The sequence below is a fragment of the Cervus elaphus genome, chromosome 21 (assembly GCF_910594005.1).
Source record: "Cervus elaphus chromosome 21, mCerEla1.1, whole genome shotgun sequence".
Taxonomy (NCBI): Eukaryota; Metazoa; Chordata; class Mammalia; order Artiodactyla; family Cervidae; genus Cervus; species Cervus elaphus.
Genome location: NC_057835.1, coordinates 77,908,824 through 77,980,912, shown reverse-complemented (window position 1 = coordinate 77,980,912; position 72,089 = coordinate 77,908,824). Strand labels below are relative to the sequence as shown.

Here is a 72,089-nt window from a genome sequence, read left to right as displayed (position 1 = left end):
TCCCGACTCAAGGATCAAACCCACATCTCCTGCCTTGGCAGGCATTGGCAGGCAGACTCTTTACCTCTGAGCCGCCAGGGACTCAGTCTAGGTATCATTACCATCCCCCTTTAAATACCAGAACACCAGGTCTCAGATAAAGCAACTTTCTCAAGGACGTACATCCAGTGGGGGGAGGAGGGCAGGGCAGAGGCAGGGTTTGAACTCAGGCTGCAGAGTCCAGAGTCTTCATGCCATGCCTGGATACTTCCATTTCACATGTCACACATCCATCATCATGCTTTAACTCACACACATGCCATCAACTCAAAACATGGAAGAACCGAATCTATTTGAAAAGAAATCTGTAACAGATACTAACATGTTCTACTGGAGGATATTCAAATCCTGTGGGGAAATTAGCAAGTGTTTATATTAGAGGAAATCTAAATATTGTACAGCAAAGGAGAAATGGACAAAGAGATCTATTCCATGGGAAAGAAAAAAAGAGACAAGAAAAGGGGAAAAAAAGCACGTGAAGTCATTACAGCTTTGAAAATATACATTTTCTAAACATTTTTTTGGAGTTCCATGCTTTTAATATAATTGTTCTACCTGTTCTGATCCAGGCACTGATGCTGTGGTTATGGTAGTCTGGAGACAAGGGGACTGGAGATTGTACAGTCCATGATATAAGGAAGAGAAATTTTAACCAACGATTGTTGGCCAAGGTTTTTATTTCTTCTTGTAGCTGCTTCCAAGATAAATTCAAAATGATGACTCAGCCATCCTGGTCTGGTGGAAAGCTCAGAATCACAGAGTAACACGATTAGATAATAAGGGAAAGGACAAACTGTCAGGAAGAGATTAAGGAAGGACAGCCCTGAGATGCTGATAAGACTTAAACCTATATTGGCTTTTTTTTTTTTTTTTTTTTGTAACTGAAAAATGTCACGGCTTACAAAGTAAGTGTGAAGAAGTAATGAGTTTTTTGCCCTTGAAATACTTTTTTCTTGAAAAAAATAAAATGTATGTAGTTCAAGTTTTATGATATAATTGACTCTATAAGGAAGAAATAAAATCTCATTGGAAATTAATGAATGCCCAGTATATTGAGTATTTCTGTGACTCTTGCCCCCTGGGTTGGCAGCTGTCTTCTGAAAACAGGACTTTGGGGGGCATCCTTCTCTTTCATTACAAGCTCATGAGATATGACTATATTCACTGAGCACATGAACCTGTGAATCACTAAGGAGACACTGAAAATTATTTGTTCACCTAACAAATACAGGTTGAGCACCTACTCTGAGGTGAGCATTAGAACTTGGGATCCAAAGTTAGAGAGACACAGTTCCTAACCTTGACTCCCCATCTAAAGGAGAGTTAAACATGCAAGCAATCAGAACTGACACTTGGCTAGCGTGCACAAGATGACCTTTCTCCCTGTTCACACTTCTGGTGCTTGTATGATGTTAGTGCCTATGCCAAAGTGGTTATTAAACTTTTTTAATATCACCCCTGTAAGCAACTACAGTTCTGGTTATGTCCTATATTAAAATCACATATTTGATGCCAAAGAAACAGAGAAAAGACATTCATCACATCTTAAACTGACATGGAAATAATGAATAGCTTCACATGCTCTGTGACACTCTCCAAACATACCTTCCCACAGCAGAATGGATGACGACTTTTAAGGTTGGGAGGGACCTTGGAAACTAGCTAGACCAACCTCTCCACTCAACTGGGAAAGAGATGGAATGACAGAACGCTCCAGCGACTTCCCACAGTCCCGCACCCAGTTAAGATCAGAGATGGAAAGAGAAGCAAGTCTTCTCGTTTCTGGTCCCCAAACTCTCTGCACTGCTATCCATGGTAGTCAGTAACTGGTTGGTTATGCTCGCTGCCCTGCCTTCAGGGCCTTCCACGTTTCTTCCCTAATGGCTAACCCTTCCCCACTGGGAAGCCAGATAGGCTGGAGCAGAGCCCTGGGCTCACGGTATGGGGTCCAGCCCCGGCTCTGCCCCAGCCGGGGAGGCCGTGCGCGCGGCTCTGGTCTCCAGCCACAGCAGGTCCCACGGTCACGGGGAGCCGGGCAGCAGCAGGAGGAGAACATGACCCTTCCCTCCAGCCGCAGAGACAGTCACGGGCCCGGCCCCCGCGGCTGCAGCGGACACACCTGCACACCACGGCCCCACACGCCGCCGAGGCACCTTCAGCCTCCGTCTCACTGTCTCCCTCCCCCGTCACGGCAGTGGAGGGCGGGACCCAGGCAGCCTTAAATGCAACCAAAACACCCGCCCTCGCAGTATCCCGGGGGTGACATCCGGCACAGCAAAGCATCAGAGCACCCGTGAGCCCGGAGGCAGAGCAGGAACAAGCTGGCGAGGCAGCGCCTCTGCAAGAGGCGGCGGGAAGGTCAAAGTGTTAACCCCCAGTGTGGCCGGAAGCGGCTCGGGTAAGAGGAAACTGTGACGCCATCTCCTGAAAAACAAAACGAAGACTTCTAATTACTAACCTGTAAAATTGTTAGAGTCAGTTTTTTTTTTTTTTAATTTACCTAAAGAAGAAAGGTATCTGCTATTAATACTTCAAATGCATTGGCATTGGAAGAACTCATCAAGCACCATAAAAAAAAAAAAACATATTTTTCTAGAAACCAAGCTTAAAGTCATGGAATATTGTGATATAACTGATAAAGAATACAAAACACTATCATGAAGAAACTCAGGAGCAATAAGAACACTGAGAAAGGCAGGTCAATGAGCTCAGAAATAAAATTAACGAATTAAATAAATATTTTACCAGAGAGATTAGAATGCAAAAAAGGAACCAAACAGAAATTCTGGAGCTGAATAACTTGATAATCAAGATATAGAATGCATTAGAAAGCACTGGAAATAGAGCATAATATATGAAAGAGAGAATTAGAAAGTTGTAAGATAGAAATCTAGAAATAATACAGGTAGAAAAGGTGAGACAGTTGAGAGCTTTAAAAAGTAAAGAAATTCTACTAGAAATATTTGACTTAATTAGGAAGAGCAGCATAAGGCAATGGGTATCCCAGAAAGAGAGGAGAAAGAAGGGAGCAGGGAGTTTCTTTAAAGAAATAATAGCTGAGACCTTCCCAAGCCGGGGGAAGGAACTGGATACACAACTCCATGAAGCTAAGAAAACACAATTATCTCAACACAAAAAGATCTTCTCCAAGACATGCTATATTAAAACTCTCTAAAGAGTCAATGGAAAAAAAAAGAACAATAATCTACAAAAGAACCTCCATTAGGCTAAAAGCAGAATTCTCAGAAGAGACTCTACAGGCCAGGAAAGAGTGGAATGACACTCTCAAAATATTGACAGATTAAAAACTCTCAGCCAAGAATGTTGTACTCAGCAGAGTTGTTCAGGTATGCAGGAGAAAGAAAGGCTTTCCCAGACAAAAGCTGAGGGAGTTTATCACCACCAGATCTGCCTTACAAGAAGTGTTAAAAGGAACTTTTCTACCTGAAACAAAAAGAGAGCAGTACACAGAATTTTGAGTAGGATAACAAACAGGCAAAAATCGTAAAGTTACAGCTCTGCATCAGAATAGGTTGGTAAACAATCACAGCATGAAGGTTGAAGGAAAAATTAGCGATATAGAAAAGGGTCATTTGAGTCAACAAAATCATAAAAGAGGAAGAGAGAGGCAAGTGAGGGTAAGATGCTTTCAGCAGAAAAACTACTATCTTATCTATGAGATGTTTGATACAAACTTCATGAAAACAACAAAATATAAAAATAGATCAGACACAAAAATCTTTTAAAGGAAACAGAAAGCTTCATAGAAAACTATCAAACTAAAGTAACAGAAACACAGGAGAAAAGAAACAACTGAGATACAGAGCAACCAGAAAATAAAACGGCAGCACTGAGTTCTCATTTGTCAATAATCACCTTAAGTGTAAGGGCTCCCTGATGGTTCAGTGGGTAAAGAGGCCATCTGCAGGGGAGGAAATGCAGGTGACGCGGGTTTGATCCCTCGGTCGGGAAGACCCCCTGGAGGAGAGCATTGGCAACCCACTCCAGTATTCCTGCCTGGAGAATCCCATGGACAGAGGAGCCTGGTGGGCTACAGTCCATGGGGTCCCACAGAGTCAGACAGGACTGAAGCAACAGAGAACACACACAGGCACCATAAGGGTAAATGGATTGAATTTACCAATCAAAAGACTCAGAGTCTCCAGATGGATTTAAAAACAAGACCCAACCACATGCTGCCTACAGGAGATTCATCTCAGCCCTAAAGGTAAACGTGAGCTTAAAAGCAAAGAGATGCAAGATAATACTCCAAACAAATGGCACTCAAAGAAAGCTAGAATAGCCATACTTATTTCAGACAAAATAGACAAGCCAAAAAGTAACAAGAGACAAATATGAACAGTATTAATGATAAAGGGACAATTCATCAACTATTAATATAAATGAACCTAATATAGGAGAATCAAAATATACTAAGAAATAATTAGCAAACCTAAAGGGAGAAATTGACAGCAACATAATAATAGTCGAAGTCTTTAACAACCTGACTTCCGTCAGTGAATAGATCATCCAGACAGAATGACAGCATAATAACCTCAGCCTTAAAGGAAACACTATACGAGATGCACTTAATAAATTTATACAGGACAACTAATCAACATGCAGCAGAATACACATTCTTTTCAAGTGCATGTGAAATATTCTCAAGAACACACTATGTGTTGGGACACCAAAAAAAAGTCTCAATAAGCTTAAGAAGACTGAAATCATATCAAGCATCTTTTCTGACCATGAGGGTATTAAATTAGAAATCAATTACCAAAAAAACAGCTGGAAATATCACAGACATCTAAAACTAAACAGCATGGTACTGAACAGTTGTTGGTTCAAAGAAGAAAGCAAAGAAGAACACAAACAAAAAAAAAATCTGAAAACATATAAATGAAAATATTAAATACCAAAACCTATGACATGCAGCAACAGTAGTACTAAAAGGGAAGCAGACAGGAAATACAAGGAAAATCCCAGATAAACAATTGAAACTTATACCTGTGCTGTGCTTAGGCATGCCCATGGACCATAGCCCGCCAGGCTCCTCTGTCCATGGATTCTCCAGGCAAGAATACTGGAATGGGTTGCCATCCCTTCCTCCAGGGATCTCCCCAACTCAGGAATCGAAACCAGGTCTCCCACATTGCAGGCAGATTCTTTACCAGTTGAGCTACTAAGATAACTAGAAAAAGATGAATAAAGGAAGCTCAAAGGTAGTAGGAAAAAGGAAATAATAAAGATCAGAGCAGAAATCCATGAAATAGAGACTAGAACAGCAATACAAAAGATCAATGAAACTAACAGCTGATTCTTTGAATAGGTATGCAGAATTGCAAACCTTTAGCTAGACTCCCTAAGAATAAGAGATAAGACTCAGATAAATAAAACCTAAAGAAAGAGAAGAAATTACTACCAATACCACAGAAACACAAAGGGTTAAAAGAAATTACTTTGAATAGCTACGTGTCAACAAATTGGCAACCTAGGAGGAAATGGATAAATTCTTAGAATCATGCAAACTTCCAAGACTAAGTCTTGAAGAAATAGAAAATCTAAATAGAACAATGGCAAAGGCTATCAAAAACCCAGAAGTCCACTACCAGATGGCTTCACACGTGAATTCTAACAAACATTCAAAGATTTAATACCCATCCTTCCCAAATTTTCCCAAAACAATGGACAAGGTGTGAACACTTCCTAACTCATTTCATGAGACCAATAGTACTAAAATGCAATAACATAACCAAAGACAACACAAAAAATAAAAATTACATGACAACATATCTGATGAACATAAATGCAAAAATCTTCAACAAAATATTAGCAAAGCAAATACAACACTACATTAAAGGGATCATACACCATGATCAAGTGGAATTTATTCCAGGGATACAAGGATGGGTCAATATCCATAAATCAATTAATGTGATACACCACATTAACAAAATAAAGAATACAAATCATCTAATCATCTCAATAGATGCAGAAATAGCATTTGACACAAGAAAATGATAAACAAATTTTTGATAAAAACTCTCAATAAAATGGTAGAGATGGAACTTACATTATCATAATAAATGACATACAAAACAAACCCACAGCTAACAGCACACTCAATGGTGAAATACTGAAAGCTATCCCTCTAAGAGCAAGAAAAGACAAGAGTACTCAATTTTATCACTCTTAGTCAATGCAATATTGGAAATCCTAGCCAGAGCAATTAGGCAATAGAGAGAAATAAAAAGCATTCATACTGGAAACAGAGTAAATATCGTTCACAGATGACATTATTTTGTATCTATACCTATATATGTATGCATGTATATAACCCTAAAGACTCCACAAAAAGCATTAGAGATAATAAATGAATACAGTAAAGTTTCAGGGTACAAAATCAGTATACAAAATCTGCTCCCTTCCTACGTGCTAATAAGGAACTAACTGCAAGAGAAATTAAGAAAAATAATCTCATTTACAATTGCAACAAGAAAAAAATATCTAGGAACAAATTTAACCAAGGAGATAAAAGATCTGTACACTGAAAACTATAAGACATTGTTGTGAGAAACTGAAGATGATGCAAGCAAATGGAGAAATATCCTGAGTTCATGTATTGGAAGACCTAGTATTGTTAAAATGTCCTTATTACCTAAAGAAACCTACAGATTCAGTGCAACTTTATCAAAATCCCAAGGACAGTGTTCACAGAGACAGAAAAAAGGTTTTTTCTAAAATTTATATGGAACCAGAAAAGATCCCAAATAGCCAAGGTAATTCTGAGGAAAAAGAGCAAAGCAGAAATATCATAGTCCCTGATTTCAAACTATACTGCAAAGCTAGGGTATTCAAGACAGCATTGTACGGACAGATAAACAGACATACAGATCAATGGAACAAGACTGAAACAAATCCACACATACATGCACAAGTAATTTATCACAAAGTAGTAAAGAACATAGAATGGAGAAAGGATAGTGTCTTCAGTAAATGATGCTGGGAAACCTTGATAACCACGTGCCAAGAAGAAGGAAGAAAGAAAGGAGGAAACTATACCCCTAATTACACCATAAACAAAAATCAACTGAAAATGACTTGAAGGCTTGACTGTAAGGCCTGAAACCGTAAAACCTCTAGAAGGAAACTCAGGAAATAGGCTTTGACATCAGTCTTAGTAATACCTTTCTGGATCTGTCTCCTTAGGTAAGGGAGACAAAGGCAAAAATAAATATATGGCACTTCAACTAACTAAAAAGTTCTGGCAGAGCAAAGGAAACCATGAACAAAATAAAAAGACAACCTACCAAATGGTAGAAAATATTTGCAAGTCATATGTAATAAGGGGTTAATATCCAAAATATATAAAGAACTCATACAACTCAACAACAACAACAAGAAACCCCAAACAATTTGATTTTAAAAATGGGCAGACATTCTGAATAGACGTTTTCCCAAAGACATACAGATGGACAATCAGTTCAATTCAGGTCAGTTCAGTCGCTCAGTCGTGCCCGACTCTTTGTGACCCCATGAATCACAGCATGCCAGGCCTCCCTGTCCATCACCAACTCCTAGAGTTTACTCAAACTCATGTCCATCAAGTCGGTGATGCCATCCAATGGTCTCATCCTCTGTTATCCCCTTCTCCTCCTGCCTTCAATCTTTCTCAGCATTAGGGTCTTTTCCAATGAGTCAACTCTTTGCATGAGGTGGCCAAAGTACTGCAGTTTCAGCTTCAGCATCAGTCCTTCCAATGAACACCCAGGACTAATCTTTAGGATGGGCTGGTTGGATCTCCTTGCAGGCCAAGGGACTCTCAAGAGTCTTCTCCAACACCACAGTTCAAAAGCATCAATTTTTTGGCACTCAGCTTTCTTCACAGTCCAACTCCCACATCCACACATGACCCCTGGAAAAACCATAGACTTGACTAGATGGACCTTTGTTGGCAAAGTAATGTCTCTGCTTTTTAATATGCTATCTAGGTTGGTCATAACTTTCCTTCCAAGGAGTAAGTGTCTTTTAATTTCATGGCTGCAATCACCATCTGCAGTGATTTTGGAGCCCAGAAAAATAAAGTCTGACACTGTTTCCACTGTTTCCCCATGTATTTGTTATGAAGTGATGGGATCAGATATTATGATCTTAGTTTTCTGAAATTTGAGCTTTAAGCCAACTTTTTCACTCTCCTCTTTCACTTTCATCAAGAGGCTCTTTACTTCCTCTTCACTTTCTGCCATAAGGGTGGTGTCATCTGCATATCTGAGGTTACTGATATTTCTCCCAGCAATCTTGATTCCAGCTTGTGCTTCTTCCAGCCCAGCATTTCTCATGATGTACTCTGCATATAAGTTAAATAAGCAGGGTGACAATATACAGCCTTGACGTACTCCTTTTCCTATTTGGAACCAGTCTGTTGTTCCATGTCCAGTTCTAACTGTTAAGCACATGAAAATAAAAGTTCAACATCACTAATTATTAGGGAAAGGAAAAACAAAACCACAATGAGAGATCACCTCACAACTTTTAGAATGACTATTATCTAAAAGGCAAGAAATAGTAAGTGTTAAAGAAGATGAGATTAAAAAAAAGAGAGAGATGAAAGGGAATACTTGTGCACTGTTGGTGGGAAGGCAAATTGATATAACTACTACAGAAAGCAGTATGAAGATTCTTCAAAAAATTAAGACTAGAATTACCATATGATCCAGCTAGTCCACTTTTGAGTATTTATCCGAAGAATACTAAAACACTAATTCAGATATATATATGCACCTGATGTTCACTGAAGCATTAGTTACAATAGCCAAATATGGAAACAACCTAAGTGCCCATCTATATATCTATAGATAGATAGATGTATATATAGATAGAAATCTATATATAGATACATACACACACATATATATAAAAAACATACACTACTCAGTTATAAAAAATGATGAAGACTTGTCCTTTGCAATAACATGGATGAAGCTTGACGGTATCATGCTAAGTGAATTAAGTCAGATATGCCATATGACTTTGCTCAGATGTGGAATATAAAAACAAACAAGAAGCCAAAGAAAAAGGAACACACAGACACAGAGAACAGAAAAGCAGTTACCAGAGGAGAAACATAAAGGGGGTAATTCCATGTTGACAGACAGAAATTAAACATGTGATGGAGAGCCCAGCAGAGTATGGACAGAAAGTACAATGTTGTGCATATGGAACTTATCTAAATGCTATAAGCCAATTTTACCTCAAAAAATGTTTTTAAGAAAATGGAAATAACAGACGTCACATTTGTGAGACTTAAACTATGCAGATAAAATCCCTTGAGACCCCTGGCCTTCAGTCCCTCTGACTTAAGACCATTCCCAAAATGATCTTTCTAGTACAAATCCAATCAAGTTAATACTCTGCCTAAGAGAGAGAAAGCTAAGCTTCTAAACACAGCATATGTCAATGTATGACAAAAAAAAATTAAAAAAAATAAAATAAAATAAAAAAATAAAAAAAATAAACACAGCATGCAAACCTTGACTCAACTTTCTTTGCATTCTCATCCCCAGTCACTTCCCATAATATCCTGTGTACCATGGGCATTGAATTACTAACTTGCATTTCCCAAATACCCCTTGCTGGCTGCGTCTCTGTTTTACATGTGTATTTCCACTCCCTGGGATGTCCTCCCACCTCTAGACCTACCTCCTATTCATGGATTTGTCTTCAGCCACCCTTCCAATTAATTATTAAAGACCTTGCTTCCATGTTTGACGTTTTTACAACTAGAAGGTGTTTATGTACTACTTTTATAACGAAAGATTAAACATTCTACACCAAAGGAAAATTATGGCCCTATTTAAATATCAAATTTTCTGCTATAATTAACGTAACTAATTATTTTGCCAAGTCTTAACCAAAAAATATTTTGCTAGGCCTTTTCTACCACTTTCTGTGTAGTGTCTTTCCAAATTCTTCTTTAAAAGTGTCAGAAAAAAAAATTAGATATTTATTTACTTGCAATGGACCATGGTGGCCATTATTATATTTAAACACAGACCTAAGCAAAGCAGTACAATTTAAGAAAACTATTTTATCACATGCTAGTACAATATTTTCTTTTTCTCTCATGGACCCATTGTGTAACTCTTAATTCCAATTTTCTCTGGGAATTCTGTTTCTTATTGAAATGGTTGTGCTTTCTCATTAAAACAATTCATACAAATTCATTTAGAAACCAGCATAGCCGTGTAGTGGATGGAATTAGTGAGTGGCTTAGACTAGATGTCTAGGGGCAAGGCATCTATTTATTTCACTAGGACCCGGAAAAAGCCTTTAACAACCATTGATCTCAATGTCCTCCCGTGAAAATGCATATATGGACAAAATCAGAGTTTTTCCATCTTTGCAACAGAGTAAAACTCTCTTCACAGACAATATTTCACAAAAGCTCACCAGATAAGTGGTGTTTCTCCGGGTAAAGGGAAGCAAGGGAGACAGAGAATTGCCAGCTTGAACCGTCATCTGCTTCCCAGGGAACTCTGAGATATCCGAAAGGAAGTATCCAAGATTCCACAAAGCAGTGTGAAATCCACAAAAGAAAATATGATCACTAAGATCATTTCTAACTCTAAAACTTCTATAAAAATTCTATAATGTGTTCCTACTGGTTGGATTGTTCACTTAGACCAAATGAAGGCTCGAAAGGTAATGGCTAAACTAGTACAAACACAGCAGAGAATACTATTCTGTTTCCATAATATAAGGGAAGTGACAAAAAGGGAGACAAAGTTATGCCATTTTACCTCCTTCTCAATCCCTTCACACTTCATGATGCAATCAAAACCAAATGTCAATTTAAGATAAAGCACTAACAGAAAAAATAAAATAATCATAATATAGGTCACATTGACTATGAGCATTTAGCTGTGGTGATATATGTATATATACACACACACACACACACATATATATCATAATATCCACACATTATGTATTTATACATTCATAGTTATTCATACCTACTATATATATTCATACATTTATACATATTCCTCTTCCAAAGTTTCCTTTGATTATTTCATTTTGGGAACTTCTATGTCTCTAGCCAGATTCTAAGTTAGACCCTCAAAGCCATTGCTCCTATACCCTGATTGCAAGTATCCTTTGGTGATAATTATTAAATGGTTTGAAAAAACTAAGGAAAGCTGGAAACTACAAAATCTAATCAAGACAGCCAGGAGAAAAATATCAATAACCTCAGACATGCAGATGACACCATGCTATGGCAGAAAGCAGAAGAACTACAGAGCCTCTTGACAAAAGTGAAAGAGGAGAGTGAAAAAGTTGACTTAAAGCTCAGCATTCAGAAAACTAAGATCATGGCATCCGGTCCCATCACTTCATGGCAGATAGATGGGGAAACAGTGGCAGACTTTATTTTGGGGGCTCCAAATCACTGCAGATGGTGACTGCAGCTATGAAATTAAAAGACACTTACTCCTTGGAAGAAAAGTTATGACCAACCTAGCATATTAAAAAGCAGAGACATTACTTTACCAACAAAGGTCCGTCTAGTCAAGGCTATGTTTTTTCCAGTGGTCATGTATGGGTGTGAGAGTTGGACTAAAAAGAAAGCTGAGCACCGAAGAATTGATGCTTTTGAACTGTGGTGTTGGAGAAGACTCTTGAGAGTCCCTTGGACTGCAAGGAGATCCAACCAGTCCATCCTAAAGGAGATCAGTCCTGGGTGTTCATTGGAAGGACTGATGCTGAGGCTGAAACTCCAATACTTTGGCCACCTGATGTGAAGAGCTGACTCATTGGAAAAGACCCTGATTCTGGGAAAGATTGAAGGCGGGAGGAGAAGGGGACGGCAGAGAATGAGATGGTTGGATGGCATCACCAACTCAGTGGACATGAGTTTGAGTAAACTCCAGGAGTTGGTGATGGACAGGGAGGCCTGGCGTGCTGCAGTCCATGGGGTCGCAGAGTCGGACACGACTGAGTGACTGAACTGAACTGACTGAGCAGAACTGAAGCGCTGTGCTGCAAACACTCCCTAGCTTCCTGCCTCAGGATGAAAACCAAAGGCTTCCCCTGACGTGACCCCTGTGGAGCTCACCAGCCTCGCCTCGTCCCACTACCCTGCCCCCCACTTCTGTTCCTGAGGTGGCAGCTTGGCCCTCTCTCCGTTCCACGTTCCCTCCCGTCACTGAGGCCTTGGTTGCGCCCTTCCTCAGCCTGGAGCCCGAGTCTTCCCAGCCAGCTGCTACAGCGGTCTGCTCATCCTGCAGACTCCAGCGTGGGCCTCTCTTCCTCAGAGAAGACTTCCCTGGCCCAGTCCACACTAGGTATCCCCCTGTGTATTCCAATAGCACCTTATATCTCTTCACAAAGCTTTACTTCTTTGAAATTGTTCAATTCATCATTTGTAATTATTCATTTTGCTTCTGAATTCTTGTTGCCAGGAAATTCCATGTAGAAGAGACCACATCTAACTTAGCATTTCTCATAGTAACTGGCATTTGGTAGATATTCAGTAAACATTTATTGATAAAAACGTGCACTTGGAAAATTCACAAACTTCTGAATTCATTTCTTAATGGCTCACAGTGGTTTTTTACTCACTTTATTATACCTAAAAATTTGCTTTATTTCTTTAATTTTCTTGTGTTATAAAAGATTTTATGATGCCTTCAAATTCTTGAACTAAATGAAATGCTCTGAATATATATGCTTTTATAGAGCCATCTAGTGTCCATTTTGTTTAGTGAAGCTAAAAATAAAATAAGGCAAAAAATACATATATTCTTAGCAGTGAGGAATACATAATATCCATTTGGCAATAGCAATTTAACACATCAACTGGCTGTTTCAATTTTTTTTTTTTCCTGAGCTGCCTCTGCCCTTCAATATAGACATGGTGTCAGTCATTCTAGAATTCTGGTAACTAAAAATTCGATGAAAGATCTTCGGCTAAAGTCATATATTAGAACAAATGTGCTATTATTGGCTCCTTTCTGAAAATTAAAACATCAGGAAATGAATAAAATATGCATAACTTTATAAAGATAAAGAGAAGAAGTTAGGAATCAGTATCAGATAAGAGATGTAATAATATTTTGGAACTTAGAAAAAAAGAATGGATGGTAATTGATACCACCATTAGAGAAAGCCAGCTTATTCTCAGAGTACATTATGCAAAGTGCCATCCTGGATAAATCACAAGCTGGAATCAAGATTTCCTAGAAAAATATAAACAACCTTAGATACGTAGATGATGCACTTTAATGGCAGAAAGAGAAAAGGAACTAAAGAGACTTGATAAGGATGAAAGAGGAAGAGTTAAAAAGCTGGCTTAAAACTCAACATTCAAAAAATTAAGTTCATGGCATCCAGTCCCATCATTTCATGGCAAAAAGATGGGGGGAAAGTGGAAACAGTGAAAGATTTTATTTTCTTTGGGTCCAAAACCACTGTGGATGGTGATTGCAACTATGAAATTAAAAGATGCTTGCTCCTTGGAAGAGGCTATGACAAACTTAGACAGTGTATTAAAAAGCAGAAACATCACTTTGCCAACAAAGATCTGTATCGTCAAAGCTATGGTTCTTCCAGTGGTCATGTACAGATGTGAGAGTTGGACCATAAAGAAGGCTGAGTGCCGAAGAATTAATGCTTTCAAATTGTGGTGCTGAAGAAGACTCTTGAGAGTCCCTTGGATTGCAAGGAGACCAAACCTGTCAATCCTAAAGGAAATCAACTCTCAATATTCACTGGAAGTACTGGTGCTGAAGCTAAAACTCCAATATTTTGGCCACCTGTTGCGAAAAGCCAACTCATTGGAAAAGACCCTAATGCTGGGAAAGATTGAAGGCAGGAGGAGAAGGGGGGAGACAGAGGATGAGATGATTGGATGGCATCACCAACTCAACGGACATGAGTTTGAGCAAACTCCAGGAGTCAATGAAGGACAAGGAAGCCTGGCATGCTATTCATGGTATTGCAAAAAGTCAGGCCTGACTTAGCAACCAAACAACAACAAAAGCTATGGAAAACAGTAGGTGAAGCCAGTAAGAAGAAAAACCTAAGAACATCTCAAAAATTAAAGATATAGTAAACCCTTCTCAAGAAAGTCCTGTAGGATGTATACTCCAGCAGAGTATAAACCAAAAAAAAGAAAAAGAAAAGTGAAAATATGGTATCCAGCATGCAGAATATCCAAGAAAGGAAAGAAATAAAGCAAATTTCCAAGATGGTCAGGAAGGGAAGTCTCAGAACTCCAAGAAATATATGTATATATATATATATATATACACATACATATATGTATTTTAAAAATCTGCTGTTTGAATATATAGAGAGGACATTATAGTTCTTCCAGAATATTCAGCAGTGAGTCATAGGCAGAGAAAAAATTGAGAAAAAAAATTTTAAATACAAGAAAAAATATTAAAATAATAAGTGCCCAGCTGGCAATTATATATAAAAAGCAATAATCATGTAAAAGCTAAATACTGATTTAATCAATTGTGATATAACTGCATTGAGAAGATAGGAAGAGGGGAAAACAGTGGGTGTGGTGGGGGCATAGAAGAGAGCTAAATTTCTTTAGCTAAATATTTAAATATATGAACTAAAAAAAATAACAATCAACTACATCATTTAGATACATGGAGATGAGCTCAGGAAGTAACTTTGAGACGATCAAGATGGCCAAATAGAAGGGCATCAAGGTCACATCATCTTAGGAACTCATCAGAAATACCTATCCGTGTGGAGAAACTCTCCCTGAAAGCAAATTGGAGATGGGCAGAAAGACTCTTTCACAGCCAAGGCTGTGAAGAAAGAGCTCAATAGAGTCGTGTGGGAAGGGAGGTGAAGTCAGGACCCACGACCCTACGAGGGGGCAGAGAAGAAGCGGGTATCTCGGGCTTGAGGACCTTCTCTGCGACAGGAGGAGTCAAGCTGCATATCAGGGTCTGACATCAGGAAAATGAAGTTACCTTAGCTGACTCAAAAGTCATCAGGACAGAATACAGAGCACCCCAAATCAATCTCAGTCTCTCTCCTCCCCTCCCTGACTCCTTACACTTGGGAACTGGAAACACTATCACACTCAAATCTACGCAAGAGCAGCATAGGAGTAACCCCTATCCTAATAAAGTGCTGTCAGACATCCCAGAAAATTATATTAACAATTGCTAACATAATTCAAAATGTGTTTAAAATGTCCTAAGAGTCTGTAAAAATAGTTCCTCACCTCCCTTTTGCCTCTTTCCAGCACCAAAACTCACAGTTGGAAAAGAAAGCTTTTAACCACCAGTAAGAATACAGTTTCCCTTGGACTGCAAGGAGATCCAACCAGTCCATCCTAAAGGAGATCAGTCCTGGGTGTTCATTGGAAGGACTGATGTTGAAGCAGAAACTCCAATACTTTCACCACCTCATGCAAAGAGTTGACTCATTGGAAAAGACCCTGATGCTGGGAGGGATTGGGGGCAGGAGGAGAAGGGGACGACAGAGGATGAGATGGTTGGATGGTGTCACCGATTCGATGCACATGAGTCTGAGTAAACTCCGGGAGTTGGTGATGGACAAGGAGGCCCGGTGTGCTGCAATTCATGGGGTCACAAAGAGTCAGACACGACTGAGCGACTGAACTGAACTGAACTGAACTGAAGAATACAGTTTACGATTTTACATGAATATTAGTTTATGCCTAGCCATAGCAACCTGTATTCTTTCTTGTTGTGAGTATAAAATATAGCTCAACTATTAGAAAAGCCTAATGCTTTTCTAATGCTGGGAAAGACTGAGGGTGAGGGGAGAAGTGGGCAACAAAGGATGAGATGGTTGGATGGCATCACTGACTCAATGGAGATGAGTTTGCGCAAACTCCGGGAGCTGGTGAAGAACTGGGAAACCTGGGGTGCTGCAGTCCATGGGGTCGCAAAGACATGACTGGGTGACTGAACGACAGCAGGAAGCCCAGACTCCTCCAGTGGAGAACACACGCGTGAGGGCTTGTTTATGCCAGGAGTGGTGCTGGGACGCCGACTGAAGACTAGCCGGGGCTCTGGCCAGCTTTTCTGTGGCTGCCCGAGCACTTCCCGCAGCCTGCACGGGCACCTGCCCTGCCCTCCTGCTCTGGCATAGCTTTCCACCAGACAAAAGTGCCAGTGCTGAGGACAGTGGGCAAATGAGAGGGGATGTAACCAGCTCAGGGCCTCACCCTCAGGGCTTCCGGTCCAGGACCATGTGCCCCATCCCCACTCCCAATAGGAATCGGTAATGACCACTCAACAGAGGTGAAGCCCCAGCGCACACCTGGCTCTGGCTCAAGCCCCTCCATCACCAGCCCCCCTCCCAGCAAGGCGGTAGATGCCCGCATTCCCACTTTAGATCCAGCTGTTCCAGCAAAGCCACTGGGCACAGAGACTGCCTGGGGATGCTCGCACACGATGACACAACTTCATGTCGGGGGGAACCGTTTCATCTAAGTGCATAGAGGCAGCGAGAGACAAACAAAATGAAAAGACAAGAATAATTTCAACAGAGAAAAAGAAGAGAATCCCAGAAAATAACCCCATTATGTGTGTTAGTCGCTCAGTCATGTCCGACTCTTTGCAACCCCACGGACTGTAGCCCACTAGGCTTCTCTGTCCGTGGAATTCTCCAGGCAAGAATACTGGAGTGGCTGGCCATTCCCTTCTCTAGAGGAGCTTCCCAATCAGGGATTGAACCCTGGTCTCCTGCAACGCAGGCGGATTCTTTACCATTTGAGCTAAAGGGAAGTCCTAAAATAACCCTAAAGAAACAGAAATAAATAATTTGCCAGATAAACAGTTCAAAGCAATAGTGATAATACACCTAACAACTTGGGAAACAATAGATGAACACAGAGATAATGTTAACAAGGAAATATATATATAATATAATATATATATATATAATGTTAACTAGAAAATATAAAAAAGAACCAGAACTGAAAAAGACAATGACTGAATCAAAAAAAAAAAAAAATTAAAAACAGACTAGGTGATAAAGAAGGCAAAAGTAATCTGGAATACAGAATAATGAAAATCACCCAATCAGAACAGCAAAAGAAAATTTTACTGTGAATAGTTTAAAAGTCATATGGTGCAACATCAAGTATACTAACATTTGCATGGTAGGAGTCCCAAAAAGAGAAGAGGAAAGGGTCAAAAATACATTCAATGAAATTATAACTGAAAATTTCCCAAAGTGGAAGAAGGAAACAGATTTCCAAGTAAGGAAATCAAAGAGAGTCCCAAACAAGATAAATTCAAAGAAGACACACCATAATTAAAATAGCAAAAGTTAGAGAATTTTAAAGGCTTCAAAAGAGAACAAAGGATTACATACAAAGGAACCCCCATAGGGCTATCAGCTGATTTTTCTGCAGATATTTTGCAGGACAGAAAGGAAGGGCATAATATATTTAAAGAGCTGAAAGGAAAAAAGCCTAAAACCTAGGACACTCTACCCACAAGGTTATCATTCAGAATTAAAGAGAAAAAGAGAGCTTGTCAGACAAGCAAAATCTAAAGGAGCTCATCGATACTACCCCAAAATTACAAAAAGTGTTAGAAGATTCTCATTAAGTATAAAAGATAAGGCTGCAAAAAGAAAGATAAATTTATAGGAAAGGAAAAATCCCACTAGTAAGACAAATATATCCCACTAGTAAGACAAATATATAGAAAAGTCTATGGATCAACCACTAAAATAAGCTGGCACAAAAACTTAAAATTGGGATTGCAAAATCAACTATAACTACAATAAATAGTTAAGGGATAGACATGAAGATGTAAAATATAAAAACAAAAATACAAAATGTGGAGAGGACACAGGAGTAAAAATGTAGATCTTTAGAGTATGTTTGAACTTAAATGACTACCAGTTTAAAATAAGCAAACCTATAAGTATAGGCTGAAATATATAAACCTCATGGTAACCGCATCAAAAACTTATAATAGATATATAAAACTAGGGAGGAAAGAATACAAGCATCTCACTAGAGCAAATCATCAAATCACAAGGGAAGATGATAAAAGAAGAAAAGAACAAAGAAGAACTATAAACACAGCCATAAATCAAGTAACAAAATGACAGTAAGTACAAATTATCAATAATCACCTTAAGTGCCAATGGACTACATGTTTCAAGCAAAAATCATAGGGTGACAGATTAGATTTAAAAAATAAGACCTATTTATTTGTTGCCTACAAGACTTATTTCAGAATTAGACATACACAGATTGAAAGTGAGGGGATGTAAATATATATACCATACAAATGGAAATGAAAAGAAAGTTGAGGTAGTAGTATCATACAAGACAAAGTAGACTTTAAAACAAAGACCACAAAAAAAAAAAAAAGAAGGGCACTACGTAATGATGAAAGAGTCAATACAAGAAGCAATATAACATTTGTTAACATATATGCACAGAAAATTGTCACTATTGTTGTTTAATCACCAAGTCATGCCTGACTCTTTGGGACCCCATAGCATTAGGCCACCAGGTCCCTCTGTCCATGAGATTTTCCAGGCAAGAATACTGGAGTGGGTTGCCATTTCCTTCCCCAAGGGATCTTCCCAACCCAGTGATCAAAGCACCTAAAATATGAGCACCTAAAAATATGAAACAAATACAAATAAACAAAAGGAAAGAAATTGGCAATAATCCAATAATAGCAGGAGAACTTAACACCCCACTTACATCAATGGACAAATCATCCAGACAGAAAATCCATAAGGAAACAGTAATCTTAAGTGATGTATTAAACCAACTGAAGTTGATAAGTGATTGCAGTACATTCCACTTAAAACAGAAGAGTACACATTCTTTTCAAGTGCATATGTAACATTCTCCAGCACAGATCATGTGGTAATCCACAAAACAAGTATCATCAAATTTAAGAGGTTAGAAATTACACCAAGCATTTTTTCCAACCACAGTGGTGTGAAACTAGAAATTATTTACAGGAAAAAAAAAAAAAACCATGTGGAGACCAAACATTCTACTAAAAAACCAATTGGTTGATGAAAAAAATAAAAGAGGAAATCAGAAAATAACTTGAGACAGATAAAACAAAACTTTCAGGAACATAGCAAAAGAAGTTACAGGAAGGAATATTTTAGAGATATAAGCCTTTTACAATAAACAACAAAAAGAAATCCTTCAAATAAACAACCTAACATACCATCTAATAGAATTAGAAAAACTACAAGCAAAGCCCGAAGTCAAAAGAAAGAAGGACATAATAAAGACTAGAGAGGAAATAAACAGAGACTAAAAAAGAATAGAAAAGATCAATGACAAAGACAAATGTTTTAATTTTAAAAATTAATAAGCCTTTAGTCAGGCTCATTAATATAAAAGAGAGGACAAAAATAAACAAAGTAAGAAACGAAGAGGAGAAATTACAACTGCTATCACAGAGATACTAAAAATCATAAAAGAATACTATTTATAGCTAAATGCCAACAAATTGGACAACGTAAAAGAAATGGATAAGTTTCTAGAAACACACAATCTTTTAAGACTGAATCAAGTAGAAATGGACAATCTGAGCAGGCCAATCACCAGTTATGAAATTGAATTAGTAATAAAAAAAACTCCCAGTAAACAAAAGTCCAATACTGGAAGGCTTCACAGGGGAATTCTACAAAACATATAAGGAAGACTGAATAACTATCTTTCTCAAACTTTTCCCAAAAAATTGAAGAGGAAAGAAACTCCCAAATTCACTATACAAGGCCACAGTACCCCAATACTAAAGCCAGACAAGGATGCTACAAAGAAAAGAAAATTATAGGTCAATATTTCTATTGCATATAGATGCAAAAAATTTGTTCCCTCTACCAACTCTGATGAGAATTTTAATCATGAATGAATGTTGATGGTTTTTGCACTTGTTGAAATGCTCATGTGATTTTTATCTTATGTTTTGTCAATATGGTATATTGCTTTGCAGATATTAAAACATCTTTGCATCCCATTTAATCATGGTGCATGATCTTTTAAAAATATTGTTGAATTTGGTTTGCTAATATTTTATTATTTCATGACTTTAACATTTTTTAGTGTTCCTTAATTTGGATTTCTCTGAAGTTTCTTTGTGGATAGATTCAGTTTATACCTTTTAGCAGGAATAACCACTGGCTGTACATTGTTATTTCATGACATTAACTTAGTGTTCCTCAATTTAGATTTCTCTGAAGTTTCTCTGTGGATAGATTCAGTGTATACATTCTATCAGGAATAATCACTAGCTGAACATTGTTCCATTACTGGTTAAGTTACTTTTGAAAACTTGGCTAAGATAGAATTCCTCCATTTTCTCCAATGTGGCTACTAGTTTTTCCATTAATATTAGTAAATAATTTCTGGAGAAAATATTTGGAACTGTTTAAAGATTTTATCAAGTTTTTTCAAATTTTAATAGCCTTTAGCATTCTTTTTAGCATTCTTGTTTGAATCAATTATTATGATGATTGCAGCAAAATGATTTTTAACTTCATTATTCCTTCTAATTCTACTAATTGATATTCTGTTGTGCAGATTTTTTTAAATCTCTCACACAGGACTGGATCTTTATAATCAGTCCCTCTCTGAAACATGGAAGAAAAAAAAATTAGCATTACTTGGACTAAAATCTGATTTTACAATATTTTTTAAATATAAAAAGTTCTTAAAGTCTACCAAGCATAATGTTGGTAAAAGTTTAAATCCAATATTTGTTTACCATTAAACATTAAACACCAGCACCATCCTTTTTACCTCCGTTGTATTTCTTGTGTTCACCAATTAACATGACCTACAATTTTTAAAACACATTAACCACAGTATTTCTGAAAAACAGAAAAACCTGAGTAAAATTACATGTTTTGTAAGATCAATGTTGCTAAAGCCCAGACAGATTTACGCCTGTCTAATTCTTGCATTTTACAGACGAGGAAACAAAGTCCCCACACGGACAAGTAATTTATACAAGATGTCATCAATAATTAATTTTTTAAAAATAGTTCCAGAGCCAAGATCTCCTGTTTTTTTATATGTTAAATTATCTAAAAGGCATGATAACTAACCAAAATAAAATTTTATAGCAAAATGGTTAAAAAACAAGCTTCCTTATGTCTCTTCATATAGTTATGTGAGATCTTTTGAGAGTCAAATAGGAAAAAAAAATTATCATGGCCAATGACCTTTTGAAAATGTTAAAATTGCAACATAGAGACCACCAAGCTTCCAAAGGCAATGGACTTTTTTTGTTTCTGGAATCAAGGATTTCAGAAAAACAGATATGGGAACCTTTCTGTCTCCCAGAGACCCTGATGTACGTCTCACTCAGGGAGAGAACCATTGATCGGGCTGTGTGGTCAGGGGTCTCCACGCCGTCCGCGCTTAGTCGTGCAGAGACAGGACAGTTTTCTGGAAGTGGAGCACAGTGCTCTGCTCTCTGCCTTCTGACCCGCCTGGTGTCTCAACAGCATGAGGTGCCTGCAGAACTTCCCAGCCAGGAGAGCTTATTACCTAGCCTTTCCACCCCTGACATTCCAAAGTAGATCTCCTCACAAAGGATTTTGTTTGGTGATTTTGCAGTCTTGAGAAACTTTGATTTTTTGAAGCTTCAGTACGTGGTTTCAGTGTATACGGGAATAAGAGTTGTCCACTTTATTTCTCTAACTGTAAATGTGCTCAGGTACAGGAAGAAGGGAGTCTGGAGAAGACTTGTGAACACCCTCAGTGACAGTCTCCTGGAGACACTGACGGAGAAAGCTGAAAAAGGCATAAGTAAGTGGAAAGCTATTCCACATCTTTGAAGCAAATAAACTCATAAATACAGAGGACAGATTGGGGTTTGCCAGAGAATAGACTGATGGCAAGAGATTCCATACTCATGTCCTGGAAAAATCAATATTGTTAAAATGTCCATACAATTTACAAACAAGTCTAAAATTTGCATGGAACCACAAAAGACCCCAAAGAGCCACAGCAATCTTGAGCAAAAGAAGAACAAAGCTGGAGGTGTCATGGTTCCTAATTTCAGACTATATTATGAAGTTATTAATATAATGACCAATAAAGTATTGCCATAAAAACAGACACATAGATCAGTGGAACAGAGTCAAGCGCTCAGAAGTTAACCCACACATTTTTTTTTTTAAAGTCACTCAGTCGTGCCCTACTCACCATATATGGAGATTAAATTTATATATTAAGACATCATTCAGCCATAAAAAAGCAAGAAATCTTGCCATTTACCATGATATGGATGGACCTTGAGGACATTATGTTAAGTGAAATAAGTCAGATAGAGAAAGACAAATACCATATGATGTCACTTAAACAAATAGACTCTTAAGTGTAGAGGACAGATTGGTGTTTGCCAGAGAACAGATTGATGGGAGCTGGGTGAAATAGGTGAAGGTGGTCAAAAGCATTTCAAGCTTCCACCTCTAAGTAAGTCATGGGGACAGACTATTTGAACATTGCTAAGAGAATAGGTCCTAAAAGTTCTTGTCACAAGAAAAATTTGTAACTATATATGGTGATGGATGTGAACTGGACTGACTGTGGTGATCATTTCACCACAATACTGCTGTACACCTAAAACTAACATCATGTTATGTTTCAAAAACATGCCAGTTAAAAAGAAGAAATATCATAGGTTTTGATATCTGAACCAAATTTTGGATGGCAGAGTACCAGGTCCATTCCGTCTCAGTGGGATGACTACAGTATCTTTGAAGATTGTTTTCTATCTTAAAAAGCATGTTAATTTCACCTTCTGCTCCATAATATATGCATGCTTGAAATAAGTGTTGCAAAATAAATTTAGAATGCTTAAATAAAAGCTTCAAAAATTTTCCTAAAAAAAATGTACTCTGTGGAAGATGAATGACATTGGTCCCATGGCTTCATCTACTCTCTGGCACAGAGTTATTTGAGCAATGAGTATTTCAGTTTGAGAGTTATAGATGAAGTCCTGCTTCATTAACTTATAAATGACAGAAACAGATCCATTGAAAACAAAGGAAATTTCTAAGGATACATAATTGGCCAGAACGAAGATCCTGTTCTTCCAATATGACAATTATTCCAAAAACCTAATTTATTATTAACACTAAAAAGCTAGTGCAGTCAGGGTGTTTGTAAAAGTTATTCGCAAGCACAGTCAAACATAAACACCAAAATCAAATTACTATCTTAGGAATTAAAAGCATAGAGACAAGGGGAGAGTTACAAGTGCATGTGTGTGTGCTCAGTTGTGTTTGACTCTTTGCACACCCCAAGGACCGCAACCCACCAGGCTCCTCTGTCCATGGGATTTTTCAGGCAAAAATACTGGAGCAGGTTACCATTTCCTCCTCCAGGAGATCTTCCTGACCCAGGGTTCAAATTCACATCTCCTGCTTCACCTGCATTGATAAGCGGATTCATTACCACTGTGCCCCTGGGAAGCCCAGAGTTACAAGTAAACAGCTACAAAAAAGCAATCAGCGTCTTCTCATGTACCTGTTAGCTACTTTTAAGTCCTCTGCCAGCTTTTAATTGAATTTTTTTTTCTATTGAGCTATATAAATGAGTTCCTTATACATTGGATATGAACCTTTATCAGATAGATGGCTTGCAGATATCCCATGCTGTTTCATTTTGCTTGTTGCTTCTCTTGCTGTGCAGAATCTTTTTAGTTTGATGTAGTCCTACTTGTTTATTTTTGAGTTTGTTGCTCACACTTTTGGTGTGATATCCAAAAAAATCTTTGGTAAGACCAATTTGAGGATCTTATTTTCCGTTTTCTTTCAGGAGTTTTATACTATTAAGTGTTATGTTTAAATCTTTGGTCCCATTTTGAGTTTAGTTATTGTGAGCATGCATGCCTCGCGGTATAAGATAGGGATCTAATTTTGCTTGTGAATATCCTATTTTTCCAACACCATTGATTGAAGAGACTGTCCCTTCCTCACAGTATTCTTGACTTCTGTGTCAAATACTAGTCGACTATAGACGCATGCATTTATTCTCTATTCTCTTGCATTGGTCTGTGTCTCTTTTTTAGCTAGAAAAAGTATAGACTATTCCCAACGAGTTTTGCTTGCAACTGTAGAAATATATCTGCTGTTCAGTCACTTAGTCATGTCCAACTCTTTGCAATCCCATGGACTGCGGCATGCCAGGCTTCCCTGCTCTTCACTATCTCCTGGAGCTTGCTCAAACTCATGTCCATTGAGTCGATGATGCCATCCAGCCATCTCATCCTCTGTCACCCCCTTCCCCTCCTGCCTTCAATCTCTTCCAGCATCAAATCTTTTCCCATAAGTCAGTTTTTCACATCAGGGGGCCAAAGTATTGGCACTTCAGCTTCAGTATTAGTCCTTCCAATGAATATTCAGAGTTGATTTTCTTTAGGATTGACTAGTTTGATCTCCTTGCTGTCCAAAGAACTCTCAAGAATCTTCTCCAGCACTACAACTCAAAAGCATCAATTCTTCGATGCTCAGCCTTCTTATGGTCCAACTCTCTCATATCCATACTTGGCTACTGGAAAAACCATAGCTTGAACTAGACGGACCTTTGTTGGCAAAGTGATGTCTCTGCTTTTTAATATGCTGGTGACGTTTGTCATAGCTTTTCTTCCAAGGAGCAAGCATCTTTTAATTCTGTGGCTGCAGTTACCATCTGCAGTGATTTTAAAGCCCAAGAAAGTAAAACCTGTCACTGTTTCCACTTTTTCCCCATCTATTTGCCATGAAGTGATGGGACAGGATGTCATAATATGTCTAGTGAGCTTCAGAATACTGTTCTACAGCCAAGACTTGAATTGAAGTCTATCTGTAGAGTTGCAATAACCTACGCTGACAGGCCATTGTAACTGTGCCATTTGTGAGAGACGGGAGAGTGAGGCTGATAATGCGCTCAGAGCTGTGAGTCTGACGTGAGTACTGCAAGTTGCTTCTTGGTTCCTTGTGGCTTTATGGATTTCTTTTTAAGTAAAATCATAAATATATTTTAAAAACATGTAAAGTCCATTAAATTAATTAAAGTGAATAGTTAGGTAATCTTGGCAAACTACTTATTATTCCTTAATTTCCTTATCTATCTGTACTATATCACAGGTGGTCGATTTGACTTAAAGAGTTAATATAAGTGTCTTAATATAAGTTCTGGACACACAGCAGGTGCCATGTAAATGTTAGCTATTAGTGTTATCATGTTGAATCTCACAACCAGTATTAAAAAGTTTTAATTTATATACATCTTCTCTAAACAGCAGCTTCTGGAGGATAAGAATGTCAAAACAGGGCTTCCGTGGTGGCTCAGTGGTAAAGAATCCGCCTGCCTATGCATGAGACACAGGTTCGATCCCTGAAGCAGGAAGATCCCACATGCCTCAGAGCAACTAAGCCCCTGTGCCACAGCTATTGAGTCTGTGCTCTGGAGCCTGGGAGTCACAACCAATGAAGCCCAAGCGCCCTAGAGCCCATGCTCCGCAATAAGAGAAGCCACTGCAATGAGAAGCCCTCACACCACAATTAGAGAATAGCCCCTGCTCTCCAAAGCTAGAGAGAGCCCGTGCAGCGATGAAGACCCAGCACAGCCAAAAGTAAATAAATAAATACAATTTAAAAAAAAAGAATGTCAAAACAGATTTACTGAGACATACCGTGTAACCTGAGCTGGGCCCGGTGCCAGAGTAAACTGGTGAACAAGATCCAGACCGTCTCAGCCACTCCTGCACACGCTCTGATTCACACCGTACCAGGCAAAAGGGAGATGCTCAGCAGTGTGCCATAAGTCAGACTAGCTGAAAGCATAGAAAAAATTAATAATGCTTAAAAGATTAACCATGCCCCTACTGGAGTATCGACCAGGAAAATGTAAAGCACTAAATATGTGTACAAAGTGAGCTGTTTGTCAAAAATGAAGTCTAATTTGCAACTAACTACAAAATGTTTTTTAAAGATCTTACATAAAAATAATAAAAAGTAAAATTTTTAAAAATAAATAAAAGACCTTAAAGAATGAAGAACTCTGTATATAATGCAGATAGTGATAATTAAAATAACCAGTTATTTTGGTGTCTGTGCCATGCTGGAGCAGTGAGCGGCCATGAGGAGATGCCCCACGTCCAAGGTCAGAGAAACCCCAGAAGATGGTAGGCGCTGGAGCGGCTGTGAGGAGATACCCCACGTCCGGGGGCAACGGAGAAGCCTTGGCAAGATGGTAGGAGGGACGAATTTGAGTTTAGAATCAAACCCCGTTCCCACCAGAGACCCTCAGAGGGCTCATACAAACCTTGTGCGCACCAGGACCCAGGGACCCCACAGAGACTGAGACAGACTGTGTTTGGGCGTCTCCTGTGGAGGCGCGGTTGGCGGGGGTCTGCCGCAGGGACGGGGCTCTGGGTGTAAGCCCGCGGGAGGAGGTCGCCATTAACCTGCCATAGAGCCGCCAGAACTTACCCAGGACTGGGAAATAGGCTCTTGGAGGCACAACAGGGCCTTGGGCCCCAGAACCCAGGAGAAAGGAGCAGGGACCCCACAGGAGACAGACCCAGACTTGACTGTGGGTGTCCAGGAGTCTCCGGTGGAGGCGTGGGTCGGTGGGGGCCTGCTGCAGGCTTGGGGTCGCTGAGTGTAGCAGTACATGCATGGGATCTTTTGAAGGAGCTCACCATTACCTTCATTACCCCCACCAGAGTTTGGCCCCAAATAAATAACAGGGAGGGAACACAGTCCCATCCATCAACAGGAAATTGGATTAAAGATTTACTGAGCATGGCCCCACCCATCAGAACAAGACCCAATTTCCCCTTCAGTCTCTCCCATCAGGACGCTTCCATAATCCTCTTATTCTTCTCTATCAGAGGGCAGACAGACTGAAAACCACAATTACAGGAAACTACCATTCCAATCACATGGACCACAGCCTTGTCTAACTCAATGAAACTATAAGCCACGCTGTGTAGGGCCACCCAAGATGGACGGGTCATGGTGGAGAGTTCTGACAAAATGTGGTCCACTGGAGAAGGGAATGGCAAACCACTTCAGCATTCTTGCCTTGAGAATCCCATATGAAAAGGCAAAAACATAGGACACTGAAAGATGAACTCCCCAGGTCGGTGGGTGCCCAATATGCTACTGGATATCAGTGGGAAAATAATTCCAGAAAGAACGAAGAGGCATAGTCAAAGCAAAAACAACACCCAGTTGTGGATGTGACTCATGATGGAAGCAAAGTCCAATGCTTCAAAGAGCAATATTGCATAGGAACCTGGAATGTTAGGTCCATGAATCAAGGCATATTGGAAGTGGTCAAGCAGGAGATGGCAAGAGTGAATGTCGACATTTTAGGAATCAGCGAACTAAAATGGACTGAAATGGGTGAATTTAACTCAGATGACCATTATATCTACTATTGTGGGCAAGAATCCCTTAGAAGGAATGAAGTAGCCATCATAGTCAACAAGAATCTGAAATGCAGTACTTGGATGCAATCTCAAAAAAGACAGAATGATCTTTGTTCGTTTCCAAGACAAACCATTCAATATCATGGTAATCCAAGTCTATGCCCCGTCCAGTAAAACTGAAGAAGCTGAAGCTGAATGGTTCTATGAAGACCTACAAGACCTTTTAGAACTAACACCCAAAAAAGATGTCCTTTTCATCATAGGTGACTGGAATGCAAAGGTAGGAAGTCAAGAAACACATGGAGTAATAGGCAAATTTGACCTTGGAGTACAGAATAAAGCAGGGCAAAGGCTAACAGAGTTTTGCCAAGAGAATGCACTGGTCATAGCAAACACCCTCTTCCAACAACACAAAAGAAGACTCCACACATGGACATCACTAGATGGTCAACACTGAAATCAGATTGATTATATTCTTTGCAGCCAAAGATGGAGAAACTCTATAGTCAGCAAAAACAAGACTGGGAGCTGACTGTGGCTCAGATCATGAACTCCTTATTGTCAAATTCAGTCTTACATTGAAGAAAGTGGGGAAAATCACTAGTCCATTCAGGTATGACCTAAATCAAATCCCTTGTGATTATACAGTGAAAGTGAGAAATAGATTTAAGGGACTAGATCTGATAGACAGAGTGCCTGATGAACTATGGATGCAGGTTCATGACATTGTACAGGAGGCAGGTCTCAAGACCATCCCCAAGAAAAAGAAATGCAAAAAAGCAAAATGGCTGTCTGAGGAGGCCTTTCAAATAGCTGTGAAAAGAAGGGAGGGGAAAAGCAAAGGAGAAAAGGAAAGATATACCCATTTGAATGCAGAGTTCCAAAGAATAGCAAGGAGAGATAAGAAAGCCTTCCTCAGTGATCAGTGCAAAGAAATAGAGGAAAACAATAGAATGGCATAGACTAGAGATCTTTTCAAGAAAATAAGAGATACCAAGGGAACATTTCATGCACAGATGGGCACAATAAAGGACAGAAATGGTACGGACCTAACAGAAGCAGAAGATATTAAGAAGAAGTGGCAAGAATATACAGAAGAACTGTTTGGTTTGTCATAACTTTCCTTCCAAGGAGTAAGCACAGAAGATCTTCACAACTCAGATAATCACGATGGTGTGATCACTCACCTAGAGCCAGACATCTTGGAATGTGAAGTCAAGTGGGCCTTAGGAAGCATCGCTATGAACAAAGCTAGTGGAGGTGATAGAGTTCCAGTTGAGCTATTACAAATCCTAAAAGATGATGCTGTGAAAGTGCTGCACTCAATATGCCAGCAAATTTGGAAAACTCAGCAGTGGCCACAGGACTGGAAAAAGTCAGTTTTCATTCCAATCCCAAAGAAAGGCAATGCAAAAGAATGCTCAAACTCCACACAGTTGCACTCATCTCACACGCTAATAAAGTAATGCTCAAATTTCTCCAAGCCAGACTTCAACAATGCGTGAACCGCGAACCTCCAGATGTTCAAGCTGGTTTTAAATAAGGCAGAGGAACCAAAGATCAAATTGCCAACATCTGCTAGATCATTGAAAAACCAAGAGGGTTCCAGAAAAACGTTTCTGTTTTATTGACTATGCCAAAGCATTTGTGGATCACAATAAACTCTGGAAAATTCTGAAAGAGATAGGAATACCAGACCACCTGACCTGCCTCTTGAGAAATCTGTATGCAGGTCAGGAAGCAACAGTTAGAACTGGACATGGAACAACAGACTGGTTCCAAATAGGAAAAGGAGTACATCAAGGCTGTATATTGTCACCCTGCTTACTTAACTTATATGCAGAGTACATCATGAGAAATGTTGGGCTAGATGAAGCGCAAGCTGGAATCAAGATTGCAGGGAGAAATATCAATAACCTCAGATATGCAGATGACACCACCCTTATGCAAAAAGTGAAGAACTAAACAGCCTCTTGATGAAAGTGAAAGAGAAGAGTGAAAAAGTTGGCTTAAAACTCAACATTCAGAAAACTAAGATCATGGCATCTGTTCTCATCATTTCATGGTAAATAGATGGGGAGACAGTGGAAACAGTGACAGAGTTTATTTTGGGGGGCTCCAAAATCACTGCAGATGGTGACTGCAGCCATGAAATTAAAAGATGCTTACTCCTTGGAAGGAAAGTTATGACCAACCTAAACAGCATATTAAAAAGCAAAGACATTACTTTGCCAACAAAGGTCCATCTAGACGAGGCTATGGTTTTTCCAGTGGTCATGTATGGATGTGAGAATTGGACTGTGAAGAAAGCTGAGCATTGAAGAATTGATGCTTTTGAACTGTGGTGTTGGAGAAGACTCTTAAGAGTCCCTTGGACTGCAAGGAGATCCAGTCCATCCTAAAGGAAATCAGTCTTGAATATTCATTGGAAGGACTGACATTGAAGCTGAAACTCCAATACTTCGGCCACATGATGCGAAGAGCTGACTCATTTGAAAAGACCCTGATGCTGGGAAAGATTGAGGGCAGGAGGAGAAGGGGATGACAGAGAACGAGTTTGTTGGATGGCATCACTGACTCAACAGATATGAGTTTGGGTAAACTCCGGGAGTTGATGATGGACAGGGAGGCCTGGCGTGCTGCAGTCCATAGGGTCACGGAGAGTTGGACACGACTGAGGGACTGAACTGAACTGAACTGAAAATAACCAAATGACAAAACTAACTTTTATGGATCCCTAAAATATGTTAGGTGGGGCTTCCCAGGTGGCTCAGTGGTAAAGAATAAGCCTGCCCGTGGAGGAGACGCAGGAGATGTGGGTTCGATCCCTGGGTCAGGAGGATCCTCTGAAGGAGGAAGTGGCAACCCACTCCAGTACTCTTGCCTGGAAAATCCCATGGACAGAGGAGCCTGCTGGGTAGCAGTCCAAAGGGCCATACACAACTGGGCAGGCACGCAAACTGTGTTAGGTATAGTACTAGGAGCTCTGTATTAGTATTTGCTTCATCAGTAAATTACCTTATTTAATTCTATTAAAGAAAAAGTAAGATAAGGATTATCAGTCCCATTTTTAAAAAAAAAAAAAGTGACGTGTATTTTCTAGTAAGTGGCAGGTGTGTGTGTGATTCAAACCAACATCTGCTAACAAGGGGCAAACTTATGATTCAGACCTTGTATTTTTGTCATTCTTTACAAACTTCCTTATGGTACAAACTTTTAAAGAATTACTTGTTTAAGGATCGAAATGAATGTGGTTACATATCCATAGTGGAAACCTGACCTGGATGTTTTCATCTCTTATTCCCAATTAGCTGTGTCTAACTTGTTTAATTGTGTTTAACTTTTAAAATGTTTAACAGTAAAACATTTTAACCCTAATTTTAAGATCTCATAAACTTTAGTTTAATTAACTTTACAAGTTAACTTTTTTTTTATTATGCTAAGTGCTGTGGGGAAGTTTATTTGAGGAGGAGAAGAGGAGGGAACCAACACATTTAACTGTAAGAAGATCACAAGTGTCACAGAGTAAACAGTGAATTTATGTTAGCTTTGGACCTTAAGTGTCAGACTTGAGAAAATGAAGATGGGAGAAAGCACTCAGCTTCAGCGGGTAATAGGATATTTCCATGGGACGATTTTTTTATTCAGTATCATCATAGGTGCGGGAATATTTATTGCTCCTAAAGGGGTGTTAAAATACTCTTCACTCAACGTGGGCGTGTCCCTAAGTATTTGGGCTGCTTGCGCTGTGGTGTCTATGCTGGCTGCCCTGAGTCACGCAGAGCTGGGGACCACCTTCCCTAGAAGTGGAGCACAGTATTATTTTCTCAAAAGGTCTCTTGGACCCTTTATTGCTTTCTTCTACCTCTGGATCAATCTATTCAGTACTCCCGCAGGAATAGCTGCGCGCGGCTTGCTGCTAGCGGGGTACATTACGCAGCCTTTCTATCCTGGGTGTCTTGTTCCCGAGATGCCAAAGAAATGTTTGGCTTTGGCTATCTTGTGGTGCTTGGGAATTCTGAATGCTCGGGGAGTGAAGGAGGTGACGTGGTTTCAGACTGTCAGTACCGCTGTGAAAATGACAGTTCTCGGCTTCATCTCTGTAACTGGAATCGTGTTGCTGGTGAGAGGAAGAAGGGAGAGCCTAGCCAGGTTTGAGAAAGCATTTGATGCTGAAGTTCCGGATGCTTCACAGATTGCCGAAGCCTTCTTACAAGGATTGTATGCGTATTCTGGTTGGGGAGTCCTTGTCCGAATAGCAGGTAAAGTTATTATTTTTAAATTATAAAGAGCTCCACCAGGCTATAAACATACAAGGGTTAATCAGCTTAATTCTAAGAAAAAAACACAACATTGTTTCACTCTGACGTGTGTCTCTCTTCTGTCAGGTGGGTGGAAATGCATTAAACTCTCTACAAATGTGGTTTTCTAACTTTGGAAGGCAAAATATTTTCTAGGTGTTTACAAATTAAAACAAGTAAGTGTAGAACTGATACAGTTTAAGGACTCAGCAACAATTGCATTTTTTTTTTACTGAACAAATATCTTAATAGCAAAAGCTCATCAGAGAAAAATTTAAATACAGAAAATATAAATTAAAATAAAGATTACCAATTATCTTGTATGTACACACTTGCAGGGGTCACACTTGTACATATACTCATCATTTATTTTACTTAAAGCACATAGTGAGCATTCATAAACATTATTAAATATAAATGCCTTTAAATGAATACACAATATTCTATCATATGCAATTTGACCATTTTTCAAGCATCTCCCATTGTTGGTTACCAGAATTTTTTCCAGTTTTTCACTTTAAAATTTTATGGTTATTGTTCCAATCAGCATCCTTTTATATAAATCTTTGTGGAATTCTCATTGTTTTATTAGGAAAAAAGTCTTGAAAAATCTTAGTAAAATTACTAAGTGAACCATACAAATATTCAGAAATGTCTTGAGAAATATTGCCAAAATACATCCCAGAAAGGCTTTACAAATGTCTATTAGTGTGAATTAAAATGATGACACCTGAAATCATCAAACCTTTTTCACTCTTTATGGTCACTGAAGGTTGTGAAAATAAAATTTCAGAACTCATTTTTTCTTCATTTTCTAGTGAAAGGGCAGAGTTTTGCAAATGTTAATGACCAATTTCTTCCTTGTAGGATAGGTAAATGGCTATCTTTGTTTGTTTTCATTAATCTGTCTGTCAAGTCTGAGTTGCGACCTGCAGGATCTTTCGTGGTGCGTGGGCGCTCTAGTTGGGCATGTGGGCTCAGTAGTTAAGGCATGTGGACTTAGTTGCCCTGCAGCATGTGGGATCTTATTTCCCTGGCAAGGATCAAACCCATGTCTCCTGCATCTCCAGGTGGATTCTTAACCATTAGACCACCAGTGAAGTCCCTGTTGTTTGGCTTCTTTTTTCATTTTGTTCATAAGATTTTAAAAATTTCAGTCTTAAAGACTAGAAGTTTAATACCTACAAGTATTAAACTATCTATCTTTTAACTTTTCATTATCTCCATACTTGAAAACTCTTTCCCCATCTCAAGGTTTAGATAAATATGTATCTGAGCTTTTTTTCTCTAAATCTTTATGGTCTTTTTTCTTTTTAATACATGTGAATTATTTTGAGGGAGTTGCATACTGTAAGTTAAAAATTTTCCAAGTAGTTAAACATCTGTGTCAAACTGGTGTTGGCAATGTACAGTCAAGTTTAATCTAAGATTTAGCTCATCTAGAAACTTAACCCAAGGAGTGAAAAGAGCAGGTGAATCTACCCTAATATCCTAGACTGTCGTGACCAGATTAACAGATGAGCTATTCCAACCCTTCATTATCACAAACTTTTACTTCTGTAGTGTGGGCTGTAAGGTAAGGGAATATTTGCTCCAGTCCTCCTGGCCTAGAATCCAGGTTTTCTGAGTTGTTTTCTTATCCAAAAAGCTTATGTTGGGCACATCAAAGACACAAGAGTAAAACCCAGAATTCAGCAAAATTCCATTGCTGCTAAAGTTAATACTTTGTCTAAACTTGGTAAATAAGCATTCAACCAAATGAACTCTTTCTGTGTGTAGTCGTGTCTACTTCTTTTAGTTATTGTATGTTATAATGAACCTACTTCCAAAGATGATCTGGTTAGTCATTTTTTCTGACACTTTTTTTTTTTGCAGGAGAGCTGAAAAACCCTAGTGAGAATATCCCCAAATGTGTGGTCACTGCACTTACCCTCGTGGCACTGATCTACTTACTAGTTAACATCTCCTACCTAGCCGTCCTGACCCCGAAGGAAATCGTGTCCTCAGGTATGGTTGCACAGAACCAGAAGGAAGACACTCTATTTCATTGTCCTGAATAAAGGGAGTTTCGAGTATACAGTGAATCTTTTGCAGACTTTAAAATAATTATGCTAATCTGGTTCATGTTTTGGCTTATTTATTTAACTATTTATGTAAAGGTAGATGTTCAAAAGGTCAAGCAATTTCTTTAGAGCATATAGTAAAGAGTAAGGTCTAGCAGCCAAAAATATGGAAAACACCAAGAAATGTAAAAGGAAAAAAAAGCAGGACACAATGGGTAGAATAGAATAGAAAATATGAGAATACTTATCAAAGTCTCTTGTGATATACTTCATAAGGAGCAGGTGGGCGCTCTGGGTCAGCATTTGCCTCCAGGAAATACAACTCATACATTTTGTCTTCAGACATATCCCCAAAATCTATACAGAGTTTGAGTACTTAACCTTTCCTATTAGTGAAGTGGACATGAATCATATATGTGTGTGTGTGTGTGTGTGTGTGTGTGTGTGTGTGTGTATCTATAGAGAGAGAGAATTTCAGTTTACCATAAAAATTATTCGTATTTTCAGATTTTCAGAAATTACTGCCTTATGGTAAAGAAACTGGTTTTTTGCTCTAAAAATAGACAAATTGAAAGAAGCTCATTTCTCAATTGCACTTAATATATCTATATAACTATATTAATAAAGTAAATATTTTTTAAACTTTACACTTTCAGTTATCAGAAAAATAAAAGAAAATCAGTAATAGCTTTCACTGAAAAGAAAAATTAGGCTTATCTTACATCCAAGCTTGACGCTCCTCAGTTATCTCAACTCTAAATGACACTACTTATCCAAGACATGCATGCAACCTAGGTGTCCATCAACAGATGAATGGGTAAAGACGATGTAGTAAATAGATGGATAAGTAGACACTGTGTGTGTGTGCTCAGTCAAGTCTGACTCTCTGTGAACCCACGGACTGTAGCCCCCAGGTTCCTCTGTCCGTGGACTTGTCCAGGCAAGGATACTGCCATTTCTAACACCAGGGGATCGTCTCAACCCAGGGATAGAACTCCTGTCTCTTCTGCCCCCTGCATCGACGGGCAGCTTTCGCCACTGTGCCAGCTGAGAAGCCCCAGACAGACACTATGCAGCCATAAAACAATGAAATATTGTCATTTGCAGTAACATGGATGGACGTGAGATTATCATACTGAGTAAAGCTAGTCAGACACAGAAAGACAAATATTATATGATATCACTTATTTGTGGAATCTAAAAAAACACACAAATGAATTTATTTTACGAAACAGGTAACAAACTCACAGGCATAGAAAACAAATTACAGTTTGTTCCCAAAGGGGAAAGGGAGAAGGAATAAATTAGGAGTATGGTGTTAACAGACACTCACCACTACACATAAAATAGATAGGCAACAAGGATTTACTGTATAGCTTAGGGAATGATATTCAATCTAATAATCTATCATGGAAAAGAATCTGGAAAAAATATATATATAACTGAATCACTTTGCTGGACATCAAAAAAGTAACACAATATTCTAAATCAACTATACTGCAATTTTTTAAAAATGTAAAAAAGTAAAATGAGAGTATATTATTTGTTCATTTCCCACATTAGTAGTAATAATGAATGTGAAAATGTATGTGAAGTTACTCTAACAAAAACTGAAAGAATTCATTGCTAGCAGACTTACTGAAAGAAATTCTTCAGACTGAAAGAAAGTAACTTGAGTCAAAGGGAAGGAAGAAAGAAAACCAGAAATATTAAATATATGGGTAAATATAAAAGACTCCATATGTGTATACACACATTTTTTTAATTCTTTAAAAATACCTTAGATTATTTAAGGTAATAACTCTGAAACTTTAGTGTAGAGTTTATTAAATATATAAATATAACCTATATGACAATAATAGCACAAAGAAAAGAGAAGGAAATGAGCTATAGTAGGAAAGTTGTCCTAGTTTACTGAAATTAACTGGAAATTGACTTTTATGAATTTAAAGGTGGATGCTGTAATTACCAGACCAACTACTAAGAAAATAACTGAACAAATCAACAGAGGAATTAAATGGCACATTAAGACTATCTCTTTAGGGAATTCCCGAGCAGCCCAGTGGTTAGGCACTTTCACTGCCAGGACCCAGGTTAGATTCCTGGTTAAGGAACTAAGATCCCACAAGCCATACGGCATAGAAAAAAAAAAAATCTATTTAACAATAAATGAAAAATAGAAGAACAAAAGAACAAAAATACATAAGACATAAAAAACAAATAGCAAAGTGACATAGGTAAATACAATATCAATAATATTAAATGAGAATATGCAAATACAATAAGAAGGCAGAGATTGTCACACTGGATAAAATTATCAATCCAACTATATGCTGTCTATATGAGACACACTTTAGATTCAAAACACAATCAAGTATAAAGTAAAAGAACGGAAAAGTTTATCAGGCAAACATTAACTGTAAGAAAGCTAGAATATAATATTATTTATACAAAATAAAGACTAAAAGATTACTAGAGACAAAGAAAGGTATTTTGTAATGATATTAATAAAAGGATCAATGCATGAAGAAGATATAACAATTATAAATGTATACACCTCTAAATAACACAGCCCCAGAATACATGAAACCATACTAATGTAACTGAAAGGAGAAATAGATGATTCAGCAACTATAGTTGCAGATGTCCATACATCACTCAATAACTAGATGGAAAATCAATAAGGATATAGAAGATCTGCACATCACTATCAATCAAACTAATCTAATTGACATTTATAGAACACTCCACCAAACAGAAGCAGAATATTTATTTATTTCAAGCACTTATGGGACATTCCCTAGGATAGACATAATGTCAGGATATAAAGCAAGTCTCCAAAAATTTAATATTTCTATCATATGAAACATTTCCTTCAACAGCAATAGATGCACAATACAAACCAACAACAGAATGTAACTTGAGAAATCGCACATATTTGAAAATTAAACAACACACTTCTAAACAACCCATGGGTCAAGGAAGAAATCACAAGACTCTCAACAACTATGAGAAGTCTGAGATTTAACCCCTCATAAGGGAGTCAGGCACAGTTTCATAGATGTTGGCAATGGAGACAAAGACAATTTATTTTTCATATAATAGCAGTATCTAGAATGTCATTTATGCTGTTCCCCAAACCCTGATTCCCAAAAGACAAAGCAAGGAAGGCCAAGTGATATCTCCACATAACAGTAGAAGATCCTCAAGCTTAGGGAATCTAAATCTTTTACAAGTCTTCCTTCAGAAGACAGGTCCCAGGAATGGCTCTAAAAGACAAAAGGTCATTATTGTCCTTCTATCCCTATATTTTTCAGTCTAAATATTCCCTTCTAGAAGGCCACAATTGCCGCTATAAGAGGACTTAGCAAAGAGTGTACTCAGTCAAGTGGTTATTATCTGTATAATCTATGATCACATCAGTCCAAAAAGAGGATCCAGGTGTGTGAACCAAAATTGATTTTGAATCCTCTTGGCTTCTTTATGGTCAGGCTGCTGCCCAGAGTCTGTACCAACCAGGTAGATTGGGGTTGCTATGTGAGGAAAAGAAGAAGCATAAAATCCAGCTATGTTCAGGAAATCGTCCTGAGTTTCCAAAATAGGACTATATAACTACCTATGCTACTCTCCCTGACCATCACTCAGGAAGCAGCCAAGAGTAGGTGATCACTCTCTGAGAGTGAAAGCGTCAGTCACTCGGTCGTGTCCGACTCTTTGTGACCCCACAAACTGTAGCCCACCAGGCTCCTCTGTCCATGGAATTCTGCAGGTAAGAACACTGCAGTGGGTTGCCATTTCCTTCTCCAGGGGATCTTCCCAACTCAGGGATCAAGCCCGGGTCTCTTGCATTGCATGTAGACTCTTTACTCTCTGATCCACCAGGGAAGATCACTCTTCCCTGAATAAACACTTAGGGTTTATTCAGTGACCAAACTACCTGACCAAGAAGTGTAGACCAGAAGAATGTGAGGGAGGTAGAGTCAGAAATATTTCTGGGTTGACTTTTGATGAAGCCATCCAAGCATTAAACAATATCAGATGCATTCAAATGGTGTATACGAAAGATACATTGAATACCTTTGCCTTCAGCACGTTGATGTGCTTCTGTGATGTCAGCTGTCACATTTTGAATGGCCAAACACGTAACAAAGATTAGTTTCAAGGGCCACAGTGGTGTGGCCACAGAGGGCTGATCAAATTGGAATAGTAATACTGCAACCTGGAAAAGCGCCAACAGCTATGAGCTGTCATCCCAAGAGAGGGTCAAAGGTGCAACGCAGTCAATTTGCCAGAAGTGAGCAGGGACAAAATCTTGTGTAAATGGCCTCCTTCACTGTGAACAAATGGTCAAATCTTGACAGAAGTCACAGTGTGACATTTGGTGTTAGCCTTTGTAGCAAAAATATGGAGTCCTTTTTCTTATGTCCAATATATAATAGTCAGTTTTGCCATATCTAGAAAGATGGATTCAGACATTCAGTCATGGCAATCTGAATAGTTCAGTACCAATCAGCAGTTTTATTCCAATTATTCTCATCAGAGAATGGGCTCCATGGACAGAACTTAAGGTTATTCTCATAGCTCTGGCCAATTCCCCCCTTGATGAACCATGCTTATATTTCTAATGACATGAACTATTGTCAGAGGCCTGGGTGTTTGGTCTGTCACTTGGAAAACCACAGACTGGCAGACTAAAGACACCCCTCTCCGGGGCCATAAACTATAGAAAGAAATCAAGGCTGCTGATTGAATAATCTGCTTTTGATCACCAGTTCCCGAGCAGAATATCCTGTCTGTAGCATATTCTGCAAGCTGGTGCTGATACTCGCAGCTACAGCAGCCTGGCAGGCATCACAGGGCTTCAGTTCAGCTAACCCGTCGGTGGACCGTGACCAGATATTTACAGGGGCCCTTGTGAACAGAGGGCCCTGCTGAACCAGCAACTCTGCTGCAGTCAGCAAACTGGCACGTAATTTGCAATTTTTCATGCAAAACCAAGAGGCCACTGGGCCAGGCGAGCTGTGTTCTTGAATATACCATTTCCACTTGATAAGAGAGATTTGGGGGGCTCTTCATACCTTTTCAATAATTGAATTCAATTTGATTCATCCCCAAATGAGATTATCAGGCTGGAAAGTCATAAAGCCTCCATGAATGAGGTGTTCAGTTTTACAATATCCCAGTGCTACTTGCTAAGCTAGTATTATTTTTTCAAAAGGAATTTACCAGATAGTTGTATCAAGGAGGAAACAAGTAAAAAGCCTCAAGGGGCACCTCCAGCTATAAGGTGCCTCTCTTTGCTTGAAAATGCAGTAGAAAAGAGGCTTCCCTGGAGGCTTAGACAGTAAAGATTCTGCCTGCAATGCAGAAGAGCATCATCAGTCACAGAGACTTCCAAGTCAAAGCAGCAATTATGGTTGTGGATCCCCACTGGTAGAGAGGGTGCCAGAGTTTACTGGACAGCTTTCAGTACGGCTTTCAGTACAGTCTGTTGATTTGATCCTCCAGTTAAAGGACATTGATCTGTGAATTAGCTGATATGGAAGACTAGATAGAATCCCAAGTGAGACACATGCTAACTATAACACACAAAGAATTCTTAAGGTGCTGAGTCTTCTTTTACCGGTAGGGAACCAGAGACAATTTTTTTTTACTACCAGAGGTACTAAGCGTTGCAAATTTACATACATGTTTCCAAGAAAACTTACTTGGCAAGCAGTACCCTAAATTTTATTGGTGTTCAACAGCCTGTTGGTAGAAGTTTAATAATACCAATTCAGATCTTTTTAGACTGAGGCTTTTAACTTGTCAACCAACCGATCATGAAGAATATAGTGTACATTTTGGATCTCAGGTGGCAGAGGCACTCTTGAAAAATCCTGAAGACCAGCTGGTGGCAAATAGCAGGGAAGTTTAGGAATCCCTAGTGGAGTGCTGTGAAAGCCTATTGCAGGCCTTGCCACATGAATGTGAATTAGTCTTGGTCTTCAGGGGCAAGTGAGACAGAAAAGAAGTGCTGGCAATGTTTGAGACAGGATATCAACTGGCATCAATCTATACAATGCCTCCATTACAGTCCCAGTGTCTGGAACAACCACAACTGGGGCTAGAGGACAAGTGATCACTTAGTAACAATCCCCTGTAAACCTCCAGCTCCCAGTAGCTTTTGTCACTGGGCACATCATAGTTAGATTGAGATATTGCATCTTTTACCACCACCGTTGCTGCCTCGAAGTTTTCCATCAGGTCTATGATCTTTCTCCCACTGAGATTCGACATTGTTTTTTGAACCACACAAGGAAGGAGAAAGGAGAGGGGTTTCGAAGGAACTCACATGTCCCATTATACTCTACACACACCTCTTCCTAAAATAGCAATACCAACAAATAGCCAACAGTGGAAGCCATGAAACTATAACACTTTGAGTGTACCCAAAGGGCTTTATTCACAAAGGAACCTCTGTGGGTAGAGGGCTTCCCTTCCGCACTGTGAGTTCAACCCAGATCCCCTTAGCTGAAGGGCTTGTTGATGACTTGGGAACCCATATCTAAGAACCGTCATAAAGTTTCCCAGCCTGCTCGGATGGGTATAGCTTTCAGGGTAGGGAGACCTCAGTCAACCCCTAGTCATCTTTCTCCTCAACCAGAGGTTGAGGAGCAAAAGGGAAGAAGCCGTGGAAAAGAGAGTGCTATGTGCCACTGAGTAATTTTTATTACTCCTCAGTTAACAGAACTGCCTCCAGAAGACATAAAATATCTGAATAAATCTATATTTTTTTTAAAAAATTGAGTTAATAATCTAAAATCGCCCCACAAATCAAATCCCAGACCCTAGTAGCTTTACTGATGAATTGCATCAAACATTTAAGAAAGAAACAATACCACTCCTAAACAATCTCTTCCAGAAAATGGAAGAGGGGACACATCCAAACTTATTTTATGGAACCAGTATTTCTATGATACCAAAGCCAGAATAATTATTTACACAAAGAAAGAAATTACATACACATGTTACATCCAACATGTATTGTTCCGTGAAGTACAATGTCACACAGTTCTTAAAAACACTGGTAAATTGAGTCCAGCAACGCATAAAAAGGAGCATACACCATGAACAAGTGAGGTTTATCATTGGTTGGTTTAGCATCCCAAAAGCAATTAATATTTTACTAAGTTAATTTCATAACAGACAAGAATCACATTATAATATTGAGAGTCACAAAATGCTTTTGACAAAATCCGAGACTCATTCGTGATTTTTAGAAAAGGTTGGCAGTTTCAACCTATTACTTACACCAGTCCTGTGTCTTTGCTGCAATGATAATTTAATACTTTCTAAGCCAACTAAAAATACTATGCAGTATGAATTTTACATCAGCATGTAATTAGTGGCTTCTCTACTCCCTTGCAGATGCTGTTGCTGTTACTTGGATGGATAGAGTAATCCCTTCCATGCAATGGGCCGTTTCACTTGGCGTTTCTTCCTCAATAGTTAGCTCCCTCAACTGCAGTGTATTTTCAACATCAAGGTTATGGTACATGGCAAGCCAGGAGGGTCAGCTACCTTTGATCCTCTCAACGTTGAATATTCACTCTTGTCCAGTTGCAGCTGTGATTCAGATGCTCATCTTTGCCTCCATCTTAATTATTCCCTCAGACTTAATCCTTTTAATAAATTATGTGGGATTCACAGACTGGATTCAGCTTGGGCTAATGATGATGGGCTTGCTTAAACTGAGATTCCAGGAGCCCAACCTACCCAGACCTTACAAGGTAAGTCAAACCAGGGGGAGGGAAAAAAAAATCCTATATCTTTTTAAAGAGCATTTTGTACTTTTATTTTTTTTTCAATTATTTTTATTAGTTGGAGGCTAATTACTTCGCAACATTGCAGTGGGTTTTGTCATACATTGACATGAATCAGCCATGGAGTTACACGTATTCCCCATCCCAATCCCCCTCCCACCTCCCCCCACACCTGATTCCCCTGGGTCCTCCCAGTGCACCTGGCCCGAGCACTTGTCTCATGCATCCCACCTGGGCCGGTGGTCTGTTTCACCATAGATAATGTACATGCTGTTCTCTCGAAACGTCCCACCCTCGCCTTCTCCCACAGAGTCCAAAAGTCTGTTCTGTACATCTGTGTCTCTTTTTCTGTTTTGCATATAGGGTTATCATTACCATCTTTCTAAATTCCATATATATGTGTTAGTATGCTGTAATGATCTTTATCTTTCTGGCTTACTTCACTCTGTATAATGGGCTCCAGTTTCATCCATCTCATTAGGACTGATTCAAATGAATTCTTTTTAATGGCTGAGTAATATTCCATGGTGTATATGTACCACAGCTCATTTTGTACTTTTAATACTTCTTCCTTATATCTACATGAAAAAATCTTTCTAACCCACTGTGACCCCATTTTAGGAACATTTGAGAATAGATTTTATATTTAGGATATTCTACTGTATTACAGCTAGTGACACTTGAGTCAAGAAGGACCATATGTGAGAGGCATAAGGTCTGTATTCCGTCTCAGTGTGTGAGACTGAGCAGTGTCCAGGGCCGAGGATTATTTGAGCATCCTCTTAATGGCACTACCTTAGATTACCTTGTAGGCTTGCCTAGGGCTTTCCAGGCTTATCAGTTTAAATGTCTATCGATGTATAAGTCTCCAGCTTTAACTGGCCAACACAGAAGAACTACACTCTAGGTATCTGTGAAGTCGTATGATCACAAACTCATTCGTCTATTAAAATCTCACCTCAGAGACAGAGTATCTATGAAAGATTGACTGAGGGATACGTTCTCTGTTGATGCCTCAACCCACCAAAACCTCGGTCTACCATTAACTGCATTTGAAATGTTTCATATAAGCTTATGGAAAATTTTTTTCTTCTAATTGTCTACCATAACCCATCCATCTATATTGTGGATTTAATCGATATTCTGTTTAACCAAACAACCCCCAGCAACTCATTCCTATACTCACTGCAAAGAGAGTAAGTGGTTTATTTTTACATTATGCTACTCTCTATACTAGAGCCCCAAAGAAAGTTACTTCTAATATTTATATCAGAAATACTTGGGTTTCTATGTGGATTATTTAGTTTTCTTTACAGATCCTGATACCAAAAATCAGCCTGTATACACTAGTAACAAAGAGAATCTTGGAGACAGAGTTTGGGTGAAGTAGAAAAGAACAGCTGCATTGCCTTGTCAGGCAAAGGGGGCCACAGTGGGCTAACTCCCTCATGACTGTGTCCCAACCCGACATCAGGAGAGCTGTGAGGAGTCTTCTAGTCAGGGGCAGGGTTGCTGAGAAGGGTCAGGGGGCCTGCAGGGCCTGCCTTCCTTCAATCCAAATATCCTCTGACACCTGGGGGTTTCGTGATGACTTTCTCTCTAAGACCCTCTCTCTGGAATGAAGGATGCTTCATCAAGCAGTTAAAACTCTTCCATCTGGTGATGGTTTTAGTTCTTCAGAGGAGCTCAAAGATATTGCTATGCCTATCCCCTGAGGGGAAGCCGCCCCGCCCCGGCGCCACCCTCCCGCATCTCGACAGTTTCTCCCGTGTCTCTGCATCCCCGCTCCTCTCTGACTGTGGACTGTTTGAACTGTCCTTTGGAACTCAGGGAAGGTCACGGAGGCTGAATGAAGCCTGTTTCCTACAAATAAGAAATGGGGGACACAGAAAGGCTTTTGTACCCAGGAATCCACAGGGTTCTCCTGCTCAGCTTCAGTACTTAGACTGTAAGCTGTTGCTTCCCTTTTCATGTAGGCTGCTAGAACGCGCCAAGCTAAGTTAGCGGTCAGTCACTTGGTCAGCTTATGGCATGCATGTCTTGCTATATCACCTTTTATTGTTAGGCCTATAAGTCATTTTTAAAGGGGGTAGGTTTCAAATAATCATTGTTTTATCAATGAATCATATTCTAAATAAATCAAGGGGCCTCTTTTATTATGGACCTTGTATAAGGTAAAAGGATGTAGCAGAATACCGGCAGAAATACCTCAGCAGTATACAAAGTTGTGGAGTCAAGTAGAAGGTTAAAAAAGAAAATCAACACAGTTTCATAATTTAGACTTTTAAAGTCTACTGTGAAAAAGAATAACTTTTGGGTTTCTTGTATAAATTCAGATTCCTAGACATCACCCCTGGGGATTCTAATGCTTAGGGTGAGGACCAGAAATCCACATTTCAAGATTGAAAAGAAGGAAAGATAATGATAATCTGAGTCACTTAATGATCTAATAAATACTGAAGCAACTACTAAGGAACCACTATGTGGAAGACACTAGTCTAAACACTTTAGAGATAGATAGATAAATTTCCCATTAATAAGGCATTGATAACTTCCTAGTCTAATAGGAGAGAGAAGAGTTACACAAAATACAGTAATAGGCAAGAATCAACAGCATTTAACTAAGCATTTTACTGCTTGCAATTACCACTCTTTTTTTTTTTTTGCAATTACCACTCTTTAATTATGTATAAATGTGCATGCTTGTATATTCTTTAATTATCCAAATTAAGGTACACAAATTTGAAAGATATATATTGTTAAGATCCATATTAAGGAAAAAGTGAAGATCAGAGAAAATGAATCCAACCCTGTGGTCCTTTTATGATAAAAACGTTCCCAAAAGGAATTATATATAGGTTCCATTCAGCTTAGTCGCTCAGTCGTGTCCGACTCTTTGTGACCCCATGGACTGCAGCAGCCCAGGCCTCCCTGTCCATCACCAACTCCCGGAGTTTACTCAAACTCATGTCATGAGTTACTCAAACTCATTGAGTTGGTGATGTATTCCAACAATCTCATCCTCTGTTGTCCCCTTCTCCTTCTGCCTTCAATCTTTCCCAACATCAGGGTCTTTTCCAGTGAGTCAGTTCTTCACATGAGGTGGCCAAAGTATTGGAGTTTCAGCTTCAGCATCAGGCCTTCCAATGAATATTCAGGATGATTTCCTTTAGGATGGACTGATTGCATCTCCTTGCAGTCCAAGGGACTCTCAAGAGTCTTCTCCAACACCATAGTTCAAAAGCATCAGTTCTTCGGTGCTCAGCTTTCTTATAGTCCAACTCCCACATCCATACATGACTACTGAAAAACCATAGCTTTGACTAGACAGACCTTTGTTGGCAAAGTGATGTCTCTGCTTTTTAATATGCTGTCTAGGTTGGTCATAACTTTCCTTCCAGGGAGCAAGCGTCTTTTAATTTCATGGCTGCAGTCACCATCTGCAGTGATTCTGGAGCCCCCAAAAATGACGTCTGTCATATTAGGTTATATGTAGGTTGTATGTTATGTCATTATGATTGAGGTACAAAAAATATTAATTTTGATATTGCTTGAAAATAAAAAGTTCAAAAAAATTTATAATGAAAAAATGCTTTATGGTAATAGTATGGAATATTTCTGAGGGTCATTATTCAAGAGATCTGCATGGGAGTTCCCTGGTGGTCCAGTAGTTAAGAATCTGTCTGCCAATGCAGAGGACACAGGTTGGATACCTGGTCCAGGAAGATTCCATATGCCACAAGGCAACTAAGCCTGTGTGCTAGAGCCCACGAGCTGTAACACTAAGCCTGTGTGCCCAAACTACCTGAAACCTGTGTGCCCTGCAACGAGAGAAGTCTCCACAATAAGACGCCCAGACACTGCAACTAGAGAGCAGCCCCTATTCGCCAGAACTAGAAAAATCGTGCATGCAGCGATGAAGACCCACACGGCCAAAATAAATAAAGAGAGCTAAATGGGCAACTGGCACGCACTTATGAAAAAAATCAAAGGGAGAGCAAAATGGTGAAACTACTAGGAAAAAGCTTTCACTTCTGCTACTTCACACTCTGAGGAGATTCCCAGCAGATTGTTTTCTCTTATATAAAACTAAGGAAGACCTGGTAGGTAAATATTTTTTTATCAATGAAACCAACTTCCTCCATATTAAACAAATGTTTGTATATAAAATATTTCACATTATTATTTGTAATCACTTCCAAGTCCACTCTAACACAAATTTATGTCTGTCCTCAGGTACGCTTGCCATTTGTATTTGGAACCATGGCCATGTCTTTGTTCTTGGTTTTGACACCCATCATCAAGTCTCCTCAGATGTACCATATCTATGTTATTCTTTTTATCTTCAGTGGACTTTTATTTTATTTGCCTTTTGTGCATTTTAATTTGGGTTCTACATACTTCAACAAGATAACTTGCTTTTTACAGTTACTACTAAATGTTTCACCTACTGATGACATTGATGAATATATTTCAATAGGAGAAAATGTACAGAAAAATTCACCTGTAACTGCAACCAAAAAAGAATAAATAAATTACGCATATTTGGCAAACTATTGACTTATTAAAAGTATCTTTCCCTTTCAACTAGAATATTCCTAATACATATTCATATTCCTTATGTATATGTATACACATGCCACATATGTAACACCGCACAAAATACTTAATGTCCAGCACTTTAACACTTTAACTCTTGTTGTTTGTAAACGAAACCTTACTTCTCCAATAAATCATGCCGATTCCCAATTTCCCAAGAGTGTAGTAGATGTCCCTCTTTGTTCACTAATGCTTCTGAGTTTATTATTAATATGTCAGAGTCCACACCCTTTTTTAATTGTCTACTTACTTTTTCCCTAAAGACAGCGAGCACCCTAAAGCTAGGGATTACTCCTTAGCCATTTAAAAAAATTTTAACTACATTTCATATATTTAAATTTGTATACTCTCTCCCTAAGACAGTGTGTGCATAAAAATAGACAGCCTATAAAATAAATATCTGAATGCACAGGCAAGTGAGTGAGTAAGTGAATGGACTGTCAGGACACATCCCTGTAGAGGGCATCTCCCTTGATAGCTTCTCAGTTTGGGTTCTCGGCAGCACCTCAGAAGTATTCCATTAATGATTATAGCTCTACATTTCGGCATGACTGAGGCTGGAGCGCTATATAGAGACAGTACCAAAGAAGAGTTTAACTAGTTCTTACCAAATATTTATTCTCTTTCACCTCTTAACTGACTTCTCTGAAACTGCTTTTGTCAATATGACCCTACCAGTGTCAACATAAATGTATCCATTTGTATTTATCACAATGGTCTCTGGGGACCTGACATCACTATTCTAAACATAACTGCAAACCATTTTTAGTGATAGTATTGAAAGGATTCATACAAAATGAAAATCAAATCCTGGAGAGGGCAAATAGGTATCAGAGAACCTAAGCTGAGAAAAAAAAAAAAAAAACCTGTGGGTAATTGAGGACAAAACTAGGTATAGCATATATACTCACTTACGACCTAGTGGACACTTAATAAGACAGAGCCCTCTCTTCCATTCAAATTTTGTCTCAATGAGGTTTTTGACAAAATGTGTCTGGCAAAGAAACTCACACATGGTAGGTGTCTGAACGGTGTGTAGTCTATAATCTGTTTGAAAGTTGATTCAAATGTTCTAGAATATAGGCCTTTGAGTTTAAAATTTGACATTTTAAATAGCTAGGGAGTCTGGTTTGTAGGACGCAAGTCAGAGGAAAACCTTGCAGACTCACGATAACTCGCAGGCACGAGGCTGGCGGACTGCAGGCGGCCACGCGGACTCCGGAGAGCCAGCCAGGCGCGTCTGGCTGCGAGGGGAAGCGGGGAGGCGCGGAGGCTCCGCTCTAGGAGACTCCTGACGGCCTCCACCTCGCGCTTCCACAGGGAGGCTGGGAGAGAGCAGAGAGTCGCCTGTGTAGAAGGACTCTGAGCTTAGCAGTTAAGGCGTCGATCCAGCAGGCATGAGCAAATGCAAAGCAGTACTAACTGCTGCTGCTAAGTCGCGTCCGTCGTGTCCGACTCTGTGCGACCCCATAGACGGCAGCCCACCAGGCTCCACCGTCCCTGGGATTCTCCAGGCAGGAACGCTGGAGTGGGCTGCCATTTCCTTCTCCAATGCATGGAAGCGAAAAGGGAAAGTGAAGTTGCTCAGTCGTGTCCGACTGTTCGCAACCCCATGGATTGCAGCCCACCAGGCTCCTCCGTCCATGGGATTCTCCAGGCAAGCATACTGGAGTGGGTTGCCATTTCCTTCTCCAGGGGATCTTCCTGACCTAGGGATCGAACCCAGGCCTCCGGCATTGCAGGCAGACGCTGGAGTGGGGTGCCATTGCCTTCTCCAATGATTATCGTAGATAAAATCAACGTATATTAAAGAAGAAACTATGCTCCTGGCAGAAGAAAGAATGCTCCTGCCACACTGAATTTAGTAGTGAAAAGAAGTTTATCAAAAGGCAGATAGATCCATTCTATAGATATAGAAGTAAATGTAATATTTGTAATGACACAGAAGTAAATGTAATAAATGTAATGAAGTTACATTTGTAATTCCATTCTATTTACATAAATATAAATAGAAAACTACACATTCTATAGACATAGCATGTAAATGTAACATCTATAATTACATTTGCAGTTATATTCTATTTACATAGATGTAAGTAGAAAACTGTAAAGTCATCTTCATTTTTCCAGTTGCAAGGCCCACACACCTTGGTGACTCTTATTCCTGTCAGTCTCTCACACCCACACATCTAATTCAAAAGTCTATCAAGAGTCTAATCACCTCAAGCCTCCAGTGCCAACATTCTTGTCCCTAAGCTTAAATACCTGCTAGTTCTGTGTACTTGGAGTGGTCATCCTCAGTTCCTTTCCTAAAATGAAGGTCTAATTCCAAAACTACAAGTCACACAATAGATGATCCAGACAGCCAGTTATTGCATGCTTAGGAACATCCTTGCATCAGGAATCAGTAGATAGAAACCTCATTTAGCTCCAATTGCAGTAAGTTCAATTCAGGGCTAAACTTCCCTCAAGGTTGCCTGTGGTGGAGATATAATTCATACACCAAACGACTCACCCATTTAGAGTGTACAATTGTATGGGTTTTTGTATGTTATGACTCTTTAAAACTTGTGGCAAAATGCAGAGAACACAACATGTACCCCACTCTGAAGTGTACAATTCAGTGGCAGTAATCACATTCAGAGCATTGTGCAACCGTCAACAGGCATAGCTGAATTTTTAAATAATTAACATGTGGAACATTTTAACTTGGGCCTTCAGAGAGGTCACAAAATTTTAGAACTCTTCACAAGTTAATCATTTTTAAAACCAAGTTAAGTGCAGTAATAAAATGCTTATGTAAGGACCATGGCTAAATCACGAAAGCATGGTGCAGAAGCATCGTGAGAGGGATGTATAAGAGTTAGCAATCCACATGAGATTTCAAAATTATTTTTCAGGAATAAGAAAACAAACAGGGAAAAGGCAAAAACATGCAACTCCTGAGGGCAATAGGATTCTTCCGAGGAAACATTTTAATCTTAAGTGCCACAATAGGGGCAGGAATCTTTGTGTCTCCAAAAGGGGTATTAAAATATTCCTCACTGAATGTGGCTGTCTCCCTGAGTATCTGGGCGGCTTGTGCGGTGCTGACTTTGATCTCCGCCCTCAGCCATGCAGAGCTGGGGACGACCTTCCCTATAAGTGGAGCACAGTATTATTTCCTCAAAAGATCTCTTGGTTCCTCTGTTGCTTTCCTCAATCTTTGGATCAAACTATTTACTCATCCCTTAAGACTAGCTACTGAAAGCTTGTTATTATCTACCTATACAATTCAGCCTTTCTACGCTGGATGCCCAGCTCCAGAGCTACCAAAGAGATGTCTAGCGTTGGCTGTTCTGTGGTCTTTGGGACTTCTAAATGCTCGAGGGGTGCAAACTGTGGCTTGGCTTCAAACTGTCAGCACATTGGCGAAGATGACTGTCCTCTGCTTCATTTGCCTCACTGGGATTGTGCTGTTAGGGATGGGGGAAAAGGAGAATGTGGCCAGGTTCGAGAACGCTTCGGATGCTGAGCTTCCTGACGTCTCACAGGTTGCAGAAGCCTTCCTGCAAGGATTGTTTGCGTATTCTGGCACGTCCATTCTGAACAGCATGGCAGGTAAATCCCTTTCTGACATACTTCTGCTGTAGGTGTAAAGTTTGTCTACAACCCTCTGGAGAAAGACAATACCCAATTTGTTTCTTTGGGAGACACTGAATTGAATCTGCTCTGCACTACATGCAAGTAGCACAGTTTAATCATCATTAAGCCTTGGTAGATAATTATCTACCTAAAATACTGAGAATCTAGTGCTTTTCTGGTCACCCCATTTAAACAAACTTGGGGAAAGTTTGCTGGGGAAAAGATCACTCTCAGATTCTACTGTAATTTATTCTAGCAATTTTTCAAGACACTTTGAGTTAAATATCAATGATATTAGAAATATGTTAATATAATGTTAGTGTTAAAAAATGAAACCATCCGATTTTATACATCCCCTGCTGCACTGGTAAAATGCTGCATCCTACTTTTGATTTTCCACAGTACGTCTTCGAGAACTTTCCATAGCGGTCCCCAGTCACCCAGCATTCTTTTAACTGCTGCATAATATTCCTTAGAATGGCTTTGCTGCACTTTCACAATAGTGGATACTTGAAATGTTTCCCATTTTTCACAATTACAAGGACTGGTGTAATACCAACGCTTCCCTGTTTGTATGCACTGTTGTTTCTGCAGGGCATTACTGTTCCTCTGACATCATGGTGCCAAAATACTTTGGTAATACCTACACAGCTGTCTAGAGTAAACAAAAGAACTAAACAGAAAATAATTCTTTATATTACTTGTTGGTTATAAAATTATAGGAATATAAAATATTGAGGATGGATTACATACCACAGTTGTATAAAATTCCAAACAAAATCCTTATACAAATTCTCAATCTTTGAATTACTGAAACCTTTATTTTTTTTTTTTATGTTTTTTATGTTGGTCAATGAGATGCTTTGTTCATTCATGTAGATTACTAAAATTTAATAGTTGATATGATTCTTAAGTACTTTAACATTTTATTTTTTAATTGGCAAATGTAATGTTGAAATTTCTCACTATAAAACTAATGGATTTTTGAATATCAAGGCTTTTCAAATAATGATGAGACCTGAATTTACCTAGCACAAATTAATTATGACATAATCACCTTGCTGCTAGCTTGGCCATTAAAAGGTACCTGAGTAGAAAGTGGAAACCCTGGATCTACATGGAGGCAGAGTTTCACAGGTCACTGCTTGTTCAACTGCATCCTCCAGAGGACACCTGGTCAGTGGGGGGCGGGGGGTGCGGTTCTGCAAAATTAAATGTTGAGATGTTGGAGCACCCCTTCTAAAGAAAAGCATCACATGGGAGCAAGCAGGGGTGTTCCTGAGAGTGATTATTGCCTAAAGACACAGCACAGTGCAGCTTGAGACTCAGTTCTGTTAGCAGTACTCACCTCATTCTCCTCCTGGTCCCTCGTTGGATTTGTCATCAAACAAGTGAAACCTTGAATGAAGGACCAGAATCTCATAACTGGAGCCGGTCAGAGAAATGTGAGCAACGTCAGCTGAATGTGACTGTGTTTGAAAGGCCCGGTGAACTTTTTGCAGACGAGTAGTGTGTGCTCAGTCACTCAGTAAGGTCTGACTCTCAGAGCAGAAGGTCGAATGCCAGGAGGGCAGTAATAGGGTCAGACCTTGGGGCTAATTGAATGGAGCTGGCTAGCAGAACCAGCACTTCATTAACTTACCAAATTTAGAGATCTGGCTTCTTCTGTGTCAAAATAGGGTGATCCTGACTAGAAAGAACTAGCTCCCTCAGGTTTGGCTCTCAGAGTTTCTGAGCTGTCATATTCCTGACAAAGTATAAACAGAATAGACAGCTTGCATCTAGATTCTTGTGCCAGGGCCTCCTGAAGGAATAACACTGAATCCCAAGCACCACTAGACAGCCTTATATTTAATTCTGAAATAAGGAATTTTATTAGGTCTCCTTGTGGCTCAGCTTGGAGAAGGAAATGGCAACCCACTCCAGTACTCTTGCCTAGAGAGTTCTGTGGGCAGAGGAGCCTGGTGGGCTGCTGTCCATGGGCCGCACAGAGCCGGACACGACTGAAGTGACTTAGCAGCGGCCGCAGTGGCTCGGCTGGTAAAGAATCCGCCTGCAATGCGGGAGACCTGGGTTCGATCTCTGGGTTGAGAAGATGCCCTGGAGAAGGGAAAGGCTACCCACTCCAGTGTTCTGGCCTGGAGAATCCCAGGGACTGTAGTCCATGGGGTTGCAGAGTTGGACATGACTGAGAGACTTTCACTTTCACTTTCATTAGGTCTCAAAGCCATCAGTGCAGCCACCTCAGTAGCAGGTCTGACAATATTCAGAGAAGTCTCTAGTGATGTAGAAAATTGCTGGACTTGAGCTCTATCCACGCAACTACAAAAGGACAGAAGGTCTCTGCTTCTGTAACATGACTTGTGTGACTTTTGCAAGGAACAATCCTTGCGAGGAACCATGGTATGCTGTTTAGAAAATCAGGATCACATAAAATACATTAATATTGGGAGCAATTTAAGAAAGCCTCAGATTTCATAAGCTGCCCAGCATTACCATTGTTAGTGAAGGGAATTTAGGAGGAGAGATTGATAGCTGCAGTTTTGGTTGACCCCTAGAGAAAGCTGCAGTAATAATGACCCCACTAGCTTAGATCTGCATCCACTCCTCTTCCAAAGCCCTGAAAGCAGACTTGAAAAGTCTAGTTCCCCAGCTGCACACAAGGTTGCCCAAAACAACTTCACGTTTGACCAGACCAACACCCTGATTGGCTGCCTGTTAGAGGAACTTTTCAGAGACAGAATACACAGAAATACCAGGAAACCCTCCTCCTGACATTAAGCATGTTGCAATATACAGTAGTTCCCCTTTATCCACGGTGGATTCGTTCCAAGACCCCCAGTGGCTGCCTGAAACCATGGCTAATACTGAATCCTAAATATACTATGCTTTTTGCTATACTAAGGGATCAGGTCGATACATATACAGTGTGGACCTTAGAAAAAGGGGTGATTCTCATCCTGGGAAGGACAAGCAGGATGATGTGCGCTTTCACCATGATACTCAGAATGGCACGCGATTTAAAAGTTATGAATTGTTTATTTCTGGAATGTTCCATTTAATATTTTCAGATTGTGGTTAACTGCATGTAAATAAAACCATCGATCATGAAACTGGATGTGGGTGCAGTATGTCAGTTTCAGGGGGAAAGGCAAACTTCTTGAGGACTGGTGAGCCTGAAGCACCCATTCTCTTGTTTAATTTGCTGCAAGATGGAAATCTATGACAGACTTCATTCACCCTCAAGAGGCCCCGTTAGTCCTCCAGAAACTGAAGTTGTACACACATGGAAGGAAAAAAAAGGCTCATTAGGCCTAATCTTCCCTCCCTTTATGGGCCACCACGCAGGAGGTCTAAGCAGGCAGATCCCCTCTCCTATGGTTGGAAATCAGAGGCCCTGGTCTCAGCTCACACTCAAGACAGGAATATGGCAGGAAACACAACCTAAAGAGTCTACCACCTCCCTGGACATACTTAAAATTTGATAATACTCCCAGGTCCTAAGGATCTGAGCAAAGTTGGGATCTGTTTGGGAGGACAAGGAATTTTCCACACTAAAAACAGCCAGGCTGAACCAAGAGACAGTATTCCCAAAGGACTCTTTATAAAGGATGCTGTTTATCTGAACTATGGTGGGAAAAAGGTAGGATGAAGAAGAAAGAACTGTTAAAGGTACAGGTTAAATTTTTCTTATCTTTCACTTTTCCCTTCTTAAAGAAAAAAAAAAAAAATCCATGTTAGATGTTAATGTGAGTTTTAGAACTTCCCAAAGTTGGAGTTAAAATTATTAGTCAATTTTCTTATAGTATAAATCCAAAATCATAAGTTTTCATAAACCATTAACTTATAAATAATGATATACATATATAAAACTAAATATTTTCCATAAAGTTCACTTTTTCTTGTTCTTTATTAAGTGGTTGACTAATATATTGAACATATTAAATTTCACTAAAGAATATAACCTCATTCTTTTAAACTCTTTCAATTGTGTGTTAAAATGTACTTAATTTTTAAGCATTTTAAGTGTCTGACTCGAAAAACCTTTCTAATCTCATATCCCGTAATGCTAAAATATTGCCTCATATAAGATGAATTTTATTTCCTTAAACACTTAAATATGGTTTATAAACTTAATGTCTCCTATACTTGCAACTTTAAATCGCACATATGAAAATTCATTTACATTTCAAATTTAGGTAACAAGGCTGTTCTTTCAGATTATCTAACACGCCAGATTCTCATAAAGATTAGACACTGGCACAATTTGTATAATTTAGCAGAAAATAAATGGTGTCAGGGGCTGATCATTGTTGTGTTTAATTTGATGCACTCCCATCTTATATTGGGTTAATGAGAAGCAAAGCCTGAGATGGGGATCCCTGTGCCAGCACTTTGTTGAGGACCTGCTTCCCAGAGACAGCTGTGATGAGTGAGGGAAGCAGGACAGGGCAGGGAGAGCTGCTGAGGACGTGGTTTCAGCTGGAGTCTAGCCTCAGCCAGATCCTACGGAGCCACACTGCCCAGCCTGGTAGCCACCAGCCTTATGGAGCCAGTGAGCATCTGAAATGTAGTCAGCCAAACCGAGGGGCTCCACAGACGTAAAATACGCACCAGAAATCAAAATCTTTTTTTTTTTTTTTTTTCAGAAATCAAAATCTTGAATGAACAAAACCTTGTCCGTTGTCCAGAGCTCATTAATTCTTTACAAATGCTGCAAAGATGACATTTTGGATGTTTGGGGATAAATATATATCATTAATTCCATTTCACCTGTTTTTCTCCTATGTAGTCATTAGAAATTTTAAAATAGATAAATGGCTCACAATATATTTTGATTAGACAGTACTGCTAGAGTAGGAAAAATGCAAACGTTCCCAAGTAGTGGCCTTAGGGATGGACTTTTGTACCTTTTATCAGTTAATCAACGACTGGGGGCTGCCTCTGATGGGAGAAAGTAAACCTGTAGATTTTTCTAAGCAAGGCAGCTTACCCATCCCTGCCAAGCCACCCAAGGACCAAGGGCAAATCCCAGAAGAAGGGGTCAGCTGTGGGGAGCCCGCAGCCTTGCTCCCCGAAGCTGGAGGAGGGGCGCGCCTGCCTGCCATGTTATAGAGTCATTGCTCACGCCGGGGCTCAGGGTCACTCTCCGGTGACTGAAGCTGCCGTGGGGAGAAGCCAGCGCACACAGTCACTTACACGGCCCAGAATCCAGACGAAACATGTGATCCGAGCCCTTCAGGCCTCAGGCCGCATATGCACAGACTGGTTCCGTCACCCTGTTGCTATGGTAATAGGGGAACCCGAGAACTCACAAGTCACCTAACATTGATTTCATATTACCATCTCCTGATTTCCTCCCAATCGGAATTTGGGTGGACAGACTCTTCTGCATGGCTTACAGCAAATTTCCTCCACCACTTGAGTAGATTCAGGCAACCTCTTGATTGCCTAATGGGCTCTGAATTGTTTTCCTCTTCTTATTTCATTCATATTCCATAAGATGAATTCCATTCACACTTAAGCCTAGGTAAAGAAAAGCTTGCTTGGGAGAGAAAGGGAGAGAAAGGAACTTCCTCAGAGGTCCGTTTGCTTGAGGGAAAAAGATGACAAGAGAACCACTACTTCTGAAAAAAGGGGGAAAATGACATATCTCAGGCAGGATGAAGAGACAGGCTACATACTAAAGAATCTTTAACAGTTGTACATTTTTTATTTGCACAGATCTGTGAATCTGCAATCTTTGTTGCCAACTGCGAAGCCTGCTTCCCAAGGTCCAACAACTAGTGAGGGTTAGAGCCAGGTTCAAGCCCCGAACCCTCTACCTCCAGAGCCTATGTTCTTAACTACTTTCCTGAACTTCCTTTTTAAGAAAAACAGTATGATGTCTAGGAATTTTGAGATCATATGCCAATTTCCAGAATTCACTGGTGATGTGGTGTGTCCTCCCCTGAGATAAGGCCCCTGCGATTGACAGAAACTGACATTGTTGGGTGATTTGAGCTCATCCCTGCTATTGGTTTGAAAACATTATTATGTATCAGAGCTCAAGGATTTTCCCAACTGAGGACTTCTATCCAAGACGTTGGGAGTAAGTGTCAAAATGGACTCTGCACCTTCTGTCCAAGAAACCCATCACCCCAAGGTCCAAGAGATCTAGCTACACCCAGGCTGGAGGGCCCAGTGCTTACTCTCTGGTGTCAGACTAAACGGTTTCAAATCCTTCCCTCACCACGTTGTGGCTGTGTGACCTTGGGCGAGTCTCTTAACTTCTCTGAGACCTTGCAGTTTCCTCTGTGTTTGAAATGCAGACACAGCCCAATATGTCCTTAACGCTATGGCGGGTAATCAATACCACACGGTGGAAGCCTCTGTGACAGGCAGACCTAAAAGTGCTCACAAAAAGTCGCTGGGGTGAGGCGGGGGAGGGGAGTTGTTTTCCTCTGGCGCCTACTGTTCCCTTTGCGTAGAAGGCTCCCTACTGAGATCTTCACATATCTCCCTCCCTCACCTCCTTTAGGTCTTCCCCAAATGTCATTTCCCGGCTGTCTCATTTAATGCAAACTTTCTCCCCTACTCTGCTCTCATCTCTGTTTCATTTCTTTCTCTCTTTTATTGAGGCATAGTTGATCTACAATATTGTAGAAGTTTCAGGTGTACAACAGAATGAGTCACCGGTTTTAAAGGTTATACTCTATAGTTCTAAAATAGTGGCTACATTCCAACATATCCTTGTAGCTTATCATTTTGTACACAGTAGCTTGTACTAACTACATGGTCTTTGCCATCACTGTAAACCCATAATCATCAAATGACTGGAATAATTGGATTTTTAGTATAAGATGGTGAGAAATCCAAGCTTTCGGGCAAAACTTGCACAGAACCAATGTAGAAACAGTCAAGCAGATGAGGAAACAGACACATGAATAATACTTTTTCATACATTTTATCACAAAGTCTTCAAAAGCCTCATAATACGTCCTTTTCTGATGAGTTTATTTGTGTTTTTTAGGAGAGATAAAAAATCCTGGTAAGAACATCCCCAAATCTCTGATTACTGGCATTCCCATGGTGGCTGTGGTTTACTTACTGGCCAATGTATCCTACCTGGCAGTTTTGACTCCCAAGGAAATCGTCTCTGCAGGTATGAATGTATCTAGACAAAGAGGAAATAGTCACTACTGTCTGTTCTGGGTAAACAAGGACTCCTATATAGTACTGGTTTGTTCAGTACACCCATAAGAGTATGAATACAATGGGTTCCTGCTTTGGTTTTTATAAGGAAAGGAAAAACAATCATTTAAAAATCTATAGAAGATGAGTACATGCTAAAGACCAAAGACTGTGAAACAATAAGAACTGGAAAGAGAAAGAGGAGAAGGAGGTAGAAAAAGAGAAGGAGTGGGACATAGAGGAGAGAGAGAAAAGAGCAACAGGAGCCAGCCAGGCGAGACGGCAGAGAAGAAACACTCTGTTAGGAGACGCTCCACTCTTCAGGGCGCGCCCGGATAACCACCCTCAAAGCAGTCAGTTGGAACAGGCAGCGTCATCTTCTTTTTTCAGATGAGGAAACCGTAGTGCCTGGGAGTTAAGTAATGAACAAACTTGATAGGATTCAAACGTAGGCTTCAGTCATGCCCTTCTCATGATAAAAGATTGCTTCTTGTCCAGCTTATTGCTAGCAATGGGTTGTAAATCTGGACAGCAGTTCACAAGATCTGACCTTCAAAAAATATATTCTTCCCAGTTCTACCAATATGGTGCTCAAAGCTGCCCAGCTCGTAATTGAAACAGACAGACTCAAATCCATGCTAACTCCAAAACCTATGTTCTCAATCACCATACTAAAATATCTCACTATAAGCAAGTAAAATGAAAGCAAAGCAAGCAATCGTATGAATACATATTAATATACATCAGGTGGTAAATTTTATTAATACATATAATTTTATAACATACACACACAGACATGACTAAATGGAAATATAACAAAAAGTTAATAGTAAATGGTGCCATCTGAATGGTAAGATTATAAGAAATTTTTATTTCTTTTTTTATACTGTTCATATTTCCCACAATTAGCATCTTATGATCAGAAAAAAAAATCATTTTTCTAATACTAGATAATTATATTTCCACAGAATTAACTGATGATTTTTAATGACAACATTGGGTCTTCCCCAAAAAAGTGTTAAATTATGTTCATCTTACTTTAAAAAGGTCGAGTAGTGTTTGAAATATATTAGAAAAATTTCACCAAATTTTAATTTTGAAAAGATAGTTATTCCCAAAAGAAGTTTGGTTATCTAGAAAACTCATTTATTGATAGTGACTAGCTCTTCAAATATTCTGGATAAAGGCCAAATAACACATCAACAAAAACACAGACTACAAAACTGTACCTACAGACAGGCATAGGTGACCACGTGTGGTGTGTGTGGCCGTGGAGGGGCTGACGGGGTCACTCCAGTGACCTGGGTCCCCTGCCCTGGGTGTGGTCTCAAGGCAGAGGCCACAAAGGATCAGTCTGATGTGCTGCCCCTCTGAACTGGAGCTCCCCGCTGTCGTCCACACTCAAAGCCTTCACCAAAATCAGAAGATTTGAAATTCATTTAAAAAACAAAAAACCTATACATGGCTCAAAAACACCAAAAGATGTATTTCTGCATCTTCTCTGGGATGAGTATAAAAATGATGTGGTGATTCTAAAAGGAAAAGAGAAATATAAATTTTTAAAACTAAACAAAAAACGTGCTCCTTGCCACAACTTGGTCTCACAGGAATACAGTAACACGCTGAAGGAGAATTCTTTTAACTATTAAACTGAAGGGGAGAGCTATAATTTGCCTTTCACCCCACTTCCAAACCAGGTTGCCAGTTCTGTGAAGACCTACCTCACTCACATCTCCTCAGCTGTTCTTTCCTCTTCTTTCGCACCCCACATGCCCAGGCCCCTATTTTCCTCACTTCATTCGCAGCAACAACCTCTAAATTTACACCCTCACCTTTAACTTTCTTCTATCCAGCCTCCACTCAATCTCAAGAAATAATTCTATGAGGGGCTCAGACAGTAAAGAATTTACTTGCAGTGCAGAAGACCTGGGTTCAATCCTGGGTTGGAAATATCCCCCAGAGAAAAAATGGCAACCCACTCCAGTATTCTTGACTGGAGAATCCCATGGACAGAGGAGCCTGGAGGGCTACAGTCCATGGGGTCACAAAAAGTGGGGCTCTACAAAACACAAATGTAATCCTGTCACCTCCCTGCTTAAGTGTTCTGCCATCTTGTTTTCTTACATCTCCTCCTAAGCTCACTGTCACCCCATCATCACCTTCCTTCAGACCAAATATCAGCTCCCCTGGAGAAGGAAATGGCAACCACTCCAGTACTCTTGCCTAGAAAACTCCATGGATGAAGGAACCTGGTGGTCTACAGTCCACGGGGTCGCAAAGAGTCGGACATGACTGAGCGACTTCACTTTCACTAAGCTGACGTGGCAGGTTCCCCAAGATCTGAGTGAAGGCTAACTTTCCATCCTCATCTCTTGTCTCTTTGTGCACACATACACCCTGGCCACACAACAGCCTTTCTGAACAGTTTGCTGTTTCCAGAACAGATACTCTCTGCCTCCCCCACAATGTCATCTCACCCTCCTCAGCCTGAGTGGGATGCCTATCTCCTGCCTGATGTCCCACTAATAAGACTGATTCTAAGTTCAATATACTTGGGCTTCCCTGCTGGCGCAGATGGTAAAGAATCCACCTGCAGTGCAGGAGACCTGGATTCGATCCCTGGGTGGGAAGATCCCTTGGAGAAGAGAATGGCTACCCACTCCAGTATTCTTGCCTAGAGAATCTCATGGACAGAGCAGCCTGGCCAGCTACCATCCATTTGGTCACAGAGTCAGACAGAACTGAGTGACTAACACTCACTTTACTTTCACTTCGATAGTCAGACAGAACTGAGTGACTAACACTCACTTTACTTTCACTTCGATATACTTTGAGCCCTGAAAAGTATGGAAAAGTGCCTCCCAAATCTTATGCAAAAGCTAGTCTTAGAAAGTTTGAATTGCAGAAGCAAACTACCCCATCCAATGCATTCTATTGGCCAAAAGCAGACCACAAGGTCAAACTGTATTCAAGAATAAGTAAAGAGACTCCCTTTCTTAGAATAAGCGACAAGATTTATTAAAAAGGGTATGGATGCAGGAGGAAGTGAAGAATTATTGCCACAATTCCAATCAAGCAAAGGGACTGACCATTTGGAAATTTGTCTAAAATTTTTGTAGATGCTGTTGCTCTCACCTGGACGGACAAAATCATCCCTTCCATGCAGTGGGTCATTTCTTTTGGGATTTCAACTTCAGTATTTAGCAACATGTGCTGTACAGTGCTTTCAGCGTCAAGGATGATCTACACAGCAAGCCAAGAAGGACAGCTGCCTTCGATCTTCTCAATGCTCAATAACCACTCCTGTCCAACCATGGCTGTGAGCCAGATAATCATCTTAACTTCCATTGTTATTATCACCTCAGATTTAATCAATTTAATAAGATATTCAGGATTAGCACTATGGTTTTTAAGAGGGCTACATATGATAGGTTTACTTAAACTAAGGTACCAGGAACCCAATCTACCTAGACCCTACAAGGTAAATCAAGTCTAAAAACTTAGTATTAAACTTCTATTCTCTTTTTAAGAATATAATTTTTATTCTATATTAAGTGTTAGCGTTAGTCACTCAGTCAACCACATGGACTGCAGCCTGCCAGGCTCTTCTGTCCATGGGATTTCCCAGGCAAGAATACTGGACTGGGTATTCTCCAGGGGATCTTTGTAACCCGGGAATCGAACCCAGGTCTCCAGCAGTGCATGCGGCTTCTTTACTGTCTGAGGGACCAGGGAAGCCTTTTTTATTCTATATGGGATGCTTCTAACCAATCATGAGTCAAACTTTGAAACATCTGAACCAGACCTACATTTCCCAGCTTACTAATGTGTAATTAACTGATTCATTGGAAAAGACCCTGATGCTGGGAAAGATTGAAGGTGGGAGGAGAAGGGGACGACAGAGGACGAGATGGTTGGATGGTATCACCGACTCAATGGACATGAGTTTGAGTGAGCTCCAGGGGTTGGTGATGGACAGGGAGGCCTGGCATGCTGCAGTTCATGGGGTCACAAAGAGTCGGACACGACTGAGCCACTAAACTGAACTGAATGTGTAATTGGCCGTATGGGGTGCATTTGGTTTGATTTTTCTAGAGTATAATGTCGAAACTGATTTTCTATGAGGAAGATAAATGTTATCCTTTTCATCATCTTTCAGGAGTTAGGCAATAACACTTTTGAGGGAAGAATCCTGGCCCTGTTCAAAAGCATCCCCTCAGTCCATGACCCAATGTCAACCATTGTCGACCCACGACCCATGACATGGCATTCTCTTCTTGAGTATGTCCTTGAAGGGTCTTCATTTTATCCAACAAGATGGTATTCTAAGCCTCAGTTTAGTTGATTCTAAAAATTTTGAACCTGAACTTAGCTAACAAAATGCAACCACCATCCTGTAGGTAATGTCGGCAGGGCTACTGTAGGTTCCTAAAGTGTTTTTGTGCAAAAAACAATAAAGCACCCCTGCTTCTAGGCAGACACAGCTCCATGCCCAGACACAGGGCCTGGTGAGCAGAGCACGAGCTAGATAACAGCTTCCTTTTGCCCCCTCAGCCGGGTATGAGTAATGAGCTACCTAAGCAACCATGTGCTTCCCAGGTGGCACAGTGGTAAAGAATCCATCTGCCAATGCAGCAGATGTGGGTTTGTTCGATCCCTGGGTCAGGGAGATCCCCTGGAGGAGGACATGGCTACTCACTCCAGTCATCTTGACTGGAGAATTCCATGCACAGAGGAGTCTGGCTGGTTGCAAAGAGCTGGACATGACTGAGCGGCTGAGCATGCATGCACGCAACCATATGTAAAAGAAAAAATCAAACTTCCATTTGGAAAAAAGCCCATTCTGACAATGGTGTAGGAAGTGTGTTAGAAGGAGGCATGCGCACGGCCTGTCCAGATCAAACAGCTGGCGTAGGTTTTCTTGGTTTTACTCCACTTAACTTCAGGAGAATCCTGGAGCTCAGAGACTAGGTGAATTACCCTAGTGGAAAGGATCAGGGATGGGATTTAAACCACACGTTCTGATTTCAGAAACCAAAATTTTGTTATATTTACTGAAAAGATAGTGATGAAATCTGTATCCTATGAAAGATCCACTGAGGAAATTTTCTCTGATTTTAGCATCAGGAATACTTGGGCCTCCTCTAAACAACAGTTTAGCCTATGCCTTTTGGTGGCCTGCTTCCAGATTCTACATGGGGCTACGTGGCATGCATTTTGTGAGCCAAATTCATTCTTTACCCATATTTATTTCCCTCATTTCTCTTTCTTATTTTCATTTATTTAGCCTTGGTATAAACTAAGCCATACCTTGCTATAAAGTAAATCCTAAAAGGTATCAGTCTTTGTAATATTCTGCTTTGTTTTGTTTGGTTTCTTGACTGTGCTGGGTCTTCATTGCAGTGCACGGGCTTTCTCCAGTTGCCACGTACTGGGTTACATCCCCTGGCATGCGGGATCTTAATTCCCTGACCAGTGACTGAACCCACGTGGCCTGCATTGGAAAGTGGATTCTTAATCACTGGACTGCCAGGGAGGTCCCCAAGTAGTCTTTGTTTTACTTTTTAATTGTGTTATAATTATAATCCAGTGGTCAATATAATTAAGATACTTCCTGGTTGTAGAGATTGTGTGGAAAATAAAATGATAGTCCCTTATTTCATGCCACTGACCATAAAACCACTTGAGTATGTTTACTGATTTCTGAATTCCCAGACTCACCCCAGGGGTTCTTATTTAGTAGATCTTAATTGAGCCTTAGGAATCTGTGCATTTATCAATTATCTTGGGGATTCTTATGCAGAGAGGTCGACTGATCCTATTTTAAGAAACACTTGTTTAGACAATCTTGACATTCTCCCCCCGCCAATGGATCCCTCTTGGCCATGCTTCATGTTGAAAAGAGTGAGCAATATCTTGGATTTCAGTCATCCATTTCTTCAACAAATACGCAGTGACTACCTGCTGTGTATCAGTTACGTTATTAGGCAGTTCAGAAAAATAAAGATGAATCTTTCATCAAGAATCTTCTTAGTCTCATAGAAGAGTAAGAAGTGTATACAAATTATTTTGATAAAGTTAATTAATAAATGTTATTTTGTTGAGCACATTCTGTTGAAGTACACTGTATGCAATTCTGACAAAGACTTTAGAAGACCAGAAAAAAATCATTTTGCAAATGGGTCTAAGAGGACTCTTTTTTTTTTTTTGAAACTCAGAGTTTAAATGGTGTGTGTGTGTGTTTAGTTACTCAGTCGTGTCTTGACTCTACAACCTCATGGACTGTAGCCCGCCAGCCTCCTCTGTCCGTGGGAAGTTTGAGGCAAGAACACTGGAGTGAGTTGCCATTTCCTTCTCCACACAAAATACACATTTCACGAATATTTGATTGAAAACCCCTGAACATATTTATCCCTTAGCATCTGCTGACCCACCACGTCTTTCCTTCAGGGGCTGGGGGGGCGTGAGGCCTTGAGGATCTCACTGTGCCGTGTTTGGGGTCTCCTTGGGATGGACACTTGGGGAGCCACCTGCTGGCTCTTCTCTGCAAATGGGTTTGAAGATCAGATTATTAGGTAGACCAAAGTTACACTGCTAGATACTGGCACTAAGCTCCCTGGAGAAGAACCTTCTTTATCTGTTTTAAATATCTCTGGAGAAGGAAAAGGCAACCCACTCCAGTATTCTTGCCTGGGAAATCCCATGGACAGAGGGGCCCGGCGGGCCATAGCCCATGAGGTTGCAAAAAGTCAAACACAACTTAGCAACTAAACAATAATAACAATAATCCATAGCACAGCACGTGCCATTTAGAATTTCAGTGAATACTTCTCAAAAGAATGAGCAATTAACGTAATAGAGGTTGCATTTCTAACCAGACTTTTCTGATTCCAGCGTTCCTGCTATTTCTGTTACTTGATGCTTCACTAAGAAAGACTGGCATACGCCCCATTAAAGAAGCATTATAAACAAATATTACAGTTATGACATGACTGGGTTTCCATATTCCCAAAAGTAGAAGTGCTTCAATGACTAACACTAGGATGACACAGCTAATTTTTATCTGTGATGATGATGATGCTTAAAATGTATTTTTTCTATGCTTGAAAATAAAGCACTAATCTTAGTAAATAAATGACAATATCTGATGGCTAGAGTAGGCATTCTTGATAAGTATAAAATGAATAAAATTAAATAACTTTTTTCCATTCAGTCTGACTTTGATTTACTTTTTATAATGTAATACTGACACTCTCTCTCTAAATATATTTGAAAATATATTTGTAGTTTTCTCTCTGGTGTTTGGAAACACTTGCTCCAAAAGAAAGAGATTTTTTTCATGTTGTTTATAGAAACTTTTAGACAATGTCATCACTAACCTTAACCTTTTTTTTTTTTTTTTTTTTAACTTTCAGGTGCCTTTGCCATTTATATTTGGATCCATAGCTATATCTTTGTTTCTGATTTTGACGCCATTGATTAAAACTCCTAAAATGGAACATGTCTATGGGTTTATCTTTATATTCAGTGGACTCTTGTGTTACTGGATTCATGTTCATCTTAATCAACATTCTGTGTGTTTTGTCAAAGTCACCTGTTATTTACAATTACTGTTTAATGTTTCACCACCTGAAGACCACAATGAAGGCATTTCAACAGAAAAAAATGATCTTAAAGAAATCTTTTTGTAGATAAGAAATTTTGCAATGTAAAATTTGTAGTGAATGAATGCACTCTTAAAGCTAAGCTCTGTTTTAAACTAGGCACTCACAAACACAAAGCCTGCCACCTCCTGCCCTGTTCCCAGCTACACGTAGCCGATTTACCTCCCACTCGGTTATGCGCTCAGATTCTTTACAGTTCAAATTATTTCCCTTGTAATCGAAGCTTTAGCTCCTTAGTGTCCAGTATGTTTCTCACCACTATTTTCCTGGTCAGAAATTTTAAATGAATGCATGCACACACAAACACACACAAAGTTAAAAGGGCATAATATGACTTAATCACTTAATTACTGCCTACTTCTGTGTAGAAAATATTATAATGCTGTATGCCTGAAATATTATCATATTGTATACCTGAAACTAATAAAATGTTGTATGTCAATTATATATCAATAAAATAAACAAATAAGCAAGCAAGAAAAAAAACACAAAGAATCAGTTCCAGGAAGAGAAGTTCGTTGATGAACAGTACTTAGTATACAGCAGACAGTTAATATCTGTTGAATGAATGAATGTAAGGTGTATCTGCAAAACTAACAGAAAATATTGTAAATCTGAAATTTATATTAATAAATATTATTGCTTCTTACTCACTGGTCTAAACTCTTCACTGTGATACCAATTAAAAGAAAATATTTTAATTTAGGCCTCTGTGTTCAGCCTTTGTAAAGCAGGAAACGCTAAATCATGGCCCTCAAAAATATGCCCATGTGAATTAAGTTCATAACTAGTAAGAGAAGTTTGTCAAAATGTTTCCCAAATTCTGTGGGATCCTAAAATCAATGCATTAAGTGGCATTGAAAGGGGAAGAGAAGAACATAACAACACTAAAGCTTCTCAAGTCTGATAACACTGAATTGACCGTGACTTTATCTTATTCTATTTCTATTATAAACTAAAATAAAACATTATATATATTTTTAAATGGGGACAGCGACATGAAAACTTGGTAAAGACTTTGAAATTGGGATGAGAGGAGGATTACTGGATATCCGGTAAAGTGCACCTTTCTGAGTCACTTGCACTTTTTATTGTCTTAGGCTATTTTTAAACATTTTTAAGTTGTAGAATGGGCTTCCCGGGTGGCTCAGTGGTAAAGAATCTGCCTGCCACTGCCTGCAGCCTGTGATAGCACACACAAGCCTTACTGGGGCAATCCTCTGCCTTGCAAGACATTTTCCAGAGGCCACAGCAAGTCACCATGCAGGAGGATGGGAAATCAAGAAAATTCCTGGGAGGAGGGAGAATCCGACAGGGGGCTTGCCTGTCTAGAAGGCGTCAGTCAGCAGCGCAGCAGGCAGTCTCTGCGTCAAAGAGCCCCCGGGGGCAGCAGTGATGGGGGTCTTTACTGCCCTCAGCTTATCCTACTTGTGGCTTACAGATGTGCCGTGCAGTTTCAAGGGGCATGCAAAGCAGCAAGTTCTAAATGGTTAAACCTATCCTTTCTTGGGCTATGTGTTAAGCAATCAAATGTTTGAAAGCTTGAGTTTGGTGCTTGCTGGCTTTAGGGCTACTGGGTCTCAGCCTGCTATGAGGAACCAAACAACCTAGAATCCAATATGCATGGGTCACCTTTGGCTCCTTCATATAACATGGGTGAAATGGACAAAACATCAGTACACCTTAATTTCTCTATGGCTGATCCTGCAACCAAATTAGGGCAGGAATAAATGTTTGAATTAATGAATAAATACACATTGGCTAAATTAACACATATATATTAGGGGAAGAGTAGTAGCCTTACAGGAGAAGACAATGGCAACCCACTCCAGTACTCTTGCCTGGAAAATCCCATGGACGGAGGAGCCTGGTAGGCCGCAGTCCATGGGGTCGAGAAGTGTCGGACACAACTGAGAGACTTCACTTTCAGGCATTGGAGAAGGAAATGGAAACCCACTCCAGTGTTCTTGCCTGGAGAATCCCAGGGACGGGGGAGCCTGCTGGGCTGCCGTCTATGGGGTCGCACAGAGTCGGACACGACTGAAGCGACTTAGCAGCAGCAGCAGCAGCAGTAGCCTTACATAAATTTAATACTAGACTGGTATGCATATATCCTCAGGGCCAGTAAAGATATTCTAATTAATCCTAACTGTGGAGTAATTATCTCTACTATGTGAGGAAATCAGTAGGTATGTCACATATATTATCTCATTCAATGCTATGGAGCTGATCCTACAATATTAAAGTGTTATCCTCATTTCATGGATGATGAAATGTGCATTCTTAAAAAAAAAACCACACAAGTTGCTGAAAACCATGCTGCAGATAAATGGCAGAGTGGAATTCAAACCTCTGCTGACTTGAATGCAAAGCTTACATTCTTTCCTTTAAACTACAACTTCTTCCCTAGATACTCATCTACAAAGGACTATTTCAGAGTTAAATATCGTTGCTATACCTCCGGAGCAGACGTCTCCACCCAGAACTTTTGAAATCTTCCTTTCTTAATTAGCCGTGACTAACTTTTTCAGCGGCCTAAGTCATTTAAAAAAAAAAATAATTAACATGAGAAACATTTTAACTCTGGCCTTCAAAGAGGTCACAACATCCTATAACAATTCGCAAGTCAATCATGTTTTAAACCAAGTAAGGTTTAATAATAAAATGCTTGGGGAAGGATGAGATGGTGAAATTAAGGGAATGTCCCTGTTTGGGGTGCCTTCCAGGAATGTGAAAGGAAAATGTAAAAACACAGTAACTTATACGAAATTTTAAAATTATTTTTCAGGATTTAAAAAAAGGAGGGGAATGCAAAAGGTAAAAGCATGCAACTCCTGAAGGCAATTTTAATGTTGACTGCAGCAACAGGAGCAGGAATCTTTGTGTCTTCCAAAGGTGTATTAAAATATGCCTTACTGACAGCTCCGTGCTCTAAGCCAACCTAGAGGGGTGGGTTGGGGGTGTGCATGGGACGGAGACTTAAGAAGGAAGGGGATATATGTCTACCTATAGCTGATTCACACTGCTGCAGGACAGAAATCAGCACAGCATTGGAAAGCAATTAACTCCCATTTAAAAAATTTCAATTGGGGCTTCCCTCGTGGCTCAGTTAAAAGAATCCTCCTGCCAACGCAGAAGACACAAGACTGATCCCTGATCTGGGCAGATCCCACATGCCACGTGGGAGTAATGAAGCCCATGTGCCACAGCTATAGAGCCTGAGCACTAGAGCCCGGAAACCTCAAGAGAAGCCGCCGCAGGGAGAAGTCCGCACACCGTGGGGAGAAGTCCGCACACCTCAGTGAGAGGGCCGCACACCTCAGTGAGAGGGCCGCACACCTCAGTGAGAAGCCCGCACACCTCAGTGAGAAGTCCGCACACCTCAGTGAGAGGGCCGCACACCTCAGTGAGAGGGCCGCACACCTCAGTGAGAAGTCCGCACACCTCAGTGAGAAGCCCGCACACCTCAGTGAGAAGCCCGCACACCTCAGTGAGAGGGCCGCACACCTCAGTGAGAAGCCCGCACTCCTCAGTGAGAGGGCCGCACTCCACAGTGAGAGGGCCGCACTCCACAGTGAGAAGTCCTCACACCGCGGGAAGAAGGCCGCACACCTCAGTAAGAGGGCCGCACACCTCAGTGAGAAGCCCGCACACCTCAGTGAGAGGGCCGCACTCCACAGTGAGAAGTCCTCACACCGCGGGGAGAAGCCCGCACACCGCGGGGAGAAGCCCGCACACCTCAGTGAGAAGGCCACACACCTCAGTGAGAAGTCCGCACACCTCAGTGAGAGGGCCGCACACCTCAGTGAGAGGGCCGCACACCTCAGTGAGAGGCCCGCACACCTCAGTGAGAGGGCCGCACACCTCAGTGAGAGGCCCGCACACCTCAGTGAGAGGGCCGCACACCTCAGTGAGAGGGCCGCACTCCACAGTGAGAAGTCCTCACACCGCGGGGAGAAGCCCGCACACCTCAGTGAGAAGTCCGCACACCTCAGTGAGAGGGCCGCACTCCACAGTGAGAAGTCCTCACACCACAGTGAGAAGCCTGCACACCTCAGTGAGAAGTCCGCACACCTCAGTGAGAAGGCCGCACTCCATAGTGAGAAGTCCTCACACCGCGGGGAGAAGTCCACACGCCGTGGGGGGATGTCCGCACACCGCAACTAAAAAGTAGCCAGCACTCACCACAACCAGAGAAAAGCCCAAATAGCAACAAATGCCCACTACAAAATTAAATTAATAATTAATTAATTAAAAATAAAATTTAAATTAAATAAAATTTTTTTTTAGAAAGAAAGGGAAGAGGAAGGGATGTAAAAGCTTTATTTATTTATTTATTTATTTTTAGTGTACAGGTCTTCTATTCCTATGACTGTGTGTGGGCTCAGTCGCTTCAGTCGTGTCTCTTCACAATGCTGTGGACTGTAGCCCGCCAGGCTCCTCTGTCTATGGGGATGCTTCAGGCAAGAATACTGGTGTGGGTTGCAGTGCCGTCCTCCAGGGGACCTTCCCAATCCAGGACTGAACCTGAATCTCCTGCATCTCTTGCATTGCAGGCAGATTCTTTACCCACTGAGCTACTTGGGGAGCCCTCTATTCCTACAGGAACATAAAATACCCTTTTGTTATAGGTGAAAAGTGAAAGTGACGTCGCTCAGTCTTGTCTGACTCTTTGCGACCCCATGGACTGTAGCCTGTCAGGCTCCTCCGTCCATGGTATTTTCCAGGCAAGAGTACTGGAGTGGGGTGCCATTTCCTTCTCCAGGAGATCTTCTCAACCCGGGTTTCCCACATTATAGGCAGATGCTTTACCATCTGAGCCACCAGGGAAGTAAACTACATTAAATCCAGGTTTCCCAAATTGAACAACAAAAAAAAAACTTAGTGAAGGTAGCTGTCTCCCTGAGTATCTGGGCAGCTTGTGTGGTGTGACTTTGATCTCCACTCTCAGCCACGCAGAGCTGGGGATGACCTGCCCTAGAAGTGGAGCACAGTATTATTTCCTCAAAAGATCTTTTGGATCCTCTGTTGCTTTCCTTGGTTATTGGATCAAACTTTTGTTTAGCCCTTAAGAATGGCTGCTCAAACCTTATTACCATCTGCTATATACTCCAGTGTCTGTGACAGGGTCTAGGTGTCCATGGAGCACAGATAGGGAAGCAGTGAAAAGTATAGCAACAGAAGATGGAGACAAAAATAATTTTGTAAAGTTATTTTACTGTTTCCTCATGTGAGCAAGGTTTCTCATTGATGGTAACCAGTAAGAACTTGAAGAGATTACCATTAAAAGTTTTTGAATTAAAATGTTAAGTGTGTGTGCTTTGTCGCTCACTTGTGTCCAACTCTTTGAGACCCATTGGACTGTAGCCTGCCAGGCCCCTCTGTTCATGGGATTTCCCAGGCAAGAATACTGGAATGGGTTGCCATTTCCTTCTCCAGGGGATCTTCCAGACCCAGGGTTGAACCCACATCTCCTGTGTCTCCTGTATTGCAAGCAGATTCTTTACCTGCTCATTTTCAATATGAAATCTCTTTTAGCTTCAAAATTAATTTTTGAAACCATATCAGTTCAGTTCAGTTCAGTCGCTCAGTCATGTCCGACTCTTTGTGACCCCATGAACTGCAGCACTCTAGGCTTCCCTGTCCATCACCAACTCCCGGAGCTTACTCAAAACTCATGTCCACTGAGTTGGTGATGCCATCCAACCATCTCCTCTGTCATCCCCTTCTCTTCCCACCTTCAATCTTTCCCAGCATCAGGGTCTTTTCCAGTGAGTCAATTCTTCACATCAGGTGGCCAAAGTACTGGAGTTTTAGCTTCAGCATCAGTCCTTTCAATGAATATTCAGGACTGATTTCCTTCAGGATTGACTGGTTGGATCTCCTTGCAGTCCCAGGGACTTTCAAGAGTCTTATCCAATGCCACAATTCAAAAGCATCAATACTTTGTCACTCAGCTTTCTTTATAGTCTAGCTCACAACTACTGGAAAAACCAGAACTTTGACTAGACAGACCTTCATCAGCAAAGTAATGTCTTTGCTTTTTAATAGGCTGTCTAGTTTGGTCATAGCTTTTCTTCCAAGAAGCAAGCGTCTTTTAATTTCATGGCTGCAGTCACCATCTGCAGTGATTCTGGAGCCCCCCAAAATAGTCTGTCACTGTTTCCACTGTTTCCCCATCTATTTGCCATGAAGTGATGGGACCAGATGCCATGATCTAAGTTTTCTGAATGTTAAGTTTCAAGCCAGTTTTTTTCACTCCCCTCTTCCACTTTCATCAAGAGGCTCTTTAGTTGAAACCATATGCATTTTAGAATAATTTTGTCAAGTTCCATAAAAGATTCAGTTGGGACTCTCATAATGGAATTTTATTTGAAGTGTATTTAGGGAAAATTGACACCTTTATTGTAATGATTAAAGGTTTCTCTTGATTAAACTTTTTGAGGGAGCAGGGGGAAGCTTCTCCCTAAGCTTCAGTTTCTTACACAAACCTTTGCATACTTCCTGTTAGACGTATTTCACAGCTTACAATTTTAGTTGCTATGTTGATTTAGAAAATCCAAGAAAATTATATCTTATGCAAATGAAGTTTATCTATTACTTTTAAATTTTTAAGACATTTTTTCTTTCTTACAGAATCAATTCTAGTTAATTTCAAAAGAAAAACAGAAATCCTGAATTTGCTCACGACTTTAAAGAAAATATTTCTAATGTTTCATATTAAGCATGATATTTGCTATAGGTGTTTAGAAAATGCTGTTTAGTTATCTATACCATTGTCTACTCTTCACTTGCTAAGATTTTAATTATGAAAAAATATTGAATCTACTAAACAACCCTTGGCTTCCTGAAGATAACTATGGTTTCTTCTTAATCAACTAATGTAGGATATATTTTGCTCATTTTTAGCTTAATGAGTCTTCCCTCTTTTTTTCTGTTAGTCCAACAGTTTCTCTATTTTATCTTAAAAAAAAACAAAAACAAAAAACCACCAACTCTGTTTTTCTAGTCCCTAGTTCTCTTTCTAGTCCCTAGTTCTCTTTCTTCAGGAGCCCATAGTCTCTTACTCCCTCTGGTGTACGACCTCTATACAAACTGAAGGCCAGCTTGGGAAGGCAGTTGCACAGTTCTCCTCACTTCCTGTGAGAAGCCTCAAGCCTGGGCTTTCTCCCAGCCTAGCAGAACTGTGCCTGGGTGCACAACAAGCCTCTGGTCTCTTTTCTTTTGTTCTTAGCTCCCCGCCCCGCAAAGAATGCCAAAGCCAGCCCCTCTAGCAGCTCCATGAAAGGCCAGGATGTTCTGGCATGCTCTGTCCATTGTTTGGAGCGGGTGATGTACACAACTAAGCATAACTAGAATTCATGAGTGATGTAAATTT

At 40.1% G+C, this 72,089-nt stretch overlaps 2 protein-coding genes across 3 annotated transcripts; both read left to right on the top strand.

Moving 5' to 3' along the window:
• The first annotated feature begins 30,946 nt into the window (after positions 1–30,946).
• LOC122679578 (solute carrier family 7 member 13-like) lies at positions 30,947–46,204 on the top strand. The gene is made up of 4 exons (XM_043880398.1): positions 30,947–31,744; positions 33,659–33,790; positions 41,257–41,618; positions 45,888–46,204. Exons 1-4 carry the CDS (start codon positions 31,060–31,062, stop codon positions 46,179–46,181), a joined length of 1,473 nt encoding a protein of 490 aa, XP_043736333.1. The 5' UTR covers positions 30,947–31,059; the 3' UTR covers positions 46,182–46,204.
• A 2,860-nt stretch (positions 46,205–49,064) lies between these two features.
• On the top strand, positions 49,065–65,357 carry LOC122679579 (solute carrier family 7 member 13-like). 2 transcript variants are annotated; one of them, XM_043880400.1, is made up of 4 exons: positions 49,065–49,850; positions 56,887–57,018; positions 60,167–60,528; positions 64,463–65,357. In XM_043880400.1, exons 1-4 carry the CDS (start codon positions 49,184–49,186, stop codon positions 64,736–64,738), a joined length of 1,437 nt encoding a protein of 478 aa, XP_043736335.1. In that variant the 5' UTR covers positions 49,065–49,183; the 3' UTR covers positions 64,739–65,357. The 2 variants fall into 2 exon arrangements, with proteins under 2 accessions (XP_043736335.1, XP_043736336.1); XM_043880401.1 differs by lacking the exon at positions 60,167–60,528 and having other exon boundaries at positions 49,071–49,850; positions 64,463–65,003.
• Positions 65,358–72,089: the final 6,732 nt, after the last annotated feature.

What these genes read in the sequence shown, in the direction of transcription:
- LOC122679578 (XM_043880398.1), top strand. Translation starts at nt 31,060, where the DNA reads ATGAAGATGGGAGAAAGCACTCAGCTTCAGCGGGTAATAGGATATTTC. An exon ending in AGTCCTTGTCCGAATAGCAG is followed by an intron (nt 31,745 to 33,658) that starts GTAAAGTTATTA and finishes TTTTTTTTGCAG; the next exon opens with GAGAGCTGAAAAACCCTAGT. An exon ending in GAAGGAAATCGTGTCCTCAG is followed by an intron (nt 33,791 to 41,256) that starts GTATGGTTGCAC and finishes ACTCCCTTGCAG; the next exon opens with ATGCTGTTGCTGTTACTTGG.
- LOC122679579 (XM_043880400.1), top strand. Translation starts at nt 49,184, where the DNA reads ATGCAACTCCTGAGGGCAATAGGATTCTTCCGAGGAAACATTTTAATC. An exon ending in CAAGGAAATCGTCTCTGCAG is followed by an intron (nt 57,019 to 60,166) that starts GTATGAATGTAT and finishes AAATTTTTGTAG; the next exon opens with ATGCTGTTGCTCTCACCTGG. An exon ending in ATCTACCTAGACCCTACAAG is followed by an intron (nt 60,529 to 64,462) that starts GTAAATCAAGTC and finishes TTTAACTTTCAG; the next exon opens with GTGCCTTTGCCATTTATATT.